This window comes from Notolepis coatsorum (genome assembly GCF_963971535.1).
Source record: "Notolepis coatsorum genome assembly, chromosome: 1".
NCBI lineage: Eukaryota > Metazoa > Chordata > Actinopteri > Aulopiformes > Paralepididae > Notolepis > Notolepis coatsorum.
This window is the reverse complement of record NC_140165.1, coordinates 9920084-9992172: the sequence shown is the minus strand read 5'-3', so window position 1 is coordinate 9992172 and position 72089 is coordinate 9920084.

The window sequence follows — 72089 nt, the reverse complement described above, 5'->3', positions numbered from 1 at the left end:
TCTAAAGGTACTGTCTGTGATCATTTGCTTATACTGTATCTACTGTGAATGGGTCTATTATTGAGAACTCTTATCAACCGACGGTGATCGGGAATGACTGCATCGTCACTCTGTCAATCAAACTTCCGTCACGCCTCCAGTTCTCGTCCAATCGACACCATTCCAACAGCTTTTTTCAAGCCAAGAACAGTACCTTTATTATGGTAGTCCCGGATTTCAGGCAAACTTGACAATTGTGTTGCTGTTCCGCTGTGCCACACAGTCATGTGTGTACAGCGAGTAGAGGAGGGGGCTCAGAACACAGCCCTGGGGGGCCCCTGTGTTGAGAGTGATGGATGAGGAGGTGCAGTTGCCTGCTCTCACCACCTGGGGTCTTCCTGTCAGGAAGTCCAAGACCCACTGGCAGAGGTCATATTTCAAGCCCAGGTCCCTGAGCTTGGCTAGGAGTTTGGAGGGGACTATGGTATTGAATGCTGAGCTGTAGTCGAAAATAGCATTACCCTGATGCTGTGTGCAGCACATGGGCTATGACGTCCTCCGTGGACCTGTTGGGGAGATATTCAAATAGAAGGGGGTCCAATGTGTTGGGGAGGGAGGAACAGATGTAGCCCTTCACTAGCTTCTCACATAGCTGTAGCTATGTAGCGGCATGGTGGTGTAGTGGTTAACACTGTCGCCTCACAGCAAGAAGGTCCAGGGTTCGATTCCCGCTTGGGGACCAGGTTTCCGCGTTGCCAGTTACCCAGGTGGGGTATCTCCCGGGCCTTTCGGTGTGGAGTTTGCATATTCTCCCCGTGCTCGCAAGGGTTCCCCCCCGCTAAGAGAGGCCCAATGGAAAAACATGCAAAAACAACAGATCGCTAACGCTGTCGCGTCCATGACGAAGACGGGCAGGAGCACTTGGATTGTCACGGCTGCCCTTGGGGGGGAAGGACGATGGGATGGGTTAAGCGCAGAGGAGTATCGCTTCGGCGATCCTACAAAAACAATGCATGCGTGTGTGTTCCGGTGTGTGTGTATGCTAACCGCTAACATTGAGGATAATTGCATGCCAATTAAAGACCTCTGCGACAGGTCCTGCATTATTATTATTATATTCTCAAAGCACTTCATGGCTATGGAGGTGAGAGCTACAGGGCGATAGTCGTTGAGGCAAGCGGGCCTGGATTTCTTGGGTACATGGATAATGGTGGACTTTTTCAGACAGGTAGGGATGACAGACTGTTCTAAGGACAGGTTGAATATGTCCGTGAATACCGGGGCCAGTTGGTCGGCACAGACTTTTAGGACACGGCCGGGGATACCATCTGGTCCTGCTGCCTTCCTGGTATTCACTTTCGTAAAGGTCCTCCTCACCTCCTGTTCTGTTATCCTGAACACTGAGTCTCCATCGGCAGTGGCTCTGCTCTTCTTTGCAGTGGCCTGTAGGCTGTTGTTGTTATTCACAGCCTCAAACCTTGCATAAAAGGTATTGAGCTTGTTTGCCAGTGAGATATCTTTGTTCAGCATTGGGTCGGGGGGGTGCCTTTGTAGTCGGTCATTGTTCTGAGGCCCTGCCACATACCTCTGGAATCATCCTGTTCAAACTGAAGTTCTACTTTATCCTTGTATCGCTGTTTTGCCTCTATTACGGTCCTCCTTACGTTGTATCTCGCCGCCTTGTGCTCGTTCATTTTGCCTGTCACGAGCCCAGCGTTAATGGCTGAGGTGCGTGCTTTCAGAGCATCACGGATGGATTTGTCTACCCAAGGCTTTTGGTTTGGGAAAACTCTAATTGTGGTGGAGGGGATTGTTTCTTCTACCAGAGTACCTTCTTCTAACAAAGTCCAGCACTGTTTCAGTGTAATTGTTTGTTATCTGTGTTTTCACGGAACATGCTCCAGTCTGTGCACTCGAGTGCAGCTTGCAGCGCGTTCTCCGAGTCCACAGACCAACGCTTCGCTTCTCGCGTTACTACGGGAACGTGCTTGAGACTTTGTTTGTACTTTGGTATAAGAGAGATGGCGTCATGATCAGATTTACCGAATGGGCTGTGAGCCTGTGACTTATACCTGTCCTTAAATTGCGAGTAGCAGTGGTCAATATATTCTCACCTCTAGTGGGACAAGTCACATGCTGATAGAAGTTAGGCAAAATTTTTTAAGATTCGCCCTGTTGAAATCTCCCGCGACAACAATAGCAGCGTCAACGTTAGCTGTTTGGAGTTTATTTACCTTGTCATGTAGCTTTCTCCAGTATTTGTTTGAGGTGGGATGTACACTCCAATCTAAATGACCCAACGTTAATTCTGGAAGAATGGTCGACACTTGATGGATATGTATTCCAGGTTTGGGGAGCAGTGGTTTGATCATTTCTTCACGTTGCCTGGATCGCACCATCCATTGTTCAGCATGAAGGCTATACCACCACCTCTCTTCTTCCCGGAGTCTTCTTCCGTTCTGTCTTTACGGTGAACGTAGAAGTTCTCGGCCGGCTCTATGGCGTGATTCAGGACATCTGGCGTCAACCAAGTCTCGGTGAAACAAAGGACGTTGCAGTCCCGAATGTCCCTTTGGAATTGAATTCTTGCTCTGATGTCGTCCAGTTTATTCTCAATGGACTGGACGTTGGCCAATAACATGCTGGGTAATGGTGTTTTGAGCCCTGGATCGTAGTCTTTAAGATTCCGGCTCTATTTCCCCACCGTCTCCCCTGCTTGGGGGGGTTGTTGTTCCTCAAGATTTCACCCGGCCATTGCTGGAGGCATTACTTAACCAATTAACATTAAAATCACCAAAGACAATCTCGACGTATAATGGGAGAGTAACTCTGCTAGTTTATCAATGGAGCTGATGTCACGTGATTCAAACATATCAGAATCAATCTGAAAGACCAGAATCTTCAGATGATCCATATTATTTTTTTTTTTTACCAGACTCCTTGCATTTAAATTAATTAGTCCCAGGCCTTTCCTATGTTTAAAAGAGTGTGGACTAATAAGGCTGATTCAGGTGATAACACAGTGGCATGGGGGAGGGGTCAAGAGGGGAGGGTCTGGGATGTAAACGGTCAATCACGTGACTGCACAGCGTGCTGTAAGTTAGCCACTAGCATACACCTGCTGTTGCGTTTATCTGATCATCTTCAATAATAAAAGGTAGAATTAATCTTTCAGAGGTTTATTCAAAAGTAAACTACAAACGGGAAAAGAATACGTTGCAACTTGCAATGGAAAAATAATACATTGCAACGGGCAGAATATACAGTAGCGTGGAGACGCCAAGACATTCTGCCCAGAACAGAGAAAACAAGCATCCTATATATTTTCACTAAGCCAATGAAATGGCTTTTCAGAAAATAGTATCAGACCAAACAAAGACACAGTCTTGGGTTTTTTAGAATAGCAGACTTAAAAGAGGGTCTAGAATTTCAGCTGAGTTCAACAGTTCTTCTTTTTAGAACACACTCTCGTCTCCTGCCACAACAGGTGGCTGTTTTTGATGACATTCCCTGTGTGAGCACAAATAGAATTGCCTGTGTTAGCAAAAATAGTCTCTCACTACCCAGTCTGTTTGGATGGATTCTGTCAGTTCTAAAAAGCGAGGAACATTCCCAAAACGGATTCAAATTGTCAATAAAAGCCATGTTCTGAGCACTGGAGCCAGGTGTGAAGACTGAGGATTCTATTCAACAGGCCTGTGTGGGAATGTGACCAGAGATGAAAACAGACTTTCCACATTTACATAAAAAGTTAAGAAGAATAATCTTTGGTCAGCTCAGACTGCTGGCAAGCTAGCATAGACTGTAAACATAACAAGCATAGACTGTAAAAGATGAGATACTCATGTACATGTCTTTATATCCTTATGTAATATGTAAAATCAAGAACCATTCTGGAGGAAAACTGAGAACCTTTTCCTTCTCCTCTGATGTTACCGGAAAAGGAAGCTTTATGACAACTTGGTAATAGATCTGACCAACTGTAGTCGATACAGATAAATCAAATGTAGCTAGTATCACCCTGATGGCGATATTGGGTATAATGATCTGTGCATCCCTATACAGGCCTATTCGTTCAACATGTTACTTTCCTGGCAAGAGTGTAGTGTTTGTTACTTTCAAAAGTAATGGTTACAACAAATTACATTTAACATACATTCTTCTTTCTAGACTCTCTTGCCTTACAACAGTTTATCTGTGAAGAGGAGGTTCCCTCTGAGCAGCAGGAGAGGAGCTCCAGTCTGGATGGCCAGCTCCTCTCTTCAGACTGTTTGGGAAATGAGACTGATGACAGTGATGATGACCGTTCTGAAACTGACACCAATGGCGGCGATGAATGGAAGGAGAGTGGAGGACCAGGTTTGATGACTCTGAAACCAAAGAAGACCCAGAAAATATTTAGTTGTTCAGTTTGTGGAAAGGGGTTCAGTATGAAACACATTCTGAAGACACACATGATAACTCATACAGGAGACAAACCATTTCTTTGTTCAGTTTGTGGGAAAGGGTTCAGTGGGAAGGGAGGTCTGAAGAGTCACATGATAACTCATACAGGAGACAAACCATTTCTTTGTTCAGTTTGTGGAAAAGGGTTCAGTAGGATGGGAGATCAGAAGACACACATGATAACTCATACAGGAGAGAAACCATTTAGTTGTTCAGTTTGTGGGAAAGGGTTCAGTATGAAGCGAGAACTGAAGAGACACATGATAACTCATACAGGAGAGAAACCATTTAGTTGTTCAGTTTGTGGGAAAGGGTTCATTAAGACGGGAGATCTGAAGATTCACATGATAACTCATACAGGAGAGAAACCATTTAGTTGTTCAGTTTGTGGGAAAGGGTTCATTAGGACAGCATATCTGAAGATCCACATGATAACTCATACAGGAGAGAACCCATTTAGTTGTTCAGTTTGTGGGAAAGGGTTCAGTAAGATATTTTTTTTGAAGAGACACGCAATAACTCATACAGGAGACAAACCATTTAGTTGTTCGGTTTGTGGGAAAGTGTCCAGTAGGGAAGACAGTCTTAAGACACACATGAGAACTCATACAGGAGACAAACCATTTCTTTGTTCAGTTTGTGGGAAAGGGTTCAGTCAGATGGGAGAACTTAATGTACATCTGAGAACTCATACAGGAGAGAACCCATTTACTTGTTCAGTTTGTGGGAAAGGGTTCAGTAGTAAACAAGTTCTGAAGAGTCACATGATAACTCATACAGGAGACAAACCATTGCTTTGTTCAGTTTGTGGGAAAGGGTTCATTAGAACGGGAGATCTGAAGAGACACATGAGAACTCATACAGGAGAGAAACCATTTAGTTGTTCAGTTTGTGGGAAAGGGTTCATTAGAACGGGAGATCTGAAGGTACATCTGAGAACTCATACAGGAGAGAAACCATTTAGTTGTAAAATTTGTGGGAGAGGGTTCATTGCGACGGGACATCTGAAGGAACATCTGAGAACTCATACAGGAGAGAAACCATTTAGTTGTTCAGTTTGTGGGAAAGGGTTCAGTAGGAGGGGAGAACTGAAGAAACACATGATAACTCATACAGGAGACAACCCATTCAGTTGTTCAGTTTGTGGGAAAGGGTTCATTTGGACGGGACAACTGAAGGTACATCTGAGAACTCATACAGGAGAGAAACCATTTAGTTGTTCGGTTTGTGGGAAAGGGTTCAGTAGGACGGGAGAACTGAAGTTACATCTGAGAACTCATACAGGAGAGAAACCATTTAGTTGTTCAATTTGTGGGAAAGGGTTCAGTCAGAAAGGAAGTGTGAAGACACACATGAGAACTCATACTGGGGAAAAAAACATTTAGTTCAGTTTAAGATGAGAGTAGACTTGAAAAGAAGAGAGAACAGGTCCCAAAACAGTTGTATCTATCCTAAGCAGTATACTTGTAATGTATCAAAGCTACAGAAGATACACTCTCCAAGGGTCTGTTTTCAGATTTTATGCAATTTGGCAACCTTTCTTGACATTTGTCGGAAAAATTTAAGCAGAGAATGTAACCCCATAATATGTTTATTTCTGTACTGTATGCGTGTGTTTCTCCTCAGCAATGGTGTAAATGACTTACTTTAATCGAGTGGTAGGTACAGGTTGAAAAAAAAAACTCAGCTCTGAACTAGGCCAAATCTGCACCTGGCTCGCTGATAACAAACTATCATTACACCTGGGTAAAACAGAGTCCATCCAAACTCAGTGTAATGTTTCTGTCCATCAATGAAGAAACTGGGGTTCTTTCAATATCATTTATTTAGGTCCTGGTAGTAGTTAGGTAGCATACAACAGGTAGGTAGGTAACGTACTTGTCAACATGCAACAGGTGTCTCATTATGACATTTATAGAGACTGTGTAGTCGTGGTACCCTGGTAGATGGGGCCATCTAGTGGTTAGTATAAATCACCACATCCTCCTTTCTATGAATGCTATACCGGCATACAAGAATAAATGTAAACATTTCTGTTGACTCAAAACAGTCATCTTTTAGTTTTTTTCTACTGTTGCTATTTCCAAATACAATTATCTTTATTTACTTTAACCTGCATACCATAAATCAACATTATATATATATCATCATGCTCTATAATTATTTTCCTTTTGCCTCTTCAATTTTTCTTTTCTTTTTATATTTTTTTTAATGCAAAAGGATAGAGCTCTGTGCTGTTCTTTACAAATACTGAAGTCTGTCAGGTGGTCTAGACTGACGTGTAGATCTTCTCAGTACTGGTGTTGAAGGTGTCTGGTCAGCTGGTGGTGGCAAGTTTGTCAGCCCAGCTGTCGGTGGTGCTGCTGTGGTGCAAACTTCGTCATCAGCTGTTGACCGTTCTCCAAGTGTCTCTGGTGTTTTCAACAAGCTTCGTCGATTCCTTCTTAGGACTTGACCCTCTTCTGTTCTGACGGTGTAGGATCTAGGACCCACTTCCTCCAGAACTGTGGCTCTCCTGTCCCAGTATTTAGAATCCTGTAGTCTCACTGTGTCACGCCGTGACAGTGGTACTAGACCTTTTGAGACTTTGTCATAGTTCGTTTTCTGTCTGTTTTGCAGACACTTCTGTTTCCGTCTCACAATGTTATTCTTCTTCTGTTTTGCAGTGCAAGGAAGTGTGGTTCGCAGCCTCCGTCCCATCAGAAGCTCAGCAGGAGACAGTCCATGTTCTAGTGGTGATGCTCTGTAACTCAGTAGAGCTAGATATGGATCAGAACCACTCTCTTTTGCCTTCAGGAGAAGCCTCTTTACTATGCCCACACCTTTCTCTGCTTTACCATTGGATTGGGCATACAGGGGACTTGAGGTTACATGCTGGAAATCATATTCTTCTGCAAAGTTTTGGAACTCCTTACAGTTGTAAGCTGGTCCGTTGTCAGAAACGAGAACCTGGCAAATTCCATGTCTCGCAAAGATAGATTTCATATGTGTAATCACACAAGTAGCTGTCATGCTGGAAAGCAGTGCTATCTCTGGATAGTTAGAAAAATAGTCTATAACCAGTAGATAATTCTTTCCATCCAGGTGGAACAAGTCAGTTCCCACTTTTTGCCAAGGCACCTTAGGTAGGTCTGCAGTTACCATAGGCTCTTTCTGCTGCGTCGTATGGTGTTTCAGACAGGTTACACAGCTCGAGACCATCTTGTCAATGTCTGTGTTGATGCCTGGCCAATATATTGACGTTCTGGCCCTTCTCTTACATTTCTCCATTCCGAGGTGCCCCTTGTGAAGTCTCTTCAACATCTCTTGTCTCAGTGACTGAGGAATGACAATTGTGTTCTTTCTGAGTAACAGTCCATCTATCACACTCAGCTCTGCTCGGATGTTGTAATATTGCTGACAGTCTCCTTTAGGCCAGCTCTCTTTCATATTAGTCATAACCCTCTGTAGCAGGGGGTCCTTCTCCGTTTCTGCTGAAATCTGTTTAGATTTTCTGTCTGACACAGGAAGGGATTTTGCAATCAAGTTCACATGAAATTCAACATCAGCCTCTGTCGAGCTCACAGGTGCGTCACTCTGTGTCGTTGCCCTGGACAGAGCATCAGCCATCACAATGTGTTTACCTGGTGTGTATATCAGCTCAAAATCATAACGTTGCAGCTTCATCATCAGTCTCTGTATGCGTGATGACATCTCACTGAGGTTTTTCTTTATGATGGAGATCAACGGCTTGTGGTCTGTCTCTGCCACAAATCTTGGTAGGCCATACACATAACTGTGGAATTTTTCAAATCCATAGACTAGTCCTAAACACTCCTTTTCAATTTGTGCATAGCGACATTCAGTTACTGTCATCGTTCTTGATGCATAGGCAACTGGCCTCCAATCATCTCCATCCGCTTGTAGCAGCACCGCTCCAATCCCATTTTTGGATGAGTCAGTGGAAATCTTTATCCTTTTGGACGGGTCAAAAAATGTCAACACCGGCTCCGTTGTGAGCATGGTTTTCAGTGTTGTCCACTCCTCTTCATGACTGTCAGTCCACTTGAAGTCACACTTGTGGTGTAACAGCTGTCTGAGGTGCACTGTCTTGGTTGACAAAGTTGGTATGAACTTTCCAACAAAGTTTATCATTCCCATCATTCTCAACACACCTTGCTTATCCTCAGGTCTCGGCATCTCCACTATAGCTTTCACCTTGCGGATGTCAGGCTCGACACCTGCACTCGAAAGCTTGTCTCCCAGAAAGGTGATTTCTCTCACACCAAACTGGCATTTTGCTCTGTTGAGCTTTAGTCCATGCTTTTTGACATTTTGCAGAACCTTGATGAGTCTCTCATTGTGCTGCTCCAGTGTGGATACCCACACCACCACATCATCCACATACACTCGTGCTCCCTCTATACCTTCCAGTATGTGCTCCATAGATCTGTGGAACACTTCAGGAGCAGAGCATATTCCAAAAGGCATCCTTTGGAACGAGTAGCGGCCAAACGGTGTATTAAATGTACAGTACTTTGTGCTGTCTTCGTGCAGTTTGATCTGCCAAAAGCCCTGTGAAGCATCCAATTTACTGAAATACTTTGCACCGGCCATTTCACTCGTTATTTCCTCTCTTGTCGGAATCTGATAATGCTCTCTTTTTATGTTTGCATTTAGGTCTTTTGGATCCATGCACAGACGTATATCACCATTTGGCTTCTTGGCACACACCATCGAATTCACCCACTCAGTGGGCTCCTCCACTCTCTTTATCACCCCCAGTGACATCATTCGGTCGAGCTCTTGCTTCACCTTTTCTCTGAGCAGTGTTGGAACCCGCCTGGGAGCATGTATGACTGGCTGTGCATCCTCTTTCAGTTGGATCTTGTAGGTGTATGGTAAGACACCAAACCCTTTGAATACATCAGTATACTGATCCACTATTGTTTCTATGTCATTATGTGCATTTGTTTTGATGCTATACATCCTCTTGACTAAACCCAATTGTTCACATGCTTCATCTCCCAACAGTGAGTCATGTCCATCTGGAACTATTACAAACATGAGGTGATGCTCTTTGCCTTTAACTCTCACCTTCAGTCTGCACATTCCTCTTGTGGGGATGGGCTGTCCATTGTAGGCTTTGAGTGGAATGGGATTAGGACGAATGTGGGGCTTCACTTTCATTTTTCTGATGTGAAGTTCATTTATCATATTAGCCTTTGCTCCTGTATCCAGTTTAAAAGCAATTACAGCTCCATTTATATGCAAGGGCTCGGTCCACTTGTCCTGCTCCACTCTATTCACACTTGTCTGTTTGTCCTCATCCTGTGTCACCATGCCCACAAAGAAGGAATCACACAGGTCATTTTCCTCTACTGTGTGTACACGTTCCCCTCTGCCTTTTTTTCCCTTGGCAAAGCATTGCTTGGAAAAGTGATTTTGTCCTTGACACTTATGGCACATTTTTCCATATGCTGGGCATTGTCTTGGTGCATGACGAGTACCACATCTTTTACATTGAAAAGTGTCTGATCCCTTTTGTTGATTGTACCGCCCCCTTTCTCCCTTGTTGTAGGGCTTCCTCGTTACCATAGCAACCGCTGCTCCGTCTCTAGCGTCTCCCGCAAATGTTCTGGCATGCTGTACTGCTAATTCACTTGCGTGACATATTCTCACAGCTGATTCAAGGGTTAGCTCTGTCTCCCGCAGTAACCTCTCCCTCAGTTTCGAATCCAGTACGCCAAACACAATTTGATCACGGATCATAGAGTCGTGCACATCTCCAAAATTACACGTTCTAGCTTTTAGCTTTAAGTCCGTTAGAAACACATCACAACTTTCAGCAGACTGTTGCATCCTCGAGCGAAACACATACCTTTCAAAGGTTTCGTTCTTCTTCGGGGAACAGTGTTCATCAAACTTCTTGACAACCTCCGCAAACTTCTCTCTGTCATCTGCATCGGCGAACACAAACGTGTTATATACTTCCACAGCTTGTTGTCCCGCGATGGTCAGAAGCAGTGCAATTCGCCTCGTTTCAGACTTCCCTTCCAGTCCAACAGCCATCAGGTACAGCATGAAACGCTGTTTGAAGGTACGCCACTCATAATCCACATTACCAGTCCAATTCACAGCGTCCGGCGGCTTCACACTTTCCATCATGACGACTCGTGATTACACTCCTGGTACCATGTAATGTTTCTGTCCATCAATGAAGAAACTGGGGTTCTTTCAATATCATTTATTTAGGTCCTGGTAGTAGTTAGGTAGCATACAACAGGTAGGTAGGTAACGTACTTGTCAACATGCAACAGGTGTCTCATTATGACATTTATAGAGACTGTGTAGTCGTGGTACCCTGGTAGATGGGGCCATCTAGTGGTTAGTATAAATCACCACACTCAGCAAGACCGACGGCTTCTCAGTTACAGTGGGTGACAATATTGTCACAAGGAAAGATGAAATTACATACCTAGGTTCCATCCTAGAGACAAATCTTTCCTGTGACAAAATGGCATCCAATGTAATAAAAGAAGTCAACCAACAAACTAGATTCTTGTACCGGATCTCCTCTCTGGTAAACAAGAATACCCTGAAGACTCTGGCAGGAGCACTCATTCAAGGGTACTATGCTTGCACCTCATGATACCAAAGCACCTCAAAGGCCCTAAAAACAAAATTACAAACATCACAAAACAAACCGGTCAGACTACTGCTTGACTTTACTCCTAGAACCCACCTCACCCCTGCCCACTTTGACAACCTAGGATGGTTTAGAGTAGACGACAGAGTACAGCAACTTGCAATGGTCCTGGTCTACAAGATACACTACACGACTAAGGTACCCATGTACATGTCAAAATACTTCCCAAAGGTCAGTGAATACCACGACTACAACACCAGAGGGAGCTCCACAAATCATGTTAAACACAGATTCGGCTCAAACAAGGGACTAAACACGTTTTGCAATTATGTCACATTAATGTGGAACGCCCTACCCACAGCTGTAAAGGAATGTGAATCACTACCCACTTTCAAGACCTCTCAAAGAGCACCTACGGGAGACTGCAATTCGAAACTGGCCCCTGTAAATGTCCTAACCCAACCCCCTCCAATGTACAGTAAATGTCCTAACCCAATAATACACGAGACCCTCTTCTTGGGACCAAGTAAGGTTTCATCGATAATCCAATGTACAGTTACCCCCCCGCCCCACCCACCCAACCACCTCCAATGTACAGTTTCCCCACATACCCAACCCCCCTCCACCCCACCTACCCAACCTCCTCCAATGTACAGTTTCTTCGTCAAATGTATAAACTCTTTTTTAAACTCTTTTTGTATCACAAACAGTACTGTATTTGTAAATCTGGTATGTCCTAAATGTATAGATGTAGCAGTACTGTCTATCTGTATGTCATGTATGTCATATGTTATGATGAATTGAAAATACGGACCCTGATGTAAACAAGACGAAAGTCTTTCTCTGGTCTGCATCCCCTTAACAATTGTGTGTATTGAGCTGTACTGTATTGTACCCATTCTGCAATCTGTTAATAACATTTTCAATCAATCAATCAATCAATCAATATATCTGGTAGGTGGTTGGGTTGATACAATGTAGCCTACTGTTTTGTATAATGTGGAAATGTACAATAAAAATACCTTGATCAAAAACAAATAGTTTGCTACCTAACTAGCCACTTTTTGTTGTTTCTAAAGTGTCTTGTCAATTTTGGCCTAAGCAATTGAATGTACTACAGTAGGCTGTGGGGAAATGTATTAAAAAACACTTTTCACACTCGCATTCACGCAGTGGCTGACTCAGGCTGTTTGAAGGGCAGGGGCACCTAGCAATTGGTTGGCCAATTTAAATATTTAAGACACATTTTCGGTCAAATGAGTATTCTTGACCATGTTGGCACCGGATTCTCAGTGATAATCCAAACAATGGCTCTGCGAGCTAGTATAGCTATCAGTGAGGACTTACAAATCCATACCTTTATCAGTATCTCCTCCCTGACTGTTGTTGCTTTGGACCCAATCTTTCAAGGAGAAGCTGCCTCTCAGCATTTTTCAGCTGCTTTTTAATGTTCTTCAGTTTTCTTTCTCTCCTTGGCATTCTGTAATCATAGTATATAGGCCAATGCAGACCCCCCTTTTACATTTACTACCACTCTTAAGTTAGCTTTAAAAACCAATTCACACTGAACTTTAAAGTCCTATGGGTATATGTTGTGCTAATTATCCCTCAGAGAAGAATTTTTTGACTTCTGCCTTATTTCCAAATTGAGAACACGGGTTAGCATAGAATCAACTAAGCAAGGTAACTGTTTAGTTAGCTAGCTCCTTAGCTAGGCATCTACACTACTAGCCTCGGCTAAAACATGTGAAACTTCTATCAATAAAAGCACTTGCAGTGTACATACATTAGTATTTAGTAATGCATCATTAGTAAATCTCAATGGACCTCATGATCGAAAGTGTACGTAACTATCTTCGTAACTACCTTCGTAAGAACAAACTTACGAAAGATCTCCGGAATAGGTGTTCGTAAATTCCCATAAGTGTTCTCAGCTGTGCTTCCCTGAATGAAGAACCCCATTCATTCTTTTTTTTTGATCCACTTTTTCTCCCATTTTCTATATTTTCTCCCATCCCAATTTCGTATCATCCAATTCAACCCTCCCCTGTCACGAACGCTGTTTCTTGCCTCCCACAAGCCGGCTGCAGTGAGGACTAAGTCATACATAGCACAAGTCCCCTCCGGTACTTGAGGTAACAGCAGTCGCATCTTTTCACCTGCGCAGCTCGATCTCTGTGTCGAGGAGTAACGCGTGGGAGGCTCACGCTGCCCCCGACACTTCCTGATTCTACTGCGCAGGCGCACCAACCGACTTGTAGGAGTCGCTTGTTCACAACGTTCGATCCCCACCCTTCAGTTTTTCCCTCCCCGTAATACGGCCAATGTGTATTACTGCGGACGACCAGCCAAACTGAAAAACAATGTGGAGAGCTGGATTCGAACACGCGAATCCTAGCGTCTCCACACTGGTGGCGAGTGCCTTAGACCACTACACCACCTAGCCGCCCGAACCCCATTCATTCTTAAACTAAAAGTGCGTTCTCGTACACCTGTAGCTGCATACAGATATCTCACCAGCTCCTTATAGGGAATGCAAGGACTGTGTGCAAACTGATAAAACAGGTAGCGCAAACGCAATTTGCGACTGATCAAAATTAGATTAGATAAAAATGTATTGTCATTATGCAGCACAAGTACATTACAACAAAAACGTTAGATCCCCCTAGGCATGGTTTATTTTTCACAAATCACGACTGCAAGTGGTGTAATGCTTTTATTCAACTGCCACATTCATCCAACCTTATTGCTATACAATAAACACACATTAATCGAAGATTTATTGAAAAAAACATCTGCCACAAAAAGTTGTTCCCACAACACAAAAAAGAGAAGTTGCCTCCATGTGGAAGCAGCTCGGAAGTGCATCCAACCAACTAACACATCCAACTGTCTTTCAACTAAGACATCCAACCAACTAACACATCCAACTGTCTTTCAACTAAGACATCCAACCAACTAACACATCCAACTGTCTTTCAACTAAGACATCCAACCAACTAACACATCCAACTGTCTTTCAACTAAGACATCCAACCAACTAACACATCCAACTGTCTTGCAACTAAGACATCCAACCAACTAACACATCCAACTGTCTTTCAACTAATAAGTCTAATAAGTTTGGCATCTAACCAGAGTCCATTTACATTTTGTCATTTAGCTTCATTCTTCTGTTTTGATTGGCTAGATGTATCTCCATGCCTGACTATAGAATATTTTGACATGGTTTTCTACGACAGATTTGACGTTAAAAACTGAATTATCGGAACAAGTACCTCATGCAATGAATTCTATGGTCAGGCCTTGTGCTCTGAATGGTGATAACGATGACCTGACATTGTGATCTAGTATTGACTCACAGCCTACACAATCCAGAGTGGTTGAATAGATTTGATTAATAAAGAATTGAATTGGATTTAGATACATTTAAATAAATTGCAGAGCACTTTAGAAAGAGTCCATTCCTGCAATCTAAAATAGCTACTGCTATACATGCAGTGACCTCAAACTTATCTCTAGTAAACCACTCTTTGGGGAGTTGCATGTGTTTGGTTTTCTCAAAATATAAGTTTGTACAGTTTTATTTTATATCTTGTGGGTTTAGTGCTATATAGATCAACTGTGTGCTTCTGATCAAAACTCAATGTCAAAAGAAAGTTAAAGCTTTAATGTTTCATTAATCAAGCATCGCATGGAGAAATTGTGTACACCATACAATAATTTACAGGAAATGTATTTCTCATGAACAAGCATATAAAAAGACATTGTTTGAATTAGTGATTATAAAAAGACACATTTTGACAAAGTCAAGGATTACAATTATGAGTCCATCATTTCTGCAGTGTCCTGTTTGTTGTGAGTCAGTCTGTGTGGTGCTGCCCTCTGTCTCTGAGCTGAAAGACTGCGGTGGTGGTGTCTTCTCCAGGCTCCATCTGATGCCGGGGAGCAGGTAACAGCCTCAGGATCCACTGGGTAGGAGCTTTTCCCATCCTCCTGCTTCTTCTCTGACTCCCAGCTTCCAGCCCACCTGCCTGACAGACCGTTCCTCTGGGGAGAAGTCTTTAGTGTCCAGGTTCAGGGCAAAGCTCCAGTTTGTATGAGACTGGCTGGATGGCCACAGAGGCTGGGACACGCTCTATCTGCAGAACTCCACTGAGTGTGTCCGACTCTTAACCACCAAAACGTGCAGACTACAACGTATGACGTATATCGTGCCAGTTAGAGTACCTTGTGTATACTGTTTACTTTTACTCTTACTCAGAATATATTCAGATAAAAATTCTTAATTTCTTATATTTATTGTAACATATAATATGACCGAAAGGGCATACAGACCTTCATCTAGTTTATTTTTCTCCAATTTTTATATTGTTATTTCTATTGTTTATGCTGTTTATTTGTTCTCATTTTATTGCCTATATTTATGTCTTTACCATTACCCTGCCCATACCTCCCCTCAACCCATGCTGCTATGATGCCTGAATTTCCACAAGGGCAGGGCCGCCTCAGGGGGTATGCGAGCAGTGCGGTCGCACAGGGCCTCGCGGGAAGGGGGGCCTCGCACGCAAAAAAAAAAAATTTAATTTAATTTTTTTTTTTTTTTTTTTTTTGCGAGGCCCCCCTTCCCGCGCGGCCCTTTTTCATCACAGACCTAAAATCTAGTTTTGCTTATATGCTTATATATTTCACATTAGACACGTTTGTAGAATGTGTCTGACTTGTTCCTGGGTCTGCAGACATACTCACTATTGGAGCTCAGCCTCTGGGGCTCTGCAGCAGACATACTATTGGTTTCAACGAAGGGAGTGGTTACTTACATCATGTGTAGTACGCCGGCGTGAGTCAGCTGCGTTTGACTATTTCGCGCGTGCAGCTTTTGACTATTATGCTTAGTTATGCCAGCCAAGACGAAGAGGTCGGTCATTATCAGTCGGTCGGTCACCAAGGAACGTTGACGAAAGGCCTCTCGCTGGCGGGACAAATGGCCGGAGCCTTGTCATGGTATAGCCATGATGATGTCAGCTAGTAGCTAGCTTAGCTAAAGGCTAACTAGCGTTAGCTAACCTAGAGACAGCGCAAGCCAAGATGAAGAGGATGGTCGTTTGGCAGATGAACTTCGTCAACTCCACGCGGTTGTCTCCATCCTCTTGGACGTTTGGTGAGTTTTTAACCTATTCTATTAACTATTCTATTCCCGCCGTGGACATCTCTCTCTCTCTCTCTCTCTCTCTGGAGCTAAACTGGCCGACTAGCTGTTGTAGTACTACTAGTATCTAACGGTGTGTGGCCTGGTGTCAGCACCTGTATGTAGCCGCATAGCTTGCTTCTGCGTTAGCTAATGGTTAGCGATAGCCTGGTTGAGCTAACTGTTAGCCAGTTAGCTGTTTAGCTACGACGTTAGCTGCCGGCTGCGCTCGGCTGGGAACGTTCGTTTGATGCTATCAGTTAGCCTTGAGTTAGCTGTTAGCTTGTGCTACGACCATTGACATTAGCCGTGAGAATAGCGGGGTTATTTTTGTCCCGCCAGCGAGAGGCCTTTCGTCAACGTGGAGACCTGTGTTGCGGCCTTTCGCCCTGCGTTCCTTGGTGCAGGTAAGATTAATGAAAATCATGACATTACCCCACTCTTCCTTCCTTCCCCTCCCGAATGTTTTGTTAATAACAATGTTTTTTTCCAGGCAAAACATATGTTACTTCACAACATTTGGAGATACGACATGTGCTGTCATTGTCTTGGTCGTTTGTGTAGCTTGGGTAGCGTTGGGCCGTTGGCCAAAGCTGTGTGTGGCCTGGTGTCAGTAGCCTACCTGGCTAGCCTTTAGCTGTCGGCCATTGGCTCCTTGCTGCTTTGTTTTCTCTGGTATAGACCCTCTTCTCTTTGGATTTAAGTGTTGATCTTTGTCCTTTTGGATCTATGTATATTCATGTTGCCTTTGTGAAGTTATCTTTTCCTTCTGTTTTGTTCTTTCATTAAAAGTTGAATATCCTTTAGGGGGTCATCTTTGCTTATCTCTCTCATACATGCTCTCTCTCTAACACACATGCTCTCTCTCTCTCTCTCTCTCTCTCTTTCTAACACACACAGTCTGCCTATGGTGGCCTTTCTCGATGGCTAGGCTGTGCTCGCTGAGTCTGTACCTAGTCAAGGATCTTCAGTCACAGTGCTCAGGTATTCTGCCACTGTGTACTCTCTGTTTAGGGCCAAATAGCATTTCAATTTCTTTCCAATGTGTCTCTCTCTCTGTACACTGTATATTGACTGTAGAACGGGAGCTCTCTCTCGCTCTCTCTCATGCTATATGTTGACTGTATCATGCCCAGCCTCGGGCAGCGCTATTAATTACGAATATGTTGACTGTATAAAAAAAATATATATATATATTATATAATTTTTTTGTTTTACCTTTTGGGGGGGGGGGCCTCGCGTATAAATCTCGCACAGGGCCTCGCATTTCTCCCAGGCGGCCCTGACCGTATGTATATATTTTCTCCCACCCACCCACCCCCTCCTAATGTAGGCCTACAGTCTCCGCCATCATATGTATATATTTTCTGTTAGGATCTCTGGGTATCGTATATGTCACAAATGTAACTACTATATACCTGTATGTCATGTATGTCCCTATCGTCATGATGTCATGTATGTTGTGTACAGGGCCGCCTGGGAGAAATGCGAGGCCCTGTGCGAGATTTAAACGCGAGGCCCCCCCCCCCCCCCCCCCCCAAAGGTAAAAAAATTATATAATATTTTTTTTCTTTTTTTTTTCTTTTTTTTTATATACAGTCAACATATTCGTAAATATTAGATTTTTTTTTTTTTATTTTATTATTATTATTTTGCGAGGCCCCCCTTCCCGCGAGGCCCTGTGCGACCGCACTGCTCGCACACCCCCTGAGGCGGCCCTGGTTGTGTATGTCATAAATGTCACTATGAATTGCTAATGGGGGACCCTGATGTAAACAAGATGAAAGTCTTTCTCTGGCCTGCATCCCCTTAACAATTGTGTGTATTGAGCCGTACTGTATTGTACCCATTCTGCAATCTGTTAAATAAAGTATTCATTCATTCAGTCATTCATTCATTCATTCATTCATTCACAGCAGGGAACAGCAACAGAATGCTTTGTTTTTAAATTGCCTGCCTAACGTAACTTTAACCGTGCTACTAACATAGCTATTCCCTGCTAATAGTGTGCATTCCAGCATTTCCTATTTATAGAGGTAAAATAATCAACATTTAATCTAAAATAGAAAATATTTGCAATATGTTAATAAAGTTTTCAATCAATCAATGTTACCTCTTGTTTTTTGACGCGGCCATCTAAAGGAATGAGGGCTTTGCAGTTGTTTGGAGCCGACTGGACGTGGCTGGTCAGGTCGCGTGTAGCATGATTACTACATTAATAACATTACTATTGTCAGCATGAAAATAACAGCACCAGGATAGCTTAGCACAATAGCTTGTTGCTTTTGGGTTTTGGCACAAACCCATTTATTATTTACAAAAATATACAATAACAATAAGGACTATGGCCATACGATGCCTGGTCATACGGCATTATTCAATATACACAATATTAATAGCCATATCTTTACTGTATATACTTTATCTGTTACATTTGCACTCTGGTTAGAACTTATTTTCATTCTATTGAACTTGCGGTATTGCGGTATGACAATAAATCTGAATCTAATCTGATCTAGAACGTTTGTTGCGAGAGTCTGTGTGTCTGTTTTTAGAGAGAATGAAGCATATCCTCCAAAAATTACTTTTGTACTTAAGTGTTTTGTGTAAACATCCCATTTACTGCACTTCATTTTACACTTACTGCACTTAATCAATTGTAGCAGCCTGAATATTCTACAAAGTATTCAGAAATGCTAACTAACTGTTACTTTCCCTGTGTGTGTATAACGTGTGATTAACAGTCTTCCTTTGGATAGCTTAACAGTGTTCCTTTGGATAGCTCGCCCAGTCTAACGACGAGGTGAGGTGCTACTCTTCTCCGGCTGCAGTATGGACTACTAACAATAACATTGAGCCCTTTTTCCCTTTCTGGAGCGGTCCTTGAGTGGGACCAGTGGAGGTTGCCAGCAGGGGGCGGAGTGGCAGTGGTGGCATGTGGAGCGGTGGAGAGAGGAAAGCAACGAGGAAGATGGAGTTACCTGGGAGCGAGAGTACCAGGAAGCCCTCTTCGGCATTGGACTTGGCCGTGAACAGTCGCAGTCACAGCGGGCGTGTGCTTTGGAATAGCCCCGTTGAAGAAGTTATGAAGGGTGATGAGAAGTACTTGCTAGTGACGGGTTATCCTAGAAGTATCAGCGATAGTGTGTGAGTAAGAGATACAGAACCGAAAGACTAACGTCTAACGTTAGCGGGTTATAGTTGTTACTGTGTGCGGTGTATTAGTATGCTGCTAGCGGCTCCGTCTGACTTGAGTAGACTACCGGGCGCGCGGCGCTGAAGAACCGGTGGTATAGCCAGCCACGTTGCGTTAGTAGTACAACCAATATAGCAGGAGGGTGCATCCAGACCCGAAGCTTAGCTGTGTTTAGGGTAGCAACAGTATTAGCTCGTGCGACAGCAGCAAGCCAGCAACAGCCAGCGGTGGACGTCTCCCAGACGGTACAGAGGACGCCTCTTCCCACCAGCAGAGGACACCATCCAGCACGCTCCTCCAGCTAACCACTGCCTATACTGTTCGCCCATCCTGCTGGCTGTGCTCGCGGGATCGCCGACGCCATCTTGTCACCGGGACGAGTGGTGACAAGGGTGGGTCCGCCATCTTGGCTAAGTACTAACGGTACCACGTGTATCAACAGCAACGTCCATTCAAGTGAACGCTAACAACCAGTGTCTAAGGGGTACCCCGAACAATTTAAGCCGGCTTAGGTTAGGTTTTCTTTTGGTAACGTGGGCCCACATTTACTTGGTTTTATTTTGTTATTTGATTATTTGGTTATTTGCCTGGGTTCCCCTAGTACAAGCGGGGTGTTTTAATGTATTGAGCATGCGGTGCCTATGGTGGGAAGAGCTTCCCCTACATTATAACAGTGAGAGCACCCGGTGCCAATTATGAATAAATGACAGTGTTAATTGTAATGGATAACATGCCCAGGCTTCAGTAAAAGTAGACCTTATCATTGTCTGTGTGTCTGTTTCTTCCATTTTCCATTTGCTATTCTAACCCCTGGGTAAATATTGTGACTGCATAATTATTTAACCCTTACACCCCATTCACAGAATAGCATTTGAATGGTCTATACAGGTGGTCAAGGAAGGGTACTGCTTAAAGGGAAGCCCAATAATACTATTGAACTGACAGTCACTGGGTGTGGGAGGGCTGTCTGAGGTACTGGGGGAAGTGAGGGTGTGTGGGGAGCTACTGCTGACCGCCTTGGAAGGCGAGGGAGACCAGAGTACCAGTCCCCAGGTTAGTAAATCCTGGGCCCCCCGCCCCATCCACTCCAGCTGCAAGCCCTCCAGAACGCCGTTCCGGGCCAAAGACGGGGGTGCCATAGGCGGCGGGTGAGCTGGACATTAGGGTAGGCTATAGATGGGATGGGAGTCGTGCGGAGCGCGCAAAATTTTCCCTTTTTCTTTTTTGCTTGCACGCAAACGGTGCTGTCCAGGTTCTGATGTCATACAATACACACACCCACGTCTACTAGGCTACTACAGCGAGCCCCACTCATTTCATATAGTGCAAATTAATTGTTCAAATGAAGGCATCCAATATGATTAACCATTGTCTTACCTTAATGCAACAAGTTTCGGATGCGCCTCATTGGGAAAGGCCGTTCACAAGTTGCGGTGCCGACGGCAATGAAGGAAACATTTTCCGTAATTTGGATCTCATCATGCTTTGAAAACAATGTACATAGTAGCTCTAAAAAGTTTCCACGGTTTGATTAACTCTGACTCAGTCTCATCATGCCCTCGTAGAGCAAGCCCTTGGCCTCAGGTGATCCAGTGTTATGCCCAGGCGGCATGTAACTTGGAATGGAGTTCCAGGTCTTGGCAGCTCTCACGGGCTGATTTGCTAAATGTACTTGTCCTTAATGGAAATTAGCGTTAGGATTCTAATAGACGCCACCGGTTAGTTTGATGATGCGGCATGATTGGTTACTGCCTGCAGTCTGGAATGTTAAACGGCCACCACACCTACTGCCATTGACACCTTAGTTGGCCGACCCTTGCGTATTGTCACCACCGGGCTGCAGCAGCCCACACACACACAATATCGTAGCCTAGGCTGCCTATAATAATGCACAGACTGGGTCTGCATAGCCTCCCCTGGCCTTATATACGCGCCGCCTATGGGGGGTACATATAGGTCCAATACTATAGTATCCTACTACCCAGTGTCTGTGTACTACTACTCCCACAAGCAGGGATAATCCACCCTTCTACACAATAAATCAATCAATCAATCAAGGGGGTAGGTATACATAGTTTACACTTCATCCTGCTTGTTTGTTTTTTAATCTGTTTATTACTTGTTTTTTATTATTATTAAATTTCAATTTACGTTCGAAATAAATAAACGCATTAATTCAAGATATTGTGTGAGCAAAAGTATAGTCAATTTACTCATACAGTATGTACATCCTCGACCTCTGGCCTCGCGCGGATCTCACAGCTGTGCCCGCACAGTGCAATACTCCAATTCAGCCATTGGGTGGGTGGCGCTGCTGAGCGGTCCTACTCTGCTTCTCGACCGTCTTGAGGAAGTCCCGCCCCAGCGGAAACACGTCACGGCCCGCGCTCTTTGTGTAGCGTCGCCGTCACCTCGCTGTAGCTGCTAATGTGCTATAATGCTAACATCTAATACTGAACATATTAGAATGTAGAGATCGTGTAAAGAACGGACTAACTGCAGCTGCTGAAGATATGTGAAGTATTTTAATGGACTAAGGAGCAGTATGAACTAGAGTAGAGTTTGGTCACCACCTTGAATGTTCTGATGTCTGAACGTGAGATGAAGAAACACAAAGCAGGTTTGTTAAATCACCAGAAGGTCTTTTGGACATTATTCTTACACCACTTATCAACAGGGATATGCTTTGAGGTTACGTTATTTCACAGTTGTCTACCATTCAATGATCTATCCAACAGCTAGAGCAGCGTTGCGTCCTTGTGGACTTTGAACAGTGAATAAGAACAACAATCAATAAGATGCCCGGTATGGTTCTGTAAACTATGATGAGTCGCTCGCAGTCAACCAGCTGCTTTCTAGACTCATGTTAGAGCTACTTGGGTAACGTTCCAGACCAGAGCCCAGTTATTATAACACTGTGGGCCATAGTCATTGTCTTTTTCGTTCCTATCCTTGACTAAAGCAAATATGTGATGTAATAATCTGTATATGTTTTGTTGTCTAAATAAATACCTACCTACCTAACATTATTGCAGTGTAAATTGACCATTGTATGTAGACCGGTAGACCCTCTATATTATGGCCAGTCCTGTCTCACACTACCAGACATCTTACACTACCCTTCAGTGTAATGCAGCGCACGTTGGGCTAATGCTTGGTACAGTATAATTAGGTATTTGCTAACATTAGTTGTAATATTAGATGGCTGGCTAACATCAATGTTTTGTAGCCAGGGGAGCAGCAAGCTAAGCTAATGCCAAAAGCGGATGTTGTCTGACTGACTCTGCTTACACTTCAGGGTCACGTTAGATCAGGTCAGGAGGATACTAAAATGACGTAAAATTAGACGAATACACTGCCAACAAAGCAAAGATGAAGATGCTTATTAGTCAATAAAATACTGAAAACAAAACATGCAGACAGACAAGCAGCTCTAATGAGGCAGCGCTAGAAAGCAGTAGTTTGTTACAAAGATGTGAGGAGGAGCATACAAATGTATTCTAGGAATCCATAGAAAGGGAAGAGGAGAGACCGCAAACTGAAATGACCAGAATGTAGAAACAGATCAGGAAAGTAAAGATGAAAATGCCCCCCCCCCCCCCCACCTACAGAATCAAAACAAGCATGTGGAAAAGACGAGCAAAAGACAGAAAGAGAGCAGAGAAACTTTGAAAACTTTGTTTACAGACTTTATGAAATTACATTACTACATTTGTAGTGTACAATTGCTATAACCATACAGCCTAACCTAACTGAACATTTTCATCTGCTTTAAATTATGATTTTGTCTGTATGGACTTTACAGAGCTGTGGCCACTGAAGATGTCCCAGGGAAAGAATGACCTCAGTGACGACCCCAACGAACATGTCAGAGCTGTTTCCCCGGCTGCAGACAAGAAAGATGACCACATAGCCGGTATTAGTATTATATTTTTTACGTTTAAATATAAACATTATCTTTCCAAAGACCAGAGATGGGACGGCAACGCACACACAGAAAGGAAGAATGCCCCCTCCCCCTCAATGGAACTCTGCTGTTCTCTCTGTCTCTGATCAGGGTTAGCTTAGCTTAGTTAGCGTAAGCAGCTAACATTAGGATAGGGCTTTAATTAACGTCACGTGGGCATAAAGGAATGGCGAGGATGCAAAGCTTGTTAGATGTATTTGACCCATTGCGAGAAATAAAAAGCAAGGACTTATTTTGGATTGCCAAATAGGCGGACTCTGGAGCTATGCTGTAACCAGAGCCTTATAATCTGGCTGTAACGTCTACACACACGGAGCTACCATTGTTGTTGGGCAGCTATGCTCGCCACGGGATTTTCAAAATAAGAGTATCGATATGAACCGATGTTTTTACGTTGCATCGATCCGATTGGTTAGTTGATAATTACATCGATGTATCGTCCCACCCCTATTGCTTTCTATTATGTACTGTTTACATTTGTACAATCGTAGTTTCTGTAAATGAGGGAAACCTCAGAAGCTTATGATTTTTAAACAAAGGATGGGGGCGGAGCTGAGCGATCATGGAGTAGACGTGTTTCACGTGAGCTCCCTTCTACCGTGCAGAATATACGTTTCTCCCCATTAGTCCTTATTTTATTTTTATTTGTTTTTTGTCTGCTTGTTGAGTCGTCGTGTTTCAAATACTGTAGTCGACTTTTTTCGACTTTCTGCGATGTCGGTGGTGGAAACCAGATCCATGAGCGCCCCAGCCGGCAAACCACCACCGGGCCTGGCCGCACCATCGCCCGGTGTCGGTGAGATAAGCGAAGCTGTGCTCTTGGTCATGACCAAGCTCCATGCAGAATCTGAGACACGCTTCGCTGAAGCACAAAAGAAAGTGCTGGCGGATTTTTGTGATAACCTTCATCGAGAGATATCGGAAGAAATAAGGTTGGCGGTCGTCCCGCTGATAGACAAGATGGAGTCGCTGCACGCTGTCTCCTCGGCTAATGCTATCGAACTAGCTGCGCTATCGACGGAGGTATCATTACAGGGCGAGAAGATGGTGGATCTAGAGTCCTCCCTGCTGGCTAGGCAGGCTGAAGTTACCAAACTACAGTCGGTAATTGTGGAAATGCAGTCCCGGGAGAGACGCTACAACATCAGGATTGTTGGAGTACCGGAGGGCAACGGGGAAGGCCGTCTCTCTGAGACCATGCCGGAATTGCTGCCAAAAATACTGGGGAATGACGTCCTCTCCTCCCCTCCCGTCTGTGAGTCGGCCTACAGAGCGGGCAGGTCCACTCCTGGTGTGAACAAGGAGCCGAGGCCCATCATCGTCAAGCTGAACAGGCTTCAGCAGAGGGAACTCATCATGCGGTCGGCTCGGGCCAGAAGGGGTAATCTAAGGCTTGGCGATCACAAAGTGGCCATTTTCGAAGACTTTACACCGGAGGTTCAAGCACAGAGAGGCGAATACAAAGTGGTCATGAACAGGCTATGGAAACTAGGCCTGAGGCCCACGCTATTCGCTCCCACGAAATTATCCGTGTTGAATAAGGTCGATGGTCTGCGTTCATTTTGGTCGTTGGCTAAAGCGAAGGAATATCTCGAGGGGATACCCGAGACTGTAGCTTGATAACTATATCGGGTGAGTGACTTGGCGATGTGGGCCGGAATACAGTGTTAGGGCCGGCTATTCACAAACACTTGCTGTCATGCCCAGACATGCTAACTGCTAACTGCCCATCCAACTAGCGGGGCTTCCCAATGACTTCTGTTACTTGCTAAAGCTGACCTCATGGTCGTACTTGTGTATCGCCTCTTTGGAAGCTAACGAGCTAGCTGAACAATGTACATAATAGACTAACGTGCTATCCGGATTCATCACTAGCTTACGCGCTAGCCTCTGGCTAGCTAGCGGGCTGCGTCTAACGTCTGCGCTGATACATTCGAGACCCGTTAATATTTACGCACTTTGGTTGTTGTTGCTGTTTAAGTGTCATCGGTTCGCACAATTCAACGGTGATCGGGTCCCTAACTAACTTCTTGTATGCTTTTATTTTTATATCCAGGCTGTTTTGAGCTTTGGGCTCCGGTAGGAGAAGATCGGTTGAATATATATATAAACAATATATGATAACAGGTTGTGTCAGGTATTGTTTATTACCATCCCCGGGTTAATGAATGTGTTTAATTCTATTCTTACAAAGGTTATGTTGAGTTATTATATAATAATGACTATTTTTTCCATTACAGTTATCTCATGTTAGGGCCAAGGCTCACGGTGGTTTTCGACCGATATCTTTATTGAAACAATATATGATAACAGGTTGTGTCAGGTATTGCATTACCATCCCCGGGTTAATGAATGTGTTTAATTCTATTCTTACATAAGTTATGTTGAGTTATTATATAATGACTATTTTTTCCATTACAGTTATCTCATGTTAGGGCCAAGGCTCACAGTGGTTTTCGACCGATATCTTTATTGAAACAATATATGATAACAGGTTGTATCAGGTATTGCATTACCATCCCCGGGTTAATGAATGTGTTTAATTCTATCCTTACATAGGTTATGTCATTCCAACCGTTGTGCCTGTTCAGAGGGGCTGTTTACAGGTGTGCACTTTGACCATAATCCCCCTTTTTTCCCTTTCTTTTATTGTCGTTGTTTAAATGACATCTGTCTGCACAATTTACCTGTGATCCGATCCTGCCTTAGACTATATGCTGGTATGCTTTAATTTAATTTTGTTTTGAATTTTCCTTTATCCATTTGTGCTATAACATTGCGACGTTGTTGCGCAGACCAGCGTTTCCGTTAGCCGGTAATTACCGGTATTTGACCGGGAAAATCTGTTGAAGTCCGACATATTTAATCTCTCCGGTCTTAATGTCCGGTGAAAATAATTCCCTGAGTCTAAGCACAATTTGATTATTTGAATTGTATTAAAATAGGCTAAAATTAAATAGCCTATGCGATGAACGAAACAATCATTACATTTGTTTCATCGTTGCTTCTAATATAAAGATTAAAAATAAATCTGTAATTACAGAAGAAATCAGAGAGTGGGCAAATACTTTTTCATGCCACTGTAAATACCTTTTCTGTCTCCCTCTGTTCCAGATCCACCCAGTGACCTACTGATGATTAAAATAGAGGAGGTTCAGGACACGCTAGACCCACCCACGGATATGTCCACTGGGCTGAAGGAGGAGCCCACAGACCAGGAGACCAGTATGTTACTTTCTTTTCCTTGTCTTTTTTTTCTCTTGTTGTCCATCCTCTGTTGCAGCATAGTTATGTCTGTGTCCACAGCTTTCCCTCCTCTTTCTTACCATGAAGCCTCAATCTATTTGTTTTACCATAACAAAGTGTGGTATTTTCAAATGCTCATTCTTGTTCTATGGAGAGGACTTTGAAAATCAAATTACTCAAAGTACACAGTAAAAGTAGTTCATATTATTTGTGCAAGTAGTCTTAAGAAGTATTAAGTACAAACATTGCATAAACTACTTATGGAAGAAATGTTTTTTATCCAACATCAAATGCTCCTTCTCTGGAGGGAATTTTGCCATTCTCAAAAAGTACACAGTAAAAGTAGTTCATAGTATTTGTGCAACAAGTTTATGAAGCAATAAGTCCTAACATTATTCTCATAAATTACCCTGTTCCTCAATCGCAAATAATAGAAATGAACCACATGCCATCCTTTACTTTGAAATCCTCACCGGAAGTGTTCCTCTGTGGGATTTCCTGTAGCTTTATTGGTCGAATATATAATACTGCACACACTAAACGTCCTATTGATTCGATGTTCAATAATACTGCACATATGAAACGTCCTATTGATTCGATGTTCAATAATACTGCAAATACGAAACGTCCTATTGATTTGATGTTCATTCAGTTCATTACCGGGAATAATTAAAGTATTTATGTAACTTGTGAGACTGTATTCGAAAGTCACTTCGGTAATTACAACAGCTTCCCAGGGTTGTTTTATTGCATTACCGTAAACCTGTAACTAATCGCGCACTCGAAATTACAGGGGCGGCTGGTTTGACCACGCAAAAGTGAAAGACGGCTGGCTTGACCGCAGTAGTCAAGTCAAGTCAGTACTAGAAGAGGAGCGAAGGTAAGAGACATGTGTGTTGGAGCTACAGAGCTAACGAGATAAATATACTCGCAACAAATGCAGAGGACTCGCGTAGTTATACTTGTGGAATAACACGACTACCGGTACACCCTCCTCTATATTATGGCCAGTCCTGTCTCACTACCAGACATCTTACACTACCCTTCAGTGTAATGCAGCGCAGGTCTGGGACCGATTCGGGGAGGCCTCTGTGGACCTAGTCCACAGAGGCGAGCAGACAGTCCCACCAGTGCCCCTTGTGGTTCTCGGTCAGTCGGAAGGACAACCCCTCTCTGGGAGTGGATGCCTTCTCGGTGTATCCGTGGCCGCCCGGGATTCTGTACGCGTTCCCCCCATACACCTGATGGCTCAGCTGTTGGAGCGGTTAAGTCGGGAGCGCAGGACTTTGATCCTGGTCGCGCCGGACCGGGGCTTGGCTGTGTGGTTCCCGTCCCTGATTCAGCTCTTGGTGGCCCCACCGTGGCCTGTTCTGTGGTCACCGCGGGCCTTCTCTCAGGCATGCAGAACTCTGTTTCTGCCTCCTGTTCTGGGGCAGCCTTTGATGGTTTGGCTGCTGAAAGGGTGAATCTGGAGGGGATGCGTCTTAACGGGTGAATCTGGAGGGGATGCGTCTTAACCCTACTGTGGTTAACACCATCCAGAACGCGCGTGCTCCGTCCACTACCGCGGTTTACGCAGGGAAGTGGCGTATGTTTCAAGAGTGGTGTGAGGTTGGGGGGCCTGGACCCGGTGTCATGCCCCCTAGACTCGGTTCTTTCCTTCCTCCAGTCTATGCTGAATAGGCTGTCGGCCTCGACAGTGAAGGTGTACGCCGCAGCTATATCTTCTTGTCATCTGGGTTTTGAGGGCAGACCGCTGTTCAGCCACCCTCTCGTGAGACGTTTCCTGGCTGGCGCATGGCGTCTCAAGCCTGTGGAACGTTCTCTGTCTCCGAGTTGGGACCTAGGTCCAACTGGTCCTAGGACGGTTGTCGGAGGCCCCGTTTGAGCATCTTGAGCAGCCGCCGTTGGATCGACTGTCTTTTAAGACCGCGTTCCTTTTGGCCATCACCTCCGCTAAGCGCGTGGGTGAGCTGTGTGCTCTCTCGGTGCGGTCTGAGTGCCTGTCTATTCGGGCCGATAGCAGTGCGACTCTGTGGCCTAATCCGGTCTGAGTGCCAAAGAATATCCGGAGCTCTTATCGCTCCAGGGATATTGTGCTTCAGGTTTTCACCCTCCTCCTCACGTTGGTGAGTTGGAGGCGAGCCTTCACCTGTCGTGTCCTGTAAAACTGAAGGTTTACCTTAGTTTGTTTGTTACGGTGGCTTTCGCGCGGGTAGTGCGCTGTCCAAGCAACGCCTGTCACATTGGTTGTGCGAGGGCATTGCTTTGCTACACGTTGGCTGGACAGGTTCCTTCCGGGGGCGTCAGGGCACACTCCACTCATGGTGTGGCGGCCTCCACTGCCCTGTTGGGAGGGGCCTCGGTGGAGGACATCTGCGCTGCGGCCTCCTGGTTTTCCCCGGGGCCTTTTGTTAGGTTTTACCTCATCGACATGACTGGGGGTTCTGTCTCCCAGGCAGTCCTGAGGTCCGGGACCTCTCCCTGGCGGGGGCTTACGGGACCTCAGGGGGTGCATTTGACGTGGCCACGCGTCCGCTCTGCCCCTTTTGATCTCATAATGGCAGAGCAAGACGCGATGGCCAGTATGATAATATAACGAAGGTTATCCTATAACCCTAGTTATATGAATACTGGCTGAGCGTCTCGCTCTTCAGCGCCCTGAGGTCCCTTGGATGTTTTCCACGTATGGAATTCTAACTTGGAAGGGCGTGGACGTGACCACATCCTGTGTCTTGTAGAGGCACGCACGGGAGTAGGCGTGGTCACGTGCAAGTGAGGTGCATGTAAAAAATGTCCACAGGCACAGTAGGTGCTGGAGAGATGGTATCTCATAATGGCAGAGCGAGACGCTCAGCCAGTATTCATATAACTAGGGTTATAGGATAACCTTTGTTTTTCACATGATCTAGCATCCCAATAGGCCTCTCTGTTTACGGTTTCATTTCAGTAAAAAAGTGTGGTTTGATAAAATAGTTAAATAAAAATATAACAGAGTAGTGCATCACTCTTAATACTGAGTTTCTTTACAAAGTTCTAACATACAACAGAGCAGTGCATCGCTCTTAACACTGAGTTTCTTTACAAAGTTCTAACATACAACAGAGCAGTGCATTGCTCCTAACTTTGAGTTTCTTTACAAAGTTCAGTTTTGAATTACAACAGAGCAGAGCTCTTAAAATTACAGTGCATAGGAGGTAGACCAATGGATACTCAAGTAGTGTGTCGGGGGCATAGAAGCTAAACGCAGAATTTCCTAATTCAGTGCAAACTCTGGGGACCTTATGTGGTTTTATAGTAGAAGCAGCAGCATGTCTATAAACCAAAACAGAAATAGCTTCAACAACCCTCCTTCTGCTAAGCATAGGAAAATAGGTTTAGTTTCTGTACAAAAAGCCAACCTTCTGTTGCAGATTATTTGCAACGTTATCTACATGGCATTTCAATGTAAATTTCTCATCAAGCCAGATGCCAAGGTATTTATATATATATATATATATATATATATATATTTTTTTTTATTGATCTTTTCCCCCCTCCATTTTCCTCCTATTTTCTCCCATCCCAATGTTAGTTGTATGCCAATTCCCAGTCCCTTCCTGGTCGCTGCGCACTTACCCCCCACAGTCGGATCATCTGGGAGAGTGGAGGCTACCACGTGCTTCCTCCGACACACGTCCAGCCAATCACCGCTTCTTTTCACCTGGCAGCTCGGATTCTCATTGAGAGGGCGTAGCGTGTGGGAGGACCACACTATCCCCCTCAAGTCCTATCCGCGCTTAGCAGGCGCCCCGACCGAACTGTAGGAGTCGCTGTTTACAACGACCCGGACCCACCCCGCCAGCTTCTCCCACCCTCTAATACAGCCAATTGTATTAGTTTGAACGGCCAGCCAAGCTGGTGACAACCCCGGAGCTGTGAGCTGGATTCGAACAGGCCCACTGGATTCGAACAGGCGAATCCAGCTCACAGCTCCGGGGTTGGTGACGAACGCAATCTCCACTCGGCCACCTAACCGCCTCGGGTATTTATATTCTTTTAACCTATTGTCCCACATCTGAACCTTCTTGAACTTGACCTTCATGGGTTTGTGATGGATTATTTGTTAGTGGGTATTTCAAAGTACCTCATATTTGGTACCATTTTGAAGCTAACAACTAGGGCTTTCCAATGATATAAAATATGTGTATGATTATCATCTTTATTATTATTATTTTTCATATGTAGTTGAACTTGTTGAAATTTAACTTGAAGATAAAAATGAATGTTCAAGCACTTTCCTTACTTGGGATAAGAAGAATTAGAGTGTAAGTCCTTGGAATGGTGTCGATTGGACGAGAACTGGAGGCGTGACGGAAATTTGATTGACAGTGACGATGCCGTCATTCCCGATCACCGTCGGTTGATAAGAATTCTCAATAATAGACCCATTCACAGTAGATACAGTATAAGCAAATTATCACAGACGGTACCTTTAGAGAAGAGCATGAACTTTGTTTGGTTTGAGTACCAGTTTAAGATTGTGCATCCTGCAAAGTATTAAATGAGAGTTGTACATTTTTAATGGCTAGTTGTACAGAGTCAAAAACACAGTAGTCGATAGTGTCATCCGCATAGAGATGATCCTGATAATATCAGAGACAATATCATTTATATAAATAGTAGGCCTCTATCGAGGGAGTCCGAATATCTTAAAGGGGAACTATTTTACTATTTCTTTCACTATTTGGGCACTTTTACACAATTCCTGTGAGTCTATGGAACACCTCTGTAATATATATATTTTTTTTATTCATTGTTTTGTATTTCTAATCAAGTCCTCAAAAACAGCATTTTTCTACCTCAAGATCTCAAGCTGTTTTGAGCCTGGGCTCCTAAACCACTGCGCAGCGGCGTCGTCGCCTGAACATTAACATGCAGCGGTGTCTTTATGACATCACATATAGGGCACATTTTCAAATGACTCAGTTCAGTGAGGGTGAATATTGTGAGAGGAGAATTGGAAGAATGCGCCAATATGAGAATTTTGAGACATAGATCATATTAATATAAGTTCACATAGCTAGGAAACAATGCTAAACACTCAAAAAGGCCATTTATAAGATAGTTCCCCTTTAAAGAACTTCTACTCATGCACAATAGAGAGCATCCTGACTGGTAACATCACCTCCTGGTTTGGGATTAGCACCACACACGACTGCAGCAGACTGCAAAGAGTGGCTCGATCAGCCAAACGCACAATTGGATGTGGGCTAGGGCTGTCTTAAATGTTTCGAAGCTTCGTTCGATGGGCATGGGATTCGAATATGAAAATAAAATTCGATTATTAAAAAGTATATATGATTTTTTTATTTTATTTTTTGCAAAATCAACTCTGCCTCTCTTTGTTAATGCTGTTTGTTATTTAAGATGAGTGCTGTTTGTTATTTAAGATGAGGTCGGACTCGGCACTGACAGATTTGTGTTCATTGTGCTGCTTTTATAAAGCCTCAAATGACGGCTTACAATATTTCATGAAAGCAAAGTGTTTTGTTTGTCTAAGATTTAAAAAGGTTTAAACTTTACAGCACTGACAAAGTTGAACAAAGTGCTGTACAAGTCCCACAACATAAAAAAATTATAATAATAAAAAATACAGAGAGACTTCTATCCCCAGGCCACCCCCCATTGGCGACCAGATTTTAGGTTTGGTGAGTGCCACTGAGAGGTCTGTCCGCTATGTGGCGGGTCACAAAATAGTAATGTAAAATAATAAAAACTGCAGTGTGTTTTGGTCTTACGACAGGCCTAATTTGTGGCTTGTTTACCGATGTCACATCCACTACTCTTCTGTCCTGACTGCCCGTGGCGCCTGCTTGCATAATGTTGTGTTAATTCCACAACAAGAGATATGTTATGTTAATTACCTGAAATTATCGGTATATATCGGTATCGGTTGATATCGGTATCGGAAATTAAGAGTTGGACAATATCGGTATATCGGTAAAAAACCAATATCGAGCATCCCTACTAATTAGCGTTAGCTGCTAACCCTGGAAACGCTCAAAGCACCGTCAGTGAGTCCACAAAACCAGTTCCATTAGTGAGGAAAGGGGGGGGGGGGGGTTATATTAACGAGGCTTGACAACAGGGGTTCAAAGATAACTTCACATTTATTGACTATTTGTTTCTTTATATCGCTTCATGCATCGGGCATCCAGGTTCAGCAGCAGAGTCGTCCGCAAAATCCGACTGTGGGGGGTAAGTGCGCAGCGACCAGGAAGGGACTGGGAATGTCGTCAGCTTGTGACTGCAACTTGTTCCTGTTTGCGGACGACTCAGCCCTGCTGGTCTCTGACAAGAACAAGTTACAGGTTGAAAAAACCCTCAGCTCGGAACTAGGCAGAATCTGCATATGGCTCGCTGATAACAAACTATCATTACACATGGGCAAAACAGAGTCCATTCTCTTCGGTTCAAATAACAAACTCAGCAAGACCGACGGCTTCTCAGTTACAGTGGGTGACAATATTGTCACAAGGAAAGATGAAATTACCTACCTGGGTTCCATCCTAGAGGCTAATCTCTCCTGTGACAAAATGGCATCCAATGTAATAAAAAAAGTCAACCAACGAACTCGATTCTTGTACCGGATCTCCTCTCTGGTAAACAAGAATACCCTGAAGACTCTGGCAGGAGCACTCATTCAGGGGTACTACGACTATGCTTGCACCTCATGGTACCAAAGCACCTCAAAGGCGCTAAAAACAAAATTACAAACATCTCAAAACAAACTGGTCAGACTACTGCTTGACCTTACTCCTAGAACCCACCTCACCCCTGCCCACTTTGACAACCTAGGATGGCTTAGAGTAGACGACAGAGTACAGCAACTTGCAATGGGCCTGGTCTACAAGATACACTACACGACCAAGGTACCCATGTACATGTCAAAATACTTCCCAAAGGTCAGTGAATACCACGATCACAACACCAGAGGGAGCTCCACAAATCATGTTAAACCCAGATTCGGCTCAAATAAGGGACTAAACACGTTTCGCAATTATGCCACATCAATGTGGAACGCCCTACCCAAAGCTGTAAAGGAATGTGGATCACTACCCACTTTCAAAACCTCTCTCAAGGGACACCTACGGGAGACTGCAATTCAACACTGGCCCCTGTAAATATCCTAACCCAACCCCCTCCAATGTACAGTCATTTACCTAGTATGGTTGTCAATAGTCCAATGTACAATTTTGTTTGTTTGTACAGTGTCTCCCCCCCCCCTCAATGTACAGTTTTGCTTGTATATACAGTGTGCCCCCCCCCCCCCCAACCACCTCCAATGTAGATTACCCAGTATGGTTGTCAATATCCCAGTGTACCCAACCCCCCCCCACCCAACCTCCTCCAATGTACAGTTTCTACGTCAAATGTATATACTCCCTTTTCCTGACTCCTTCTGTATCACAAACAGTACTGTATTTGCAAATCTGGTATGTCATAAATGTATAGATGTAGCAGTACTGACTATCTGTATGTCATGTATGTCATATATGTCCTGATGAATTGAAAATGGGGGACCCTGATGTAAACAAGACGAAAGTCTTTCTCTGGTCTGCATCCCCTTAACAATTGTGTGTATTGAGCTGTACTGTATTGTACCCATTCTGCAATCTGTTAATAAAGTTTTCAATCAATCAATCCGTGTGTTGACATCCTAGTCTAGTGTGTGTGACATCATCAACTACGGCAACTCGGGGGGGGGGGGGGGGGGGGGGGGCTCGCTCAGTGGCCAATCAGATCGCACCAGAAACTGCAGTGGCCAATCAGATTCGCAAAACGCAAACGCGGAAGCATACATGCGTTAGGATAAGAATAGACGCCGCGGGGCTCTCTCTCTCGCTCTCTCTCTTTCTCTACGTTCAATATGATTTAAAGCCAAACGTTACACTATAAATACTAACTGGATAGTTGATGCATTTCATTTCATTATCTGAAATATTCTAAAATCATTAAGTCTGCTATAAGCCATTATCCCTTTGTGTGTGATTATTATTTTCTCACAGTCAAAGTCAAAAAGAAAAACAGAAACAACACGTTTGTCATCTGTAGTAAATCAATGAGATTGTGGACTCTGATGAGGACATGATTGAGGAGGTTTAAGTTAGGTTTATAAAACCTTCAAATTTTATTATGTTCTGTTAAATCCTGCAAAGAGGTTAGAGTGAGGAGTCTGATGTTTAACAGTAGGTTACAATTTAAGATTGAATTGACATGTATTGATTAATCAATCATCAATGAATATATAAAAATAATTTGCTTAAAATTTTACGCTGGCCTCTTATTTAAGTGTATTCTTCAACATAATACCCTATCTACTTGACATTTTTATATATAGGTGACAAAAAAAATTATTTTTTTTGGCCGGTAAGAAATATGCTTGGCGGGTATATTTTCCCCATCTACCCGCCACTGGCCGGTGAGTCAAAAAGTAAATTCTGGGCCCTGTATGCAACACTAATCCATCCATCTAAATTCATTGCACACACATCCACATGCACACACTCGCAGTCGCTTTAAAACAAACACTCACCTTTAAAATGAACTGTAGACACTTTAAACGCATTTGATTTTAACACCATATTTCTATATTTATTACAAAAATATTTGCATTTTCATACCTCATTTGTGCATTTAGCATTTTAAAAAGCTTGCATTTTGTACCTCATTGTTTACATTTAGTACTTTTGGTTGTACTTTAGTTTGTATATTGTATATTTTGTATAGTGTTTGGATCCTATTCTTTTTACCTTTTTACTGTAAAGCATTATCAGGGGGCTCATACAGAACCAAGCATTTTATTGTAATGTACATGTAATGTGACAAATAAAACAAAACTTGAAACTAAACTAGTAAATAAGACTGGCACCGGATTTGAACCCTGCAGTATACCTTTTTGATAAATAGCTCTGAAACCATTTGTAAGCAGATGTGTCAATGTCAAAGCCAACATTCATTAACCTTTGCAATAGAAGAGAGTGATGAACTGTGTCAAATGCTTTTGACAGATCTACAAAAAAGGCAGCAGTGTTTTCTTCTGTCAAGGTCAGCTACTATACCATTTACAACTAGAGTAGTGGCTGTTGCTCTAAACTCACATTGATGTGGGCTTAATATAGAGTGATCTGAGAGAAGAATCTTTGCAAGACAGGATAGCTTGGATATTGGTCGATAGCTATTAATACTACTTCTATCTCCACCTTTATGTAATGGAACAACATGAGCTATTTTCCAGATACTAGGAACTATACATGATGGCAACGAACAATTAAATATATGTTAGTTCTGTAATTACTGGAGCAGCTAACTCTACAGTTGATTTCCTGGTATCAATGGTCTGTAATACTTCAAAAACAACACAGGGAGAGAAGGGCTGTAAGGTAAACTGAGGCATGGCTCATAGCGTGCACCAGCTCATGATCACCAAGAGGGGGCTCCGTATAATTATTATCAAACAAGTGACCGGCTTCAGAAAATGTGCCTATTAATTAAAGGCCAGACAAATCTCTTTCTGCTCAGATATTAGACAATTAAATTCTACATGCCTATGTGAATAAGTAGTAATTTTGCTCTTGTTTGAATTCACCGCCTTCAAAACATTTGAGGCATCTAAATATGAGCTGGTGATAAAATTCAAATAGTAGTTTGATTTGGCATTACCTCAGATGCACGTTTATTTCCAAATTGCCGCAATAATGACAGATGGGAAACGTCTCCAGAGTGTCTGTGTGTTCCTTTCTCTAAATGAATCACATAGTTCAGGTGAGAACCACAGGGTTAATCTATCTTTTATCCTAATTTATTTAAAAGGACCACGATGCAAATTCAACATCAGGGGTATCTTGTGTGAGATTTAGTTTTCTGTAGTCTGGAGTTTTTCATACATGCTGTGGGGCAGTGATCACTGATTCCCAACTCAAATACTCTGCAAGCTGATTACATCTATTTGAGAAAATCAAATCAATTGAGGTGGATTTAGCCATGTTTTTCACGTTTGGCCTGGTGGGTTCAGTAACCAGCTGGGAAAGATAGAAAACTACCACTAACCTCCTTGAAGTAGTTGTTTCAAGTTAAAGTTTCTTTATTATTTATCACAATAAAATACTGATATTTTACGATGAAATGCTTGTTTCTGTATGAGCCCCTGAGAGTGTGCTTCATGCAGTAAATAAAGTAAGCAAAAAAGTAAGTGAAGAGGAATATACAATACAGAGTAACAGTGAGGTACAATGCCGAAATGAGGTACAAAACTTAGGCTAAGGTGCAAATGAGGTATGAATGTAGTGCAAATCTCTTAACACATTCGGGGCCAAGCACAGACATGTCCGTGTTTCGGATCCAACGGTAGAGGGCCGTGGCAAGGTTGTTTTGGCTTTTATTCCATTTTAACACTTTCACTGCCACTCACGAGATATCTCGGGTTTATTAATATGTGGTTGAAAGCCACTCGCGAGATTTCTCTGATTTTTTTTCTTTTTTTGCGATCTGAAATCATATTGCATCACGCGAGCCTACCCGAGTATACACGAGTGCCGCCGGCGATCATATGTGGAAAAAAGCGCCCCCTATCGTCTCCCAGATGACATAAGGGATTTTGGAATGGACTCAATGAAAATGGATGGGGAAAAAAATCCGGTACTCCACATTTTCCAGTCCACTGATCCAGCCGGGGTTACCAGAGTTCATTCTGGAGCCTCTGAGCCCCGCTGATCATGGAGTTCTACTGTATCATGTTGGATCCATACACGTATCGATTTTTTCGAATGGTGATCAGGAATTGGAATATACCAGTTGGATACCATCTGATGTCAGGTAAGGAATCTATGTTATTAGTGTTAGGATAATCAGACTAATTTTGATGAAGATATAGGCTGTTTTGTGAAATGGGCTCTTTTGGTTTCACTGTAAAAGTCGAAGAGGAAATGAACACGGCGATTATCCGTGCGCGGCCCGAATGTGCTTGCGTGCACGTATAATATTGATCATCTAGCGTTTATTTGAAAACTATTCATAAATAGGCTGACAAATATCAACGTTATGGAATATTCCAGTAAAAGACGATTATCATAGAATGCCCCAGAATGGACTGTTTTTTATCTCCAAACGGGTGCTTTTCTAAATGCTCTGAAACGGAAATGAAGTGATAAAAAACCAATCTGCCTCGACAGCACTGACTGGAAAATGAGTCTTTGATAAGCGACGGGCAGATTAGACACATAGCCATAATTTAAAACATAGATTAGGCGATATTAACGTTAACATTGAAGCGGACCGTGGCATCAAGGGGGTAAAAAGGAAAACCCGGCATGGCACTCAAAGTGTTAATAACCTACTCAATGTCACCGAGCGGCACTGCAGATTTACCCTACTCTTGGAATTCGGAAAAGTGCATTACCGGCCAGATCCTCGTAGGGGGCGCTGTCTCGATAATGCAGTGTTCCAGAAAGGTGTTTTCTTTTTTTGGATCTTGAATGGACTTTCCTGTTAGGGTGAATCTATGCGTTTAGCATGTAGCATGGAATACGTTTTGAAACACTGAATTCAGTATGCAGTAAAGGAATATATCATCAGCCAATGGACATATGGATCTACCAGATGGCGATCGATAACTGGGAAATCCCTTTTGCAGTCCAACCGGACCACGGTAAGAACTTTTTCACATAAATTACATGCTGATCAGGCCTTGTTATCATAGCCAACCAGGCGATCAGCGAATATGGCTACTGAGGCTAACGCCGTTATTGGTAATCAATAATCAGAAACGACGCCCCCCCCCCCCCCCCCTTTCATGCATTCATGGTGGAACATTATATCGATCATATGCATTTAGATTTTTAGCTCTAGCTTCTGTAGGGCCGAAACGCCATTCGATTTAACGTTATTAGCTTAGCAGCCTGTATCTCGGTTTGCAGGAGATATATCAGACCAATCCCATATAACGCTTGTAACTGAGGGGTACAATTCCCTGACTGTATTGATAAGTATGGTATCATTAAACCACTACCGTCTTATGTACTTTAATTACTGGCCATACAGTACATGATATATATAATGATGAACACTTCCCACAATGAATCGGTTCCACACAAAGTTGTAATTAAGTATTTATTGCAGCAAAAGGTACATAATATACTTCTCTATTTTACTTTGAATGCGCTTATAAGGCAAAGGAATGTGCGTAGGCAAATCAATAATGAATGTCCATTCTCTGGTTACGCAGGAGGTAATCATACAACCTGAATCTTAGGGAATTATATCTATGGTGCACTAGTAATATATAGCAGGAGATACTGGAAGGGTCCCCCCGGTTGTAAGCCAGCAAGGGTAGAAGATCTGTCGGTAATAGTGTCTGGGTCAACGATGATAAGGAGACTCCGAGTACGGGAGACGGTGCAATAAGATCTTGATCCACAGACGAATACAGCTGTTCTCCGTAGCCTGTAGCTCCACAGGGAAGAAAGCTAGCCTGCCTCAGGCTCTCTGAGGCGCAGACTCGACGTGGCTCCTCACAGGGTAAATCCCACACACGTGTGGGCGTTGGCGATTCTCCGCTCCATTAATTACAGGACCAAAAGCAAATATAATCCTGCCGTAAAGGGCTATGCAGTCGTCGGGTAGATAATCCAGTGTACATGTCCACACGGTCCTCGTCTAGGTCTCCTCGGGTGAAAGCGCCATGAAAGCAGCCCAGCCTGGATAAGCACTCTAGCTGATACGAGGAAACGTTGGTGATGCTGATCACTGTAGAACTTTAGCCGCACGATACACTATACACAAATAGACTATTACTGACTTAATAGAAATATGTCGCACTCGACGGTATAGCGCCAAACTCTGACACTTCAGTTATTAATTCGCACGCGGTCTCAATGCTCTATTTGGGGCCAAAACAGGCCATACTTCACCGCACGTCGTATCGTGGGTGAGGCTTCAACTTATTGGGTAACAACACTAAGTTTCTCCAAGACTAAGTGCTTCTGTATTCACCTGCGCCATATTTATATGCACGGCGAACAATCTAGTGCCAACCTCATTTCTGTCTCGTATTCTTGGGCAAAGCCGGGCATGTACAGACATGTCTTGACGGTGGCTTTGAACCTGACTTCGGAGGCATGGCCTTGACGCCTGTGGACCGCTGTCCAATAGGAGAATGAAATATTATGGTCTGTACTAGGCTAAAGGGATATTCCGTGTATATGTACAAGGAATATACAAGGGATATCAAACGATATACAAATATTATGCAATATATATCAATCAATAAATATATATATTCGGTTTAATCTGATCCTTTGTAACAACGCTTATATTCAAGACGCTATAAAATGGGAACGTATTGATGAAAGAATTATTTCTTTAAGTCATTTTGAATGGACGGTTTATAGTGTCAATTGACAATGAGAATGGACAGATAGCAATACTATAAAGTATAGATTTAACTCTACAAACAGCCTCATGCACAATGAAACCTTATTATGATATGCTGGCCTTATAGAGTGAGATTAGACGGATCTAAATGGCCCCGAATGTGTTAGTTAATAATAGATAAATATAATGAAGTGTTAAAGTGTCTAAAGTGAGTAAAGTGAGTGTTAAGGTGAGTGTTTGTTTAAAGTGAGTGTGTACATGTGGATGTGTGTGCAGTGAGTGTAGATGATGGGTTGTTACATAGTGTCATTGAGCATCCTGATGGCCTGGGGATAGAAGCTCCTTCTGAGTCTCTCTACTGGCCATGAGACTCCGGTAGCACTTGCCTGACCGCAGCAGTTCAAAGAGGCAGTTGTTTGGGTGACTAGAGTCTTTGGTTATTCTCTTAGCCTTGGCCCTGCAACCCTGGAGAGTGGGAAGCCCACCTCCAGTTGTGCGTTCCGCTGAACGTGCCACTCTCTGTAGTCTGCTGCGGTCTTGTACGGTGCTATTCCCAAACCAGGAGGTGATGTTCCAGTCAGGATGCTCTCTATTGTTTATGAGTAGAAGTTCTTTAAGATCTTCTGACTTCCTCGATAGACGCCTACTATTTATATGAATGATATTGTCTCCGATATTGTCAGGATTGTCTATGCGGATGACACTATCGTCTACTGCAGACCTGGGCATTGTACGGCCCGCGGGCCGGATCCGGCCCGCGGGATGATTCTGACCGGCCCGCGAAAGATTACATGATAATAAAAAAAAATTAAAAAAAAATAAAAAAAAATATTTTTTTTTTAATATTTTTTTTTTTTTTTTTTTTTAATATTTTTTTTTTCATGTCAACGTTCACACGCACAGTATACGCTTAGGAGACATGCTCAGAAGATGTTGGTTCTCTTTGGATCCACCTACATATGTGAACAGACATTCTCAGTCATGACGTTTACCAAGTCCAGGTACAGATCCTCTCTCACTGATGAACATCTGGCAGCTGTGCTTCGCATCTCCACCTCAGACATGCAACCTGACTTTGATGGACTTGTTAAAGCTCAACAGAGACTGGATTTCTCACACTGAATGAAAAAAAAAAGAACTGAAGAACACTAAAATGTGGAAATATAACAAGTGAAATGGGACACTTGATATTTTCTTTTCTTTTTTTTGCACAGTTCTGAAAACATTAAATGTTTAATATAGGCATGTAAAGTAAAAAAGGCTACAAAACGGGGACACTTTTCTTTACACAGTTCAGTGACATGTCTTGTTTATTTTTGCTATAAGATGATGTGATGTCTTTAGAAAGCTAAGAAAATCCTTGTTTCAATAGTATATGAAACTCAAAATGCCCCTTGTTATTAATGTTTCACATTTTGTTTATCATTTTGGAAATAAATTCTATTTGAATAAATTATATTTTTGAAAGCTAACCTCACCTTTTAATTGCCAAATAATAACATACACTCTTACCAGGGGTCAAAACAATGCCATTTACTGCTTTTTATATAGAAATAAAATTTATATTATGCATAATTGAGTTTGGAATTTTGGCCCGGCCCCCCAACATATTTTCAGTTGCTCATTCGGCCCCCCGGGAAAAATAATTGCCCACCCCTGGTCTACTGTGTTGTTGAATTTACAACTAATTTAATACTTTGCAGGATGCGCTTGTTAATCTTAAACTGCTACTCAAACCAAACAAACGTCATGCTCTTCTCTAAAGGTACTGTCTGTGATCATTTGCTTATACTGTATCTACTGTGAATGGGTCTATTATTGAGAACTCTTATCAACCGACGGTGATCGGGAATGACGGCATCGTCACTCTGTCAATCAAATTTCCGTCACGCCTCCAGTTCTCGTCCAATCGACACCATTCCAACAGCTTTTTTCAAGCCAAGAACTGTACCTTTAATATGGTAGTCTCGGATTTCAGGCAAACTTGACAATTGTGTTGCTGTTCCGCTGTGCCACACAGTCATGTGTGTACAGCGAGTAGAGGAGGGGGCTCAGAACACAGCCCTGGGGGGCCCCTGTGTTGAGAGTGATGGATGAGGAGGTGCAGTTGCCTGCTCTCACCACCTGGGGTCTTCCTGTCAGGAAGTCCAAGACCCACTGGCAGAGGTCATATTTCAAGCCCAGGTCCCTGAGCTTGGCTAGGAGGTTGGAGGGGACTATGGTATTGAATGCTGAGCTGTAGTCGATAAATAGCATTACCCTGCTGCTGTGTGCAGCACATGGGCTATGACGTCCTCCGTGGGGCGATATGCAAATAGCAGGGGGTCCAATGTGTTGGGGAGGGAGGAACAGATGTAGCCCTTCACTAGCTTCTCACATAGCTGTAGCTATGTAGCGGCATGGTGGTGTAGTGGTTAACACTGTCGCCTCACAGCAAGAAGGTCCAGGGTTCGATTCCCGCTTGGGGACCAGGTTTCCGCGATGCCAGTTACCCAGGTGGGGTATCTCCCGGGCCTTTCTGTGTGGAGTTAGCATGTTCTCCCCGTGCTCGCAAGGGTTCCCCCCGAGAAACCCAAGGCATAACAAAAAATATTGTTTGTTTCCGGTTGCCGACCGACCCTGCCAATTTAGGTGCGACCCAATATATTTTATGAGTTTTTAAAAAAAAATTACAAAAAAAGGATTTTTTTTTCTTTTTTTTTTTTTTTTAGAATAAAGTTTTAGAAATCTTAGTCAAACCTTTAGTATTATGGATATTAAACATGCTGGCAGAGTACATGCATCCATGTTGTTGTGAACATTTTAATTAAATAAAGAAATTCCCTATCCATAGTTGCCGTGGGAAAGAATAAAATAAAAAAAATAAAGAGAGAAAAATTCCCTGCCTACCCATGCCTTAACTGACAACCAACAGGAAACAAACAATATTTTTTTATGCCCAATGGAAAAACATGCAAAAACAACAGATCGCTAACGCCATGACGAAGACGGGCAGGAGCACTTGGATGGTCCCCGGGCGTGGCTCACGCCACAGCCCTCGTCTGCTCCCGGCTGCCCTTGGGGGGGAAGGACGATGGGATGGGTTAAGCGCAGAGGAGTATTGCTTCGGCGATCCTACAAAAACAATGCATGCGTGTGTGTTCCGGTGTGTGTGTATGCTAACCGCTAACATTGAGGATAATTGCATGCCAATTAAAGACCTCTGCGACAGGTCTTGCATTATTATTATTATATTCTCAAAGCACTTCATGGCTATAAAGGTGAGAGCTACAGGGCGATAGTCGTTGAGGCAAGCAGGCCTGGATTTCTTGGGTACAGGGATAATGGTGGACTTTTTCAGACAGGTGGGGATGACAGACTGTCCTAAGGACAGGTTGAATATGTCCGTGAACACCGGGGCCAGTTGGTCGGCACAGACTTTTAGGACACGGCCGGGGATACCATCTGGTCCTGCTGCCTTCCTGGTATTCACTTTCGTAAAGGTCCTCCTCACCTCCTGTTCTGTTATCCTGAACACTGAGTCTCCATCGGCAGTGGCTCTGCTCTTCTTTGCAGTGGCCTGTAGGCTGTTGTTGTAGAGCCATATGAAATCCGCGTTCACGGAATCGCGGACGGAATCGCGGAATTAACCAATAAAAATGGAATCGACTGCAAAACGTGGAATATTGCAGAATTTGGCCTAATCTGGACTGAAATTTCGTTTTTGGGTGGAACGTTTGGTGCACACGCGACCGGGGAGGCGGGGACGCTACAGCGTGTTACACACAACACAGCGGTGCTCAAGCGTCTGGCTGCTTCAGTGTTAACATCGTCAAGAAGCTAAAAAAATCCACAATAAGCCCTCAATTCAGAGCAGAACAGTATCCTAATGACTTTTATGCCTCCGGTGATAAGGTGTTTTGCTAATTCTGTCAACGTTCCGTGGACTGGACCCGCAAAAACACTTGCGACACTATTGTGATTAAATAGCTATAACGTTAGGACATGATAGCTTCTAGCTAAATCTAGTGCACCCATCCATTTGTTTAATGCAAACGATTGTCATTACACACTGTCCTTTATAAACTAAATACACTTAAATAGCTATGTAACGTTATAGGACTATAGATGGAAATGATAGCTTCTAGAAGTTCTAGCTAAATCTGGTGGACCCATCCATTTGTTTAATGCAAACGATTGTCATTATACACTGCCCTTTATAATCTAAATAAACTTAAATAGCTATGAAACGTTACAGTACATAGGACTATAGATGGAAATGATAGCTTCTTGCTAAATCTGGTGCACTCATCCATTTGTTTAATGCAAACGATTGTCATTATACACTGCCCTTTATAATCTAAATAAACTTAAATAGCTATGAAACGTTACAGTACATAGGACTATACAGGCCTGTACACTGCGATGATATGATCGCAAATTGCCCCCTAATTTGGTCCGTGCGAGTTTAAAATAATATCTGGGGGCAAGCTTGCGAGTGGTAATTTCAACCCTTCATTCGCATTTCACTCCTAAATTAATCCATACAAATTGTAGTAAAACATTAGCCTACAACCAGGGCTGTACAGTGCAATATAATGTTGCGGTTGTAATTTAATTAGACAGACCAGCGCGGACCTTTAATAACATGCAATTTAATTGACACGAGCAATGAGCTAACGGTAGCTTCTAACCAAGGTTACCATTAGGATTATGCTAAGCTAACTAGCGATCTCTGCTAACCCTGGAAAACGGTCAAAGCGGACTCCACAAGACTAGTTCCATTCGTGAGGAAAGGGGTGGGTTATATTGACAACGCTTGACAACAGAAGTTTAAACATAACTTCATATTTATTGGTTATTCATTTCTGTATATCATTGAATTTCCATCTCCGTGTGTCTCCATCTCTTCCTGTTTACATTCGAGTGTGACGTCATCACCTACGGCAGCTTAGACTATCAAAACGCGAAGGGGGGGGCTGGCTCTCTTGTTCGTTCTCGCTCTCTCTCTCTCTCTCTCTCTCTCTCTCTCTCTCTCTCTCTCTCTCTCTCTCTCTCTCGCTCTCTCTCTACATTCAATAATTTAAAGTAGCCAAATGTTACACACAGTATAAATACTAACTGGATAGTTGATGATATAAACATTTAATTTCATTATCTGAAATATTCTAAAATCATTAAGTCTGTGTGATTATTATTTTCTCACAGTAGTGTGTGTGTATATATATATATATGTGTGTGTGTGTGTGTGTGTGTTTGGCTAAAGTGGATAGAAAACACAGTACTGTGTAAAAGGCACCCAAGAGTTTTTATATAAATTGTCTTAGATGTAAATAATTTTTTTTATTAGTGTGTCAGTAAGTAGACTACTCTTAGTACATTTTCATTAAATTATTTTTTAAAGCATCTTCATGGTTTAATAATGCAAACATATGTTGCAGGGACTTATTATAATCATCATATTGGCGTGACTGTATGCATCAAAGGGTTAAATCAAGCATTTTTAAGTGCTTTAGAGGAAATGTCAAAATATTGCGATATCATTTAGAGGCCATATCGCCCAGCCCTACTATAATGGTAAAATAGTTATTTAAAAATGTGCCCCTAAAAAATATTGTTTGCCCCTAAATTTCTCATTTAGGGGCAAGTGTGCCCCTAGTGAAAAAGCTTAGCGTACAGCCCTGCTATAGATGGAAATGATAGCTTCTTGCTAAATCTAGTGCACCCATCCATTTGTTTAATGCAAACGATTGTCATTATACACTGTCCTTTATAATCGAAATAAACTAAACTAAAGGTGCCTAAATTATGCATTACTATATTTCATCACAATATAATAGATATAGCTAGGTTACTGACATTGTCATTGTGATAATGTCAGTAGTAGCTAGCTGTATCTATTGTTTACACTTGAAATATGTATTTTTATTTTGTCACAATATTAATTGAAAAATATTGTGTAAAATGTAACTATTTCTGAGTTGCAGCACTTAAAAACATTAAATGGACTGTTATATCTTATTCAATTCTGGACATGTATTCATTCCCACTTATTAGACACTATTTCTGATGGTAAAATGAGCATAAAAAGCAAAATACAGAATTCTGAAATATTAAAACGGAAAAAATGGAATTTGGGAAAAAATTTAATGGAATTTGGAAAATAATAAAACGGATTTCATATGGCTCTATGTTGTTGTTATTCACAGCCTCAAACCTTGCATAAAAGGTATTGAGCTGGTTTGCCAGGGAGATATCTTTGTTCAGCATGGGGGGGGGGGGTGCCTTTGTAGTCGGTCATTGTTCTGAGGCTCTGCCACATACCTCTGGAATCATCCTGTTCAAACTGAAGTTCCACTTTATCCTTGTATCGCTGTTTTGCCTCTATTACTGTCCTCCTTACGTTGTATCTCGCTGCCTTGTGCTCGTTCATTTTGCCTGTCACGAGCCCAGCGTTAATGGCTGAGGTGCGCGCTTTCAGAGCCTCATGGATGGATTTGTTGTCCACCCAAGGCTTTTGGTTTGGGAAAACTCTTAATTGTGGTGGAGGGTATTGTTTCTTCTACCAGAGTACCTTCTTCTAACAAAGTCCAGCACTGTTTCAGTGTAATCGTTTGGTATCTGTGTTTTCACGGAACATGCTCCAGTCTGTGCACTCGAGTGCAGCTTGCAGCGCGTTCTCCGAGTCCACAGACCAACGCTTCGCTTCTCGCGTTACTATGGGAACATGTTTGAGACTTTGTTTGTACTTTGGTATAAGAAAGATGGCGTCATGATCAGATTTACAGAATGGGCTAAGAGCCTGTGACTTATACCCCAACCAAGTCTCGGTGAAACAAAGGACGTTGCAGTCCCGAATGTCCCTTTTGGAATTTGTGGAATAATATAATGATTCCCCAACTCTCTCATGTAAAGACATTCCCCTCCCCTGTGTCCCCTTACCTGTGTGCCCCTCCCCCACCCAATTGACCTATCAAATGGGACCACACCCCCCCCCCCCCCCCCCTTTTAAATATATAAGGCTCCTCCCGACCACAATCGAGGTCGCTACCTTGGTCATTCAGCTGATCACCTGGGGCGCGAGCCTCAGCCATTCTCTCTCTAAATACTATGTGTAGATTTCTATCTGTCTGGATAATAAACCTTATTATCTTGATCTCGGTTGACTGAGTACATTCTTCAGGATATCCACAAATATCCCACAAATTTAATTCTTGCTCTGATGTCGTCCAGTTTATTCTCAATGGACTGGACGTTGGCCAATAACATGCTGGGTAATGGTGTTTTGAGCCCTGGATCGTAGTCTGTTTCGGATTCCGGCTCTATTTCCCCGCCGTCTCCCCTGCTTGGGGGGGTTGTTGTTCCACAAGATTTCCCCGGCCATTGTTGGAGGCATTACTTAACCAATTAACATTAAAATCACCAAAGACAATCTCAACGTATAATGGGAGAGTAACTCTGCTAGTTTATCAATGGAGCTGATGTCACGTGATTCAATTCACACTAACATATCAGAATCAATCTGAAAGACCAGAATCTTCAGATCCATATTTTGTTGTTTTACCAGACTCCTTACATTTAAATTAATTAGTATCAGGCCTTTCCTATGTTTAAAAGAGTGTGGACTAATACGGCTGATTCAGGTGATAACACAGTGGCATGAAGGAGGGGGAGGGGTCCAGAGGGGAGGGTCTGGGATGTAAACGGTCAATCACGTGACTGCACAGTGTGCTGTAAGTTAGCCACTAGCATACGGCTGCTGTTGTGTTTATCTGATCATCTTCAATAATAAAAGGTAGAATTTATCTTTCAGAGGTTTATTCAAAAGTAAACAACAAACAGGAAAAGAATACGTTGCAATGGAAAAATAATACATTGCAACGGGCAGAATATACAGTAGTGTGGAGACGCCAAGACATTCTGCCCAGAACAGAGAAAACAAGCGTCCTATATATTTTCACTAAGCCAATGAAATGGCTTTTCAGAAAATAGTATCAGACCAAACAAAGACACAGTTTTGGGTTTTTTAGAATAGCAGACTTAAAAGAGGGTCTAGAATTTCAGCTGAGTTCAACTGTTCTTCGTTTTAGAACACACTCTCGTCTGCTGCCACAACAGGTGGCTGTTGTCCATAGGACTTTGATGACATTCCCTGTGTGAGCACAAATAGAATTGCCTGTGTTAGCAAAAATAGTTTTGCACTACCCAGTCTGTTTGGATGGATTCTGTCAGTTCTAAAAAGTGAGGAACATTCCCAAAACAGATTCAAATTGTCAATGAAAGCCATGTTCTGAGCACTGGAGCCAGGTGTGAAGACTGATGATTCTATTCAAGTTTCAAGTTTCTTTAATAGTTGTCATACAGAAGTACAGAATACTTTTATACAAAATGCTTCTTACTGTTACGCTCCAGAGACTGTGCAAGACAAGATAAGTATGAAATAAAATAACATAGTATAGCATGTAAATTAGAAGTAAAAAAATGAGGTCACAGTGTTCAATATAGACATATGTACAATGTTCGATGCAGAGTAGACGTAACTGAGTTACCATATAATATACAATACTGTGTAGTGTACTAATATACAATACTATATAGTGCAAGGCAGAATAGGATGAGGTGCAATTTAGGTACAATTTACAGTAGGTGTACGAGTTGTAGTGCAAATCCTTTATCAATAAATATAAAGTGTGTTTGTGTGATCTAAAGTGTGGAGAGTGGGTGCTGCAGTGTGTTGTTTGTTTAAGTGAGTGTGTGCGTGTAGGTGTGTGTGCTGTGAGCATTTGATGGTTGTTGCATAGTGTTTATTGTTCGTTTAGCAGCCTGATGGCCTGGGGATAGAAGCTTCTTCTGAGTCTTTCTGTGCTCGCCTTAAGACTCCGGTATCGCTTGCCTGACCGCAGCAGTTCAAAGAGGCAGTTGTTCGGGTGGCTCGAGTCCTTAATAATTCTCTTAGCCTTCCCCTTGCACCGCTTGTTGTAAATGTTCTGGAGGGTGGGAAGCCCCCCTCCAATTGTGCGTTCGGCTGAACGTGTCACTCTTTGTAGTCTGCTACGGTCTTGTGCAGTGCTATTCCCAAACCAGGAGGTGATGTTGCCAGTCAGGATGCTCTCTATTGTACATGAGTAGAAGTTCCTAAGGATCTTCTGACTGACTTGGAACATCCTTAGGCGCCTGAGGAAGTAGAGGCGTTGTCGTGCCTTCTTCACAACACTGTCAATGTGTGTGGTCCATGTCAAATCCTCGGATATGTGGGCTCCGAGGTACTTGAAACTGTTCACTCTCTCAACCGGTGCCCCGTCGATGCTGAGGGGGCTGTAGTCCTTGACCCCCGACCTCCTGAAGTCCACAATCATCTCTTTTGTTTTGCTGACGTTCAGGGAGAGGCAGTTCTCCTGACACCACTGTGACAGGTTCTCTACCTCTTCCAGGTAGGCCCTTTCGTCGTTGGCAGAGATCAGGCCCACCACTACTGTGTCATCAGCAAATTTGATGATGGTGTTGTTGTTCCGCTGTGCTACGCAGTCATGTGTGTACAGGGAGTAGAGGAGGGGGCTCAGAACACAGCCCTGGGGGGCCCCTATGTTGAGCGTGATGGATGAGGAGGTGCAGTTGCCTGCTCTTACCACCTGGGGTCTGCCCGTCAGGAAGTCCAAGACCCACTGGCAGAGGTCATAGTTCAAGCCCAGGTCCCTGAGCTTGGTTATGAGTTTGGAGGGGACTATGGTATTGAATGCTGAGCTGTAGTCGATGAACAGCATTCTCACATAGTTCCCCTGCCTCTTGTCCAGGTGTGATGCTGCTGTGTGCAGCACATGGGCTATGGCGTCCTCCGTGGACCTGTTGGGGCGATATGCAAATTGCAGAGGGTCCAGGTTGATGGGGAGGGAGGAACAGATGTAGCCCTTCACTAGCTTCTCAAAGCACTTCATGGCTATGGAGGTGAGGGCTACAGGGCGGTAGTCGTTGAGGCAAGCGGGCGTAGATTTTTTTGGGTACAGGGATGATGGTGGACTTCTTCAGACAGGTGGGGATGACAGCCTGTTCCAAGGACAGGTTGAAGATGTCAGTGAATACCGGGGCCAGTTGGTCGGCACAGACTTTTAGGACGCGGCCGGGGATGCCGTCCGGTCCTGCTGCCTTCCTGATATTCACTTTTTTAAAGATCCGTCTCACCTCATGCTCTGTTACCCTGAACACTGAGTCTCCATCAGCAGACCCCCCCCCCCCCCCCCCATTGCCGTGGTTTGTGGGCTGGTGTTTTTATTCACAGCCTCAAACCTCGCATAGAAGGAATTGAGATCATTTGCTAAGGAGATGTCATTGTTCAGTTTGAGGGAGGTGCCTTTGTAATCTGTCATTGTTCTGAGGCCCTGCCACATGCCTCTAGAGTCAGCCTGTTCGAACTGAAGTTCAACTTTATCCCTGTAACGCCGTTTTGCCTCTTTTACTGCTCTCCTGACGTTGTATCTTGCCATCTTGTGTTCTTCCATGTTGCCTGTCTCCAGCCCGGTGTTGTATGCTGATGTGCGCACTTTCAGAGCCTCACGGACGGATTTGTCTACCCAGGGCTTTTGATTTGGGTAGATTTTAATTTTGGTGGAGGGGATTGTTTCTTCTACCAGAGTACAGACATAGTCAATCACCGTTTCAGTGTATTCGTTAATATTGGCTGTGTTATCACGGAATACACTCCAGTTTGTGCATTCAAGTGCAGCTTGGAGTGACTCCTCTGACGTCACGGCCCAACGCTTAACCTCTCGCGAGACCACCGGCGTTCGCTTGAGACTTTGTTTGTACTTTGGCAAAAGAAAGATGGCGGCGTGGTCCGATTTACCGAATGGACTAAGAGCCTGTGACTTGTACCCATTCTTAAATTGCGAGTATACATGGTCTAATATGTTCTCGCCTCTGGTGGGACAGGTCAGTGTGGGAATGGGACCAGAGATAAAAACAGACTTTCCACATTTACATAAAAAGTTAAGAAGAATAATCTTTGGTCAGCTCAGACTGCTGGCGAGCTAGCATAGACTGTAAACATAACAAGCATAGACTGTAAAAGATGAGATACTCATGTACATGACTTTATATCCTTATGTAATATGTAAAATCAAGATCCATTCTGGAGGAAAACTGAGAACCTTTTCCTTCTCCTCTGATGTTACCGGAAAAGGAAGCTTTATGACAACTTGGTAATAGATGTGACCAACTGTAGTCGATACAGATCAATCAAATGTAGCTAGTATCACCCTGATGGCGATATTGGGTATATGATCTGTGCATCCCTATACAGGCCTATTCGTTCAACATGTTACTTTCCTGGCAAGAGTGTAGTGTTTGTTACTTTCAAAAGTAATGGTTACAACAAATTACATTTAACATACATTCTTCTTTCTAGACTCCCTTGTCTTACAACAGTTTATCTGTGAAGAGGAGGTTCCCCCTGAGCAGCAGGAGAGGAGCTCCAGTCTGGATGGCCAGCTCCTCTCTTCAGACTGTTTGGGAAATGAGACTGATGACAGTGATGATGACAGTTCTGAAACTGACACCAATGGCGGCGATGAATGGAAGGAGAGTGGAGGACCAGGTTTGATTACTCTGAAACCAAAGACTGATGACAGTGATGATGACAGTTCTGAAACTGACACCAATGGCGGCGATGAATGGAAGGAGAGTGGAGGACCAGTTTTGATGACTCTGAAACCAAAGAAGACCCAGAAAGTACAAAGTTTGTCTAACAGCAGTCCTGGGTTCAGAAAGAAGGGAGATCTGAAGATACACATAAATAAGCATATTGGAGAGAAACCATTTAGTTGTTCATTTTGTGGGAAAGGGTTCAGTATGAAGCGAGCACTGAAGAGACACATGATAACTCATACAGGAGAGAAACCATTTCTTTGTTCAGTTTGTGGGAAAGGGTTCAGTAGGACGGAACATCTGAAGAGACACATGATAACTCATACAGGAGAGAAACCATTTCTTTGTTCAGTTTGTGGGAAAGGGTTCAGTAGGACGGAACATCTGAAGACACACATGATAACTCATACAGGAGACAAACCATTTCTTTGTTCAGTTTGTGGAAAGGGGTTCAGTATGAAACAAATTCTCAAGAGCCACATGATGACTCATACAGGAGACAAACCATTTCTTTGTTCAGTTTGTGGGAAAGGGTTCATTAGAACGGCAGATCTGAAGATCCACATGAGAACTCATACAGGAGAGAAACCATTTAGTTGTTCAGTTTGTGGGAAAGGGTTCATTAGAACGGGAGATCTGAAGACACACATGATAACTCATACAGGAGACAAACCATTTCTTTGTTCAGTTTGTGGAAAGGGGTTCAGTATGAAACAAATTCTGAAGAGCCACATGATGACTCATACAGGAGACAAACCATTTCTTTGTTCAGTTTGTGGAAAGGGGTTCAGTATGAAACAAATTCTGAAGAGACACATGAGAACTCATACAGGAGACAAACCATTTCTTTGTTCAGTTTGTGGGAATGGGTTCTATCAGATGGGAGAACTGAAGAAACACATGATAACTCATACAGGGGAGAAACCATTTAGTTGTTCAGTTTGTGGGAAAGGGTTCAGTAGGATGGGACATCTGAAGGAACATCTGAGAACTCATACAGGAGAGAAACCATTTAGTTGTTCAGTTTGTGGGAAATGGTTCAGTAGGAGGCGACATCTGAAGAAACACATGATGACTCATACAGGAGAGAAACCATTTAGTTGTTCAGTTTGTGGGAAAGGGTTCAGTAGGAGGGAAAATCTGAAGGTACACATGATAACTCATACAGGAGAGAAACCATTAAGTTGTTCGGTTTGTGGGAAAGGGTTCGGTAGGACGAGAGAACTGAAGTTACATCTGAGAACTCATACAGGAGAGAAACCATTTAGTTGTTAAATTTGTGGGAAAGGCTTCAGTCAGAAAGGAAGTGTGAAGACACACATGATAAGTCATACTGGGGAAAAAAACATTTAGTTCAGTTTAAGATGGGAGTAGACTGGAAAAGAAGAGAGAACAGGTCCCAAAACAGTTTGCAGTTCACATAATAGTAACCCTATGTACCTATCCTAAGCAGTATACTTAACACTTTGAGTGCCACGGACGCGTTTTGTCGTTAGTTCATGCCGACTGTTGAATGCCACCAACGCTATATAGCGTTTGTTTGTCGATATAGCGTTTGTTTGTCGTATTTTTATTTTTTTAAACAATTTTTTAGCGTTTATCGCTTTTCTGGTCAAGCATGACCGACAGATACAGGGTGAAACGGGATATAGAGCAGGGGAAGACATTCGGCAAATGACGCAGCACGGTTTTCCCCGACGCAGAAATAGCGCCGAGATATGCGGTGAGCTACTGGAGCCCCCCATGTCGTATTTTTTTTTATTAGCGGCCTGTCTTTCTTTTTTTCTCTCTCTCTCTCTCTCTCTCTCTCTCCCACCCCTCCCTCTCTCTCTCTCTCTCTCTCTCTATCTGCCGCGCGGACTCATCACCGAGAGGGAGAGAAAGGAAGAGGGAGAGAGGGGGCCTTGTCAATAACTCTCTCTCTCTCTTCCCCCTCCTCCCTCCCTCCCTCTACCAGTGCAGACTGTGTGGACTGACTGTCACTCAAAGTGCTTATGAATTCATCGATTGATGAATTCATATTTCATCAATCGAGCCTCACGCTAGTGCTGCAGAAGCCAACTGAAGGATCGAAGTGATCGCCGAGCTGCAGAACAGCATGGAATACATATTTACAGTACCCGGCGCTGAATCAATAAACGCGATCGATATTTGGAATGGCGATCAGGAATTGGAATAATCTTTTTGGAGAACATCTGATCTGAGGTAAGCAATTTATTTTACCAGTCTTGGGGTAATCGGATTAGACTGAGGGGGGGGGGGGGGGGGTCCAGCCTCCTCATTTAACTTTTCCGTCAAGCCAACTGAAGGATCGAAGTGTTTGCCGAGCCGCAGAACAGCGTGGAATACATATTTACAGTACCCGGCGCTGAATCAATAAACGCGATCGATATTTGGAATGGCGATCAGGAATTGGAATAATCTTTTTGGAGAACATCTGATCTGAGGTAAGCAATTTATTTTACCAGTCTTGGGGTAATCGGATCTATTTTCACAGAGATGTGTGTGTGTGCGATCAGGAAATAAGAGAATATATTTTTCAGCTCGCTTCTCTAGCGTGCATAAGTACACATATACTATCGATAATCTAGCGTTTATTTGAAGACTATTCATAAATAGGCCGAGAAATTACAACGTTTTTTGTGTATGCCAGAATATTCCAGTAAATGCCGTTTATCACGGAATCTTTATATTTTCCTGAAACTTTCAAGAAAACGAGGGCTTTTCAAAATGCTATAAAACGGAAATGAACCGGTAAAAAAAAAAAAAAAACTATCCGTTTCGACAATGTTGACTGCAAACAAGTCATTGATAAGCGACGGGCAGAATAGACACATAGCCATAATTTAAAGGGGCTATGTACTGCTATTCCTAGCACTATTTGGGCAACTTTACACAATTCCTGTTAGTCTATTGAAGACATTTGTAAGTTTTTTTTCAAAAAAATGCATTGTTTTATATTTCTAATCAAGTACTCAAAACCATCATTTTTCAGCCTCAAGAAATCAGGCTGTTATGGCCTGGCTCCGTCCATAAGCACTTTGAGTGACAGTCAGTCCACACAGTCTGCACTGGTAGAGGGAGGGGGGGGACGAGAGAGAGAGAGAGTTATTGACAAGGCCCCCTCTCTCCCTCCCTCCCTCTTCATTTCTCTCCCTCTCGGTGATGAGTCCGCGCAGCAGAGAGAGAGAGAGGGAGGGGGTGGGAGAGAGAGAGAGAGAGAGAGAGAGAAAAAAAGAAAGACAGGCCGTTATTGACAAGGCCCCCTCTCTTCCTTTCTCTCCCTGTCGGCTCTCGGTGATGAGAGTCCGCGGCAGCTTGTGGTTTTTTTCTTTTTCTTTCTTTCAATCTCCCGTTTGCGGGTGTGTGGCGCGCGGCCGGCAGGTACCCCCCCCCCCCCCCAAGTGCTCTCTATCTCTCTCTTCCCATGCAGAGTATGAGGAAATGGTTTCCACTCGCTGTGTACAGTCAGTCTAGGTAGAATGTGGGCGGGCATTAGCTACAACCACAGAGCCAATCGCATCACTGTCTGCTACCCAGCGGCCGTATGACGTATATCAGCCGTTCAAATAAAAATGGCCTGATTTACTGGAGGAGGAAAGGGGCTGAGCTGAATCAGAGCAATCCGCCAATATGGTATTTAGACACTAAAACACATTGATACGAACTCCTATTACTATAATACAATGCTAGAGACTGAAAAATGACATTTATAGTACATGTCACCTTTAAGACAGAGATTATGTGTTCACAAATATGAGAACGCTATCATTGAAGTGGGTGGTGGCATTCAACCATGTTTTACCATGTTAACCAATGGCAACCAAAGTGTTAATAGGATCCCCACGTACTCGTACTAAACCGTATACTCAATAGGATCCCCAGGATGATTATGAGGTAACTATCACCAGAGCCAGACTCAGAGGATTTGGAGTAGCTGTTGTGTATTAAGCCAGTGGTTCTTAAACCAGGATTCCTTCCGGTAGTTCCAGAGGGTCCCCAGAAAATGGGGCCAATAGTCCAATGAGAGAATACAGTATATACTGATTATTCATTCATTCATTTTATTTTGTTTCGTACATGGGGGTACAGTTAATCTTTGCACAATATCACCAACATTTTTTTTTTTTTACATGATACACCCATGGCCGAAAAGGAGCAGGATGAAGAAAACGTATGTTTCCTGCTCCCTTCCAAACTTCATATTTATTTTAACATAATGGTCAGCTCAACTGCACCTTACAGCTTCATACCATATAATAATATAATAATAATCATTACCATAACTATGATAACAATAATCATAGGTTTCACTTACTACTGTTATCTCAGCTATATAAGCTAATATCTGGACTAAATCACATCCAACAACAAAGATCTTCTCAGATGGAGGGTCCCTCAGACAAAGTCTAATCAAATAGATCAATACGCTTGAATTAATCCCACTGGACTAAAGACATTATGCAATGTTCAAAGCTACAGAAGATACACTCTCCAAGGGTCTGTTTTCAGATTTTATGCAATTTGGCAACCTTTCTTGACATTTGTCAGAAAAATGTAAGCGGAGAATGTAACCCCATAATATGTTTATTTCTGTACTGTATGCGTGTGTTTCTCCTCAGCAATGGTGTAAATGACTTACTTTAATCGAGTGGTAGGTACAGGTTGAAAAAAAACCTCAGCTCTGAACTAGGCAAAATCTGCACCTGGCTCGCTGATAACAAACTATCATTACACCTGGGTAAAACAGAGTCCATCCAAACTCAGCAAGACCGACGGCTTCTCAGTTACAGTGGGTGACAATATTGTCACAAGGAAAGATGAAATTACATACCTAGGTTCCATCCTAGAGGCAAATCGTTCCTGTGACAAAATGGCATCCAATGTAATAAAAGAAGTCAACCAACAAACTAGATTCTTGTACCGGATCTCCTCTCTGGTAAACAAGAATACCCTGAAGACTCTGGCAGGAGCACTCATTCAAGGGTACTATGCTTGCACCTCATGGTACCAAAGCACCTCAAAGGCGCTAAAAACAAAATTACAAACATCACAAAACAAACTGGTCAGACTACTGCTTGACCTTACTCTTAGAACCCACCTCACCCCTCCCCACTTTGACAACCTAGGATGGTTTAGAGTAGACGACAGAGTACTGCAACAGCAAAATGGTCCTGGTCTACAAGATACACTACACGACTAAGGTACCCATGTACATGTCAAAATACTTCCCAAAGGTCAGTGAATACCACGACCACAACACCAGAGGGAGCTCCACAAATCATGTTAAACCCAGATTCGGCTCAAACAAGGGACTAAACACGTTTAGCAATTATGCCACATTAATGTGGAACGCCCTGTAAAGGAATGTGAATCACTACCCACTTTCAAGACCACTCTCAAAGAGCACCTACGGGAGACTGCAATTCGAAACTGGCCCCTGTAAATGTCCTAACCCAACCCCCTCCAATGTACAGTAAATGTCCTAACCCAATAATACACGAGACCCTCTTCTTGGGACCAAGTAAGGTTTCGTCGATAATCCAATGTACAGTTACCCCCCCGCCTACCCAACCACCTCCAATGTATAGTTTCCCCACCTACCCAACCTTCTCCAATGTACAGTTTCTTTGTCAAATGTATATACTCTCTTTTGTAAACTCTTTTTGTATTACAAACAGTACTGTATTTGTAAATCTGGTATGTCCTAAATGTATAGATGTAGCAGTACTGTCTATCTGTATGTCATGTATGCCATATGTTATGATGAATTGAAAATGGGGACCCTGATGTAAACAGGACTAAAGTCTTTCTCTGGTCTGCATCGCCTTAACAATTGTGTGTATTGAGCTGTACTGTATTGTACCCATTCTGCAATCTGTTAATAACATTTTCAATCAATCAATCAATAGATCTGGTAGGTGTTTGGGTTGATACAATGTAGCCTACTGTTTTGTATAATGTGGAAATGTACAATAAAAATACCTTGATCAAAAACAAATAGTTGGCTACCTAACTAGCCACTTTTTGTTGTTTCTAAAGTGTCTTGTCAATTTTGGCCTAAGCAATTGAATGTACTACAGTAGGCTGTGGGGAAATGTATCAAAACACGTTTCACACTCTCATTCACGCAGTGGCGGACTCAGGCTGTTTGAAGGGCAGGGGCACCTAGCAATTGTTTGGCCAATTTAAATATTTAAGACACATTTTCGGTCAAATTAGTATTCTTGACCATGTTGGCACCGGATTCTCAGTGATAATCCAAACAATGGCTCTGCGAGCTAGTACATAGCTATCAGTGAGGACTTACAAATCCATACCTTTATCATTATCTCCTCCCTGACTGTTGTTGCTTTGGACCCAATCTTTCAATGAGAAGCTGCCTCTCACAGCATTTTTCAGCTGCTTTTTAATGTTCTTCAGTTTTCTTTCTCTCCTTGGCATTCTGTAATCATAGTATATAGGCCAATGCTGACCCCCCTTTTACGTTTACTACCACTCTTAAGTTAGCTTTAAAAACTAATTCACACTGAACTTTAAAGTCCTATGGGTAAATGTTGTGCTAATTATCCCTCAGAGAAGAATTTTTAGACTTCTGCCTTATTTCCAAATTGAGAACACGGGTTAGCATAGAATCAACTAAGCAAGGTAACTGTTTAGTTAGCTAGCTCCTTAGCTAGGCATCTACACTACTAGCCTAGGCTAAAACATGTGATACTGCTATCAATAAAATCACTTGCAGTGTACATACATTAGTATTTAGTAATGTATCATTAGTAAATCTCAATGGACCTCATGATCGAAAGTGTAGGTAACTATCTTCATAACTACCTTTGTAAGAACAAACTTACGAAAGATCTCCGGAAAAGGTGTTTGTAAATGCCCATAAGTGTTCTCAGCTGTGCTTCCCTGAATGAAGAACCCCACTCATTCTTAAACTAAAAGTGCGTTCTCGTACACCTGTAGTTGCATACAGATATCTCACCAGCTCCTTATAGGGAATGCAAGGACTGTGTGCAAACTGATTCAACAGGTAGCGCAAACGCAATTTGCGACTGATCAAAATTAGATTAGATAAAAATGTATTGTCATTATGCAGCACAAGTACATTACAACAAAAATAAGTTTGGCATCTAACCAGAGTCCGTTTACATTTAGTCATTTAGCTTCATTCTTCTGTTTTGATTGGCTAGATGTATCTCCATGCCTGACTATAGAATATTTTGACATGGTTTTCTACGACAGATTTGACGTTAAAAACTGAATTATCGGAACAAGTACCTCATGCAATGAATTCTATGGTCAGGCCTTGTGCTCTGAATGGTGATAACGATGACCTGACATTGTGATCTAGTATTGACTCACAGCCTACACAATCCAGAGTGGTTGAATAGATTTGATTAATAAAGAATTGAATTGGATTTAGATACATTTAAATAAATTTAAACGAGTCCATTCCTGCAATCTAAAATAGCTACTGCTATACATGCAGTGACCTCAAACTTATCTCTAGTAAACCACTCTTTGGGGAGTTGCATGTGTTTGGTTTCCTCAAAATATAAGTTTGTACAGTTTTATTTTATATCTTGTGGGTTTAGTGCTATATAGATCAACTGTGTGCTTCTGATCAAAACTCAATGTCAAAAGAAAGTTAAAGCTTTAATGTTTCATTAATCAAGCATCGCATGGAGAAATTGTGTACACCATACAATAATTTACAGGAAATGTATTGCTCATGAACAAGCGTATAAAAAGACATTGTTTGAATTAGTGATTATAAAAAGACACATTTTGACAAAGTCAAGGATTACAATTATGAGTCCATAATTTCTGCAGTGTCCTGTTTGTTGTGAGTCAGTCTGTGTGGTGCTGCCCTCTGTCTCTGAGCTGAAAGACTGTGGTGGTGGTGTCTTCTCCAGGCTCCATCTGATGCCGGGGAGCAGGTAACAGCCTCAGGATCCACTGGGTAGGAGCTTTTCCCATCCTCCTGCTTCTTCTCTGACTCCCACTGACTCTCAGCTTCCAGCCCACCTGCCTGACAGACTGTTCCTCTGGGGAGAAGTCTTTAGTGTCCAGGTTCAGGGAAAAGCTCCAGTTTGTATGAGACTGGCTGGATGGCCACAGAGGCTGGGACACGCTCTATCTGCAGAACTCCACTGAGTGTGTCTGACTCTTAACCACCAAAACGTGCAGACTACAACGTATGACGTATATCATGCCAGTTAGAGTACCTTGTGTATACTGTTTACTTTTACTCTTACTCAGAATATATTCAGATTAAAATTCTTAATTTCTTATATTTATTGTAACGTATAATATGACCGAAAGGGCATACAGACCTTCATCTAGTTTATTTTTCTCCAATTTTTATATTGTTATTTCTATTGTTTACACTGTTTATTTGTTCACATTTTATTGCCTATATTTATGTCTTTCTACCATTACCCTGCCCATACCTCCCCTCAACCCATGCTGCTATGATGCCTGAATTTCCACAAGGGGATCAATAAAGGAATATCTTATCTTATCCTAGTTTGTGGAACTGCTGCATCTTTCTCTGCAGTCGATCCCACTGGCAGAGAAGAGGTGCGACCTCTGGCCAGAGACTGGAACATTACAATTACATTTAGTCATTTAGCTGACGCTTTTATCCAAAGTGACTTGCAAGTTGTGTACAGCAAGTCAGCAGGAAGGGTACAACTCTGGCAGCTAAGTAACATTGTTCATCAAACAGTGTTGAACTTGGGTGCTACAGTCTTGGGTGCATAGTAGTATAGACAGATTAGCATAGTAGATAGATGACTTCATAGCAAAGTGCATGATAGTAAGACAGGACGAATGTTAGTAAGTAATAAAAAAAAAAAAAAATCAGATATTGATTGAAGAAGTGTGTCAGCGGTGGACAACTGGGCGGGTTTTGTCATTCCTGAATGGTGGGAAGTTTGTTCCATTATTGTGGAGCGAGGACTGAGAATAGCCTGCTTCTCTTTTATGACCCCCCTGGAACTCGGGTGGGACTGGGTCTGAGGCGGCCAGAACATTTAGAGTGTAGGGGTCTTGGGGGTGTGTAATTAGAGATCATTGACCAGAGGTAGGAGGGAGCTGTTCCTCTCCTGCATGGTATTCCAGGTCAAGGACCTTGAAGCGTATTTGTGCGGCAATGGGAAGCCAGTGCAGCTCTCTAAGAAATGGGGTAACATGGGCTGACTTTGGTAGGTTGGAGATCAGGTGGGCTGCTGCGTTCTATATGAGTTGAAGTGGCTTGGTGGCAGTAGTCGGTAGACTACTCCTTCTGATGTTGCTCAGGAGGAATCGGCAGGTTCTGGTTGTTGCAGTGATGTGAGCAGAGAAGTTCAGCCGGTCGTCAAGGACTATATCTGTATGAATATATCTGTATACCAGAAACACTGCAACACGGTATATACTATCTAGGGTTTTAAAGTGGAGGGAGATTAATGCATATACAGACATAATTGTTGATTGTACCGGCAGTAGAAAAGCATGATTTGTTTGTATACAAGAATAAATGTTTTACCTCGCATTTCTTTTAGAATGTACACTCAGATGGGTGTAAAACCAAGTGTCTTTTTCACCTTCTTAGCCAGGTTCCCTGGTCATTTTGTGCAACTATTTAACAATATCTGCCAAAAAGATCACACAATTTCTGTAATCTTATATCAAAAGCCAATCACTTTTCCCCTCTGTAAAACAAAATATTGTCAGTTCTTACATAGGCTTGTACTACTCACACATTCCAACCAATAATATGGCAACATATTTTTCAACACACTACCCCTCCAAAGCTAGCTAATGCCGGAGCCTTGTGGCCTCACCAGAAAAGTGATGCCTGAAATACTGATATGTGGCTTTTTTCAAACTTATAACAAAATATTCCATCTAGAAACACAAAACTGCTTAGCTAACTCAGCCTTGTTGTAACCTATATATTCACTGAAAAACCATTTACTTCATCTAAGGATTTATCCACTAGTTGCAAGGTCTGCACTTGATTTAATGCAGGCTAACACTAGCTTATTTTAGCCAGCACATAAAAAAAAGAAAATATTATTAAACACCAACACGGTATCACACTCAAAGGAAATAAAAAGAAAGCAAAAGGGTGGGCCCACAAAATACCAATAAAAGTCCTATCTTAATGCCGGCATATATTGTTTGGGGTTCCCCTATTGAACGGTAGTAGCAACGTTAACTTCGCCCACGGGCTGCACCACACTGTATACTGTATAATAGCTCGGGAGCATCAATGCCCATTTGTACTCATCCGAAATGGCCGCCTCGCCGCGCCACTGTTGTCCGGAAAGCAAGATGGCGTCGAACGCTCTCGGTGAGGATACTAGCAGGCGGAGCTGGGGCAGAGAGGCAGCGCCGGCTGAGAGCGTGTGCTGGGCGATGACGACCCCTGCTGGACGGGACTAACTCCCGTAGGCTGCAGGCAGCCGGGTGCAGATCTGGTCGCAGGTAGGCGGGGCGCTTATAGCTTATCCGCAACAGTAAGTTACTTCCGGGGTAGGCCTGATTGGCCCCGACAGGCACGTGACGCGCAACTTTCTCTGCCGCGCGGCACGCTCCGCGGAGCCGAGCGGCAGAGCTTGCGGAATTACGTAACCGTCCAAATACGCCATGACTTTCATTCGGCGCTTCAGCTCACCTGGCAGAGCAGCGGTCCTGCGATCCTGCGGTCCGTTGTTGGTGAGTTCGAATCCCATCAAATCTTTTTTTTTTAACGTGATTTTTTTTTTAACGTGTATTCTTTCGCCGGTTAAGGTTAGGCATGGTTAAGGTTAAGGTTAGGCATTGTTTCGGAGTTGGTTAAGGTTAGAACGGTTAAGTTTAGGCGCTGTTAAGGAGCTGGTTAAGGTTAGAGTTTGTGTTAGAGAATGGCAATAGACAGCCTATTTCCGCGCGACAGCTCTCAGCAGCCTCGTTGCGCGTCCTGAGTTTGCCGCGTCACGTGCCTGTCGGGGCCAATCAGGCCTACCCCGGAAGTCACTTACTGTTGCGGAACAGTTACAGGCAACCGGGGCAGACAGATTGCAGGCAGACTGGTTGTAGGTCCACGCGCGTCTCGGGGCTCGCACTCTATACCGTCACACTGTAACTACTATAACCCGACTACTAAGGACTTCGATATGTTGTTAGCCGCACGCTACTTATACCGCACACAGTAACTACTATAACCCGATACTGTTAGTGCTTGGCTCTGCACTGTTTGCTCACACACTATCGCTGGTACTTCTAGGATATCACGTCAACTAGCAAGTACTTCCTATCACCCGTCACTATCCCACGGGGCCCTCCAACATAACTTCTGCAACAGGGCTCTCCCGAGCACCTGTCTGTTGCGACTGTTCGTGGTCAAGTTCACTGCCGAAGAGGATCTCCTTCCGCCTTCCGCCTCCATATATCACGTCCCATCTCTCTCCGACACTCTCTGCCTGACACCGCCCCCTGCTGGTCCCGCCTACTAGTCACACAGGGGAGGATGTTGAATATGGTCCAGCGATACTGTGTATGGTCCATACTCCAGCCGATAGAAGGAAGAGAAACTCATATCATTGCTTGTGGGAATATCAATGATGTCTTTGTGTACAAAGGGGATATAAAACACAAGTCAGCAGTTCTGAATAATAGACAATATTTTCAGGCTGCTACATGTTAATAACATTTTCAATCAATCAATCAATGGCTAACCGTCCTGCCATCTAGCCTGCACGGGAGTCTGTCTGAAGTACACACATTGCATAACTCCACATTCGCCCCGGTCCTCTGGGACCCCTTTGTTCTGCGCTGCCCGTCTGCAGCACCCGAGGAGGAGGAAGAGGATCTCCGTGCCTGGAGTGGGACACCGCCTTCGCTCTCTAATTCTCTACGCGAGGTTGCCAGTGTTCCCACTCCAGACGTCAAGCCGGCGTGTCATCGCTCCCTATTTCCACGAGAGGATGGCGCCTCTTCCCCCCGGCCTCCGCTGTCGGGCCCCTGTCTCAAGTCAAGTCAAGTCTCCGTGCCCGGCCCCCCCGAGGAGGAGGAAGAGGATCTCCGTGCCTGGAGTGGGACACCGCCTTCGCTCTCTAATTCTCTACGGGAGGTTGCCAGTGTTCCCACTCCAGACGTCAAGCCGGCGCGTCATCGCTCCCTATTTCCACGGGAGGATGGCGCCTCTTCCCCCCGGCCTCCGCTGTCGGGCCCCTGTCTCAAGTCAAGTCAAGTCTCCGTGACCGGCCCCCCCGAGGAGTGAATGAATGAATGAATGAATGAATGAATGAAAACTTTATTTAACAGATTGCAGAATGGGTACAATACAGTACGGCTCAATACATACAATTGTTAAGGGGATGCAGACCTGAGAAAGACGTTTGTCTTGTTTCCATCAGGGTCCCCCATTTTCAATTCATATAGAGGAGGAAGAGGAGGAAGAGGATCTCCGTGCCTGGAGTGGGACACCGCCTTCGCTCTCTAATTCTCTACGGGAGGTTGCCAGTGTCTTAGCCTTTGTCCCTGACACTTAGCCCTGTCCCTTAGCCTGTTCGCCTCTTAAAGGCACAGTGCCACATTTTCCTTATTTCCTTGACGCTAGTGTTTTGTGTTCTCCCCTGTTCCCCTCTCCAGTGCCCCTGGTCCTAGTCCTTGACATTTAGCCCTGGCCCTGTCCTTTAGCCCTAGTCCCTTAGCCTGCTCGCCTCTTAAAGGCACAGTGCCGCATTTTCCAGTTTTCCTTGACTCTAGTGTTTTTGTGTTCTCCCCTGTTCCCCTCTCCAGTGCCCCTGGTCCTAGTCCTTGACATTTAGCCCTGGCCCTGTCCTTTAGCCCTAGTCCCTTAGCCTGTTTGCCTCTTAAAGGCACAGTGCCGCATTTTCCAGTTTTCCTTGACTCTAGTGTCAAAATATTAACTTAGTGCAAACAAACAATATGCTCAGCCAGCACTAGACTTTCCTTTCTTTAATATAAACACAAAAAAACTGTCAACCATGTTTAAATTCCCTGATTGTCAGTTCTTAATGGAAAGATTCGTTTTCTGCTTGAAATTATTATGTATCTGTCTACATTTATTTAGACTAACATTATTTAAATATTGAGTGCAACTGTGGTGGATTACGTAATTTGGTGAGTTGGAACTATCTATGGGTTGGCGCCGGGTCCCCACGGACATTTTAGCGTGTGGCACCTTCAGCTCCAGTAACGTTAGGAGTTTATAACATCAACAAGCTGCACGAAAGCGGCAATAGTCCCGGTTGGAGTTAGTAAAACACAGTTGTATGTTAGCCTTCTTGGATGTTGAATAAACGCCTATCATTGTCTTTAAACACTCCGCCTCTCAGACTCCCATTTCCTCCTCTGCTACAGTAGCTAGTAGCTACGGTGTTAGCTGTTGTTGTGAAGGGCTAGCTAGCTAACAGCTACAAACATTGTACAAACTGCTAACGCTATGGCAAGATGTGTGTAGGCCTATGTAATGTTAATGGCTATGTTTTTAAAGTCGTAATGAAGATTGATTTATATTGTGCTTGACATTTTTACACAAACTGACTAGCACCTGGTCTGGCTGCAGTGCTGCTGCAGCAGCCAGCGCTCACCTCTCCCGGCTCTGCCAAATGATTTTTTTTATTTGCGCGTTATCTGAACCGTACGATACACAGACGCTCCATTACCGGATAAATATATATAATTAGTAAACTGTCGGGGGCATTTTGTGCCCCCCTTAACTGATTTTCGAGGGCATTTTGTCCATTTTCAAGGGCATTATGCCCCAAGCCCCCGTTAATTTCGAACCCTGTAGTATATACATTTGACGTAGAAACTGTACATTGGAGGAGGTTGGGTGGGGGGGGGGTTGGGTACATTGGGATATTGACAACCATACTGGGTAATTTACATTGGAGGTGGTTGGGGGGGGAAGACACACTGTATAAACAAGCAAAACTGTACATTGAGGGGTGGGGGGAGGAGACACTGTACAAACAATCAAAATTGTACATTGGACTATTGACAAAACCATACTAGGTAAATGACTGTACATTGGAGGGAGTTGGGTTAGGATATTTACAGGGGCCAGTTTTGAATTGCAGTCTCCCGTAGGTGTCCCTTGAGAGAGGTTTTGAAAGTGGGTAATAATAATAATAATAATAGATCAAATTTATATAGCGCCTTTCATAGAACCCAAGGTCGCTTTACAATCAGGACAAAAAATAGGGCAAGGAAAGTAGGGGGGGGAGGGGGAAAAGGGGATGAGGGAAAGTAGGGGATAATGGACCTAATTTAATCTAAAACTAACTGATGGGGAAAGCCTTGGTGAAGAGGTGTGTTTTTAGAGCGGATTTGAAGGTGTCCAGGGTTGGGGCGTTGCGGATTTCGGGGGGGAGAGAGTTCCAGAGGGTAGGGGATGCCACGCTGAAGGCTCTGTCCCCAAAAGTCCGTAACCTGGTGCGAGGGATGGAGAGGAGACCTAGATCAGAGGATCGTAGGTTCCGGGATGGAGTGTACTGGTGGAGGAGATCAGACAGGTACCGGGGGGCGAGGGCATGGAGGGATTTGTAGGTGAGGAGCAGGAGTTTGAAGGTGATGCGGAGCCTGACTGGAAGCCAGTGGAGATGGATGAGGGTGGGGGTGATGTGCTGCCAGGGCTTGGTGTGAGTGAGAACCCTGGCAGCTGAGTTCTGGACATACTGGAGCCTGTCCAGGGCTTTGCTGGGTACCCCGAACAGGACTCCATTACAGTAGTCCAACCGGGAGGTGACAAATGAGTGGATCAGGGTCTCAGCCACAGAGTCTGAGAGTGAGGGTCGGAGACGGGAGATGTTCCTGAGGTGGTAGAAGGCAGACTTGGTGACAGATTTGATGTGGGAGTGAAATGAAAGTGTGGAGTCAAGGGTGACGCCCAGGTTACGGACTTCGAGAGACGGGGAGATGGAACAGCCGTCAACGTGGAGGAGGAGATCTCCAACCTTCCCGAGCAGTGCCTTGGGGGCCACAACCATGAGCTCTGTCTTTTTGCTGTTGAGTTTAAGTAATTTGGTTGCCATCCAGGTTTTTATAGCGTGGAGGCAGTTGACTACAGACTGTGGGGGGAGCTGGGAGGATGGTGAGGTGCTGATGTAGAGCTGAGTATCATCAGCATAACAGTGGAAGTTGAGTCCGTGGTGACGTATAATCTGACCGAGGGGGAGCATGTAAATGGTGAATAGTAGGGGACCCAGCACAGAGCCCTGGGGGACACCGTGGTTGACTGGGGCCAGGGGGGAGGATGAGCCGCTGACGCTGACAAACTGAGATCTATTAGTGAGATATGAATGAAACCATGACAGAGCTGTACCGGTGATGCCTAGTGATGGAAGTGAACCACATGCCATCCGGAAGTGTTCCTCTGTGGGATTTCCTGTAGCTTTAGTGGTCGAATATATAATACTGCACACACGAAACGTCCTATTGATTCGATGTTCAATAATACTGCACATACGAAACGTCCTATTGATTCGATGTTCAATAATACTGCACATATGAAACGTCCTATTGATTTGATGTTCATTCAGTTCATTACCGGGAATAATTAAAGTATTTATGTAAGATCAACTTGTGAGACTGTATTCGAAAGTCACTTCGGTAATTACAACAGCTTCCCAGGGTTGTTTTATTGCATTACCGTAAACCTGTAACTAATCGAGCACTCGAAATTACAGGGGCGGCTGGTTTGACCACGCAAAAGTGAAAGACGGCTGGCTTGACCGCACTAGTCAAGTCAAGTCAGTAGTAGACGAGGAGCGAAGATAAGAGACCTGTGTGTTGGAGCTACAGAGCTAACGAAATAAATATACTCAACAAATGTAGAGGACTCGCGTAGTTATACTTGTGGAATAACACGACTACCGGTACACCATCCTCTATATTATGGCCAGTCCTGTCTCACTACCAGACATCTTACACTACCCTTCAGTGTAATGCAGCGCACGTTGGGCTAATGCTTGGTACGGTATAATTAGGTATTTAGCTAACATTAGTTGTAATATTAGATGGCTGGCTAACATCAATGTTTTGTAGCCAGGGGAGCAGCAAGCTAATGCCAAAAGCGGATGTTGTCTGACTGACTCTGCTTACACTTCAGGGTCACGTTAGATCAGGAGGATACTAAAATGACGTAAAATTACAAATTAGACAAATACACTGCCAACAAAGCAAAGATGAAGATGCTTATTAGTCAATAAAATACTGAAAACAAAACATGCACACAGACAAGCAGCTCTAATGAGGCAGCGCTAGAAAGCAGTAGTTTGTTTACAAAGATGTGTAAGAGCGGAGCATACAAATGTATTCTAGGAATCCCTAGAAAGGGAAGAGGAAAGACGGCAAACTGAAATGACCAGAATGTAGAAACATATCAGGAAAGTAAAGATGAAAATGACCCCCCCCCCACCTACAGAATCAAAACAAGCATGTGGAAAAGAAGAGCAAAAGACAGAAAGAGAGCGGAGAAACTTTGAAAACTTTGTTTACAGACTTTATGAAATTACATTACTACATTTGTAGTGTACAATTGCTATAACCATAGAGCCTAACCTAACTGAACATTTTCATCTGCTTTAAATTATGATTTTGTCTGTATGGACTTTACAGAGCTGTGTCCACTGAAGATGTCCCAGGGAAAGAATGACCTCAGTGACGACCCCAACGAACATGTCGGAGCTGTTTCACCGGCTGCAGACAAGAAAGATGACCACATAGCCGGTCCTAGCCAACACCATATGCTCCCTGAGGTAGTATTATGCTTCAGTTGACATTCAGTTAGGGTTGGGCTATATGAACAAAATCTCATATCATTATCACCAGATCTTTCTTAGGTTTGACTAGTAGAGGAACAAAATCTCATATCACCATATCTTTCTTAGGTTTGACTAGTAAAGGAACAAAATCTCATATCACCATATCTTTCTTATGTTTGACTAGTAGAGGAACAAAATCTCATATCACCAGATCTTTCTTATAGGTTTGACTAGTGGATGAACAAAATATCACATCACCATATCTTACTTAGGCTTGACTAGTGGATGCAGGACTCCTTGGCCATTTTGGCGACAGAGCTGCATTCGTTATCCACACAAAAAAGGATCATGGTAGTTTGATGGTATTTTCAGTTTTACTATGTTACTGGCCATGGTAAAAGTCATGTATCGCCCTGGTACCACTTTTGTACTTAATGCTACCATGGCATGGTGGCATCCAATTTGAATCATGATACAGATGGTAATATCATGGTATTTCCACCATTCTTTGGTCACTATACCATGATCACTTTTTATAAAGGTTGGAAAGGGCTTCGAAACACTTTCGATTCAGGGGTGAAGAAGTTGCAACATGGTTGCATTTTTCATTTGGTTCAGTTAGCTTTTACACTTTGTCAACCAAACCTTCTAAACAAAGCCATGTGATCATGCAGGGCAGCCTTTTATTGGACATAATCCCATACCTGCCAACTTTATGCTGTGAAAAAGGGGATTCAAACTTCAAACTGACAGGATGAGCAGGAAAATTAAACATAATGTATGGGGATCCAATGGTTCATCAATATAATCTGGCAACATTAGAGTTTTCTGATATTTTCCTGCCTTTGGTCCGATTTACTTTCACACCTCAAACAAACCTCACCAGGGTTCACTTGCAAGCGAACCGAGACCAACGTTTTCAGGGTGGACCAGAGTTCACTTGTTTGGTCCACACCAGGGCCCTCATTTATCAATGGTGTGTACGCACAGATATTATGTGCGTAACCCGTGCGTACGATCATTTCTAAGCAAAGTGTGGGACTCAGAGCATGCGTACCTGGCGCCCAGCGGTAGAATATGAACACTACATCACGGAAATAAGCTTCCGTGCATTAGTTTCAACACTGGTGTGTTCTGTATGACCCGTAATTCATTATAGTTAATTGTAAAATAGCGACGGTAGTGTAATTATAACGGGCTCACGCGTGAACAAGAGATTGGCCTGCTTGTTTGGCACGGGGGGGGGGGGGGGGGGGGGGGGGGCGCAGGCAGACGCACAACACCCACCTCCAAGCGCGATTAAATATTGTTTAAAATAAAAAGCGAAATACTATTATTTTGTGTCATGTTTCCAAATAAGATTGGTCACAACGAAATTGTTACGAAGGATCAGATTAAACCGAATATATATATTTATTGATTGATATATATTGCATAATATTTGTATATCGTTTGATATCCCTTGTATATTCCTTGTACATATACACGGAATATCCCTTTAGCCTAGTACAGACAATAATATTTCATTCTCCTATTGGACAGCGGTCCACCAGGCGCCATTGCCATACCTCCAAGGTCTGGTTCAAAGTCACCGCCGGGGACTTGCCTGGACATGAACGGTTCTGCGCAAGGATATGAGACAGGAATAAAGCTGGTACTAGTTTGTTCACCTAACGTATAAATACGGCGCAGGTGAATACAGAAGTAGAGTTACCCAATAAGTTGAAGCCTCACCCACGATACAACGTGCGGTGAAGTATGGCCTGTTTGGCCCCAAATAGAGCATTGAGACCGCGTGCGAATTAATAACTGAAGTGTCAGAGTTTAACGCTGTACCGTCGAGTTCGACCGATTCTATTAAGTCAGTAATAGTCTATTTGTGTATATAGTGTATCGTGCGGCTACCGTTCTACAGTGACCAGCATCACCAACGTTTCCTCGTACCAGCTAGAGTGCTTATCCAGGCTGGGCTGCTTACCCTGGCGCTTTCACCCGAGGGGCCCTAGACGAGGACCGTGTGGATTATGTACACTGGATAACCTACCGACGACTGCATAGCCCTTTTCGGCTGGATTATATTTGCTTTTGGTCCTGTAATTGATGGAGCGGAGAATTGCCGACACCCACAATTGTGTGGGATTTACCCTGTGAGGAGCCACGTCGAGTCCGCCTCTCAGAAGCCTGAGGCCGGCTAGCTTTCTTCCATGCGGAGCTGCATGCTACGGAGAACAGCTGTATTCGTCTGCGGATCAAGATCTTATTGCACCGTCTCCTGTACTTGGAGTCTCCTTATCATCGTTGACCCAGACTCTACTACCGACAAATCCTCTCCCCTTGCTGGCTTACGACCGGAGGGACCCTACCAGTATCTCCCGCTATATTACCAGAGTACCATAGATATAATTCCTAAGATTCAGGTTGTATTATTATCTCCTGCGTAATATGAGAATGGACATACGTTATTGATTTGCCTACGCACATTCCTTTGCCTTATAAGTGCATCTAAAGTAAAGTATATTATGTACTATCATTGCTGCTAATAAATACTTAAATCCAGTTTTGTGTGGAACCGAGTCATTGTGGGAAGTGTTCATCATAAGATACCTGTGTACTGTATGGCCAGTAGTAATGTACATAAGACGGTAGTGGTTTAATGATACCATACTTATCAATACAGTCAGGGAATTGTACCCCTCAGTTACAGAAATGCTTTCTACTTCAATTTGCTGGTTAGAATAGATGACCTCAGTTGAAACTTCACTGAGACTAGCACAGTCTATTTGTGAGCTCCCACACAGATGTGATAATAATAATAATAATAATAATAATAATAATAATAATAATAATAATAATAATAATAGATTCATTTTATATAGCGCCTTTCAAGAGACCCAAGGTCGCTTTACATAGGGGGGAAAAAATAACAAAGTAACAAACATAGTGGACAGACACAACATATAAATATTATGATGGAATTCAAGTTCGTGTTTTTATTGATCACATAGGCAGGCTATACATGGTGTAGGCTACATGGCAGTGAGATTCATTGTTCTTGTATTTTTTTTTTTTTTTATATTTTTTTAACAAACCCATAAACAAACATGACAACACACAATAAGATATACAAGCATTATTTGTCAGTGCACATCCAATGAAATTAAATCACATTTTATTTAATTGTCTTATATAGGATATACCCTTAATACCTGTTATCTAAAAACCTACACACATATGCTCCAGCTCGTACCCCCCCCTTTCGGACCCCCCATTGGATAATCCATCCATTTTCCCTCGCTCCTAACCAGACATTACCATTATATGCTAGCTTTTATTTTCTCCACCACTTCTAACCACAATGTCATTTTGGATTCATTGAGACCCAAAATTCTTGCTGTAGATATTTCTTGATAGATCACATCGAGATATGTAATAATCCAGACCTTTCGGCACATCTTTTCCGGTTGGAACCATCGTGATGCTATCAGCTTTTTAGCCACTGTGATACCCGATAAAACCAATCTCTTTAGCTGTGGATGTACTGCCCACTCAAAAACATCATTCAGCAGTAGTACAGAGGGGTGTACAGGTATATTCCAAGTTAAGAGGTTTGATAGTTTCTGGGTCACCTCTTTCCAGAATAT